Raw genomic sequence first — 72,089 nt, 5'->3', positions numbered from 1 at the left:
ACTTGTCCAGATTTTCCTTATGCAGATTAAAGCTTGATAATCACTATCTTCAAAAAGCCTGAAATTGTATGTTTATGTTTGGCTCTCCATTATCACTGATCTCCTAAACATAGTATATATTTGTTGGCCATAATAATCAATCCAGAAGGAGATACTGCAAGAAATTGCCACTTAATACCATATTGTTTATTTCTTCCTTATATATTCAGAATGGCAGTCTTGGATAAATAAAATTTCAAATGTGTCTTTATTAGTTTATTCTAGTTTAATTGATATTTTACTTTTGGAGGGGTCTTCTATTTTTGTGGCTGCCCAAAAGTTTCAAATGCCATGTCATATCTAAAATGACCAACAGAGGGAGCCAGTGTTATAATCATAATCCTTAAAGATGAGGGGAATTTTTCCTCATTGGCTAAATCAAAGAAAGAATGACCTCCTGAATCACCCATGAGTAAAATGTTATTGTTTGGATGTATAGTTCTTATTGTCCATGTTATATACAGCTCTTTCTAATGCCAAAACAGCAGTATGATAATTTGAACTGAGTGTAATCTGTAAGCAATTCTATTTAATTACTGTCAACTTTCGAAAACCCCCTAATTTATTCAAACAATGTTGACAGTACAAGAGACTCCTAAAACACAGATTCTGTTCTCATTAAACATATGATTCTGGGGAGAGCAGGAGTTAACAGAAGCACGTAAATAAATTGAATTATATAGAATACAATCCTTTACCAAGATCAGAGAGGAAGTGAGGTAAACGCAACTGGTAGATGTTTTGATGCATTTCCTAGAAGTGGTCTTTTGGGTGCATGATATGAGTGGTCACAGGAGGAAATGAGCCATGTAGCACTGAGCTGAATCATGTCCCTAAACATAGCTCTAGAATAAGTAGGAACTGTTACTCTAATTGTCCAGTTTAGTCAGCAGGAGAGACGATGTTTACAAAATACCAAAGAAGATATTCCCAGGGATGAGGGACCAGCACACAGATGGTAAGTGGACCATATTAGTCCCTTGCCTTTACCTCCAGGAAAATTCAACCCCTGTGACTGGCACAGATTCAGGACTTGGCTTTGCTTGTCCAGTTAATAATACAGTTAGAGCATTGAAGCAGATACTATTGTATCAATTTGTCCTACCAAGTGACAATTTTTCTGATCAAGGACACCATTTGATGGCACGTTTTGTACGATACAGGCCAAGGACTCAGTGCAGTGGGGACTCAGTACATGTTTGCTGATGCATGAAAGGATGGATGAAAGACTGAATGGCTGATTGGATTGATGGGCTGAAGCGATAGTCAAGGTCTGATGAGGGTATTATCGGGGGAATGAAAGAGAAAGACAAACTAGAGAGACCTTGTATGTATAGCTAGACCCTCAGGGTTTGATAATTATTTGGATACAGGAATATAGACGTCAGTGGATACAACAATGACTCTTGACTGAGGAATGATAAGATCTTGAGCACTAACAAAAAAAATTAGAAAGCTAATTGAGCTTAGGCAGTGGGTGTCTAGAGTAGTGTTTAACTTGAGACTGAGTTTGGAGGATCTACACTATCTAGGATGAGATAAACCGGAGGTTATTGGTACTGCAATTTTCAGGTTTGGAAGAGAGATTTGGAATAGAACTAGAGATTGGAGTTGCCTTTAGAGATCTTAAGATCGCTTAGATACATGATGAAAAGAAAATATATTCAATCACAAATGAACTGATCCATTCCAAAGCATTTCTCAGAGATCTAATGTATTCTCTACTCTGGGCTATAGGCTGAGGAGTATCATAGCAAACCTTTTTAGAGTCTTTATTATATGATGGGAACTGCCTGGTGCTGAGATTGGAATAGTGAATTTTGATGAAACTCAGATTCCGGTGGGGAGAGATAGAAAACAAATTAATAAATAAAATATATCCTGTTAGGTGGTGATATGGAGAGAAGTAAGGCTGGAAAGCAAGACAGAAAATGTTAGAGTTAGGGACTATCAATTTTAAATAGTGTGATCAGGGAAGGCCTCACTTGAGAAAGTAACACTTGCACAAAGACTGGATGCAGGTCAAGGAGCAACAGTATATGGGAAACAAATGTTCCAGGCAGAACAGCAAGTAGCAACAGGAACACTAAGTGCGAATGTCCTAGGGTGGAAACGTGCCTGGAGCACTGGAAGAATTGCAAGAAGGCCAATATTTCAAGTAGGGCTAGCGTAGAAGGAGGAGAGGTCAGGAAGGAAACAAGGGACCAGTGAAAGTGACTTTGGCTTTCACTAAGAGTGAGATGAGAAGCCGCTGGAAGGATTTTAGTGGAGGAGTGACATGATCTGACATATTCTCATAGTATCACTTAGGCTTCCATTGGGAAAAATAACTAAAGAGAAAAGAACACAGAAGCAGTTCAGAGGCTAATTCAGGTGAGAACCGATTGTGGCTCAGGCCAAGTTAATAGCAGTGGGGGCGGAACGGTGGTTGGATTCTGGATTTATTTTCAAAGTAGAGCCAATCAGACTTGGTGATTGATTGATTGCAGGGCATGATAGAGGAGGAGTAAAAGCTGACATCAGCGTTTTTGGCCCTGTGCGATGGGAAGCATGGTGTTTCCCACTCCCATGGCCAGTTGGAGAAGACTGAGATGGAGTTTGTGGGAGGGAGCAAGAATCAGTAGTTTTGCTTGGACAAACTAGCTGTGAGATTCCGCTGGACGACCAAGTGAAGTCATAGAGGACGCTATTTTATATATGGGTCTGGAGTTCAGGACAGAATTCTAAGCAAGAGCTATAGATGTGGGAGTTGTCCTGTACAGATGGTGTTTGCAGCTTGAAGTGGATGAAATCACTGAGAGAATGGATGTAAGTAGAGAGAAAAAGCTCAAAGTCTTTAACCTTGGAACATTCAGTATTTAGAGTCAGAGAAAACATAGTAACTTATAAAAGAGAGGGCATCAAGGAGGCTATATGAAAGGGAAATGCAGATGGAAATAAGTGTAAGTATGTTTGTATTCATTACAGAGGGTGTTCAAAAGAGAGAGAGAGGTCAAGTTTATCAAAGTAGTGAGCGATCAAGAAAGATATGACAGAGAAGGACTGGAATTGGGGTGATGGTGTTCCAGACTGAGAGCAATGAGATGAACAAATCTCCTCTCACTGTGGTGGGGGGTCAACAGCAATGACTTTGGACCCAGATTGCCTGGAGTTGAGTCCTGGCTCTGCCACTTACTATCTGTGTGGCTTTGGTTAAATCACTTAACCTCTCTGGGTCTCAATTTCCTCATTTATATAAAATAAGGATAATAATAATACACATCATAGGGTTGTTATGACGATCAAACAATTTAATATTTGTAAAATTCTTAGATTACATAACATGATATGTGCTGTGCAGAAGTGTTTGGATTTGGCAGTTTCCTGAATGATCATCAATGATTTTGGAGAGAGGAGTTTCTGTTGGGTTGACAGAACGGAAGCTATCTACTCAAAGGATGAAGGAGGAAGTGGGTATGGAAGAAGATAGAGAGCAGTAAACAGAAGAGCCCCTGATAAGATGATAGCTTCAAAATATATATTCATATCAGTTTAATGGGGAAAGAACCCTATGCTGTTTCCAGGTACACCAAGATGCCTGTATTCAAAATCAATCAACTCTTTGGTTGTATCATATAAAAATGTCCTGACTTTGATCATTTTCAGACCACAAATATGGCAATTTAATAGGATTCAACCCGATATCCAAAAATATCATATGTTAGGTTTCTTACTGACTAGAAGTCACATCCTCAAGTCCTTTGTGTCAACTATCAAGTCTAAGTCTAGAGAGAACATTTGAGGCATAGAACTGCCAAGAACACTTTGTGGTTCATGAGACATGGATAAAGGATGATGAAAACTGAACAACTATTAATTTCATTTTTAGTGTTTGCTAGTAGTTTACACTTTATGTGAAGAATAATAATTTCTATAATACAGTATTAGAAATAAGCAGATTTCTTTCTTTTTGCTAGAGCTCCACAAATACTCTGAAAACAAAAATCTTGCTCTAGATCCCTCAGTTTTTAGTCTAAGTATTTTTAAGAGTGACATAGCTATAGTAGAATGAAACTATGGTAATTCATCTGCTAGAGACATCATTGAGTGAAAACAACATTAGTGAACTTGATTATTTTGGACCTTACTCCTTGCTTCAGTAATTTTTTTCTCAAATTTAATTGCTTCGAGGCCAATGATGTGAAGGGCATGTAAAATGCAATTAACAGATGAAAAATATCTCTTGTGATTTGATATTAAACAGAGGTGATGGAGTGTGACATTAAAAAACGGTATCAGAGGTCCACACTTTGCCTTTCACTTTAATTATATCAATTTCAGACTCTGGAACACTGCAGTTTCACACATGCTTAATTAAATTATGTCAGAACCAATACTTTTAGGTCAAAAATTTTTTTGGAGGAAGTTTCAGAGACAGGTAAGATGGTTAAAGCAATTCTTTGTCTTTCTGGCTACTGGACGAGAATAATCTCCTAAAATTTCTTTTATCTGTAAAGATCTGTGGTCATGATAAGAAGTGATTTGAATGGAATTCAAAGCCCCTAAGACAAATGACATCATTTCCAGTATACTTGGGGCTCATGGGAGGGAAAGTGGTCTGTATTAATTCCACAACTCTACACTTCCCATAAGAAGTTTCAGACCTAAATAGTTTTTTGAAGAGGTAAAAAACAGACAACAGAGACTAATGTAATTTTTTTTTAACAATTAAAGAATTAAACCACTTCTCTTTTTTTCAAAGAAACATTTTAAAGCTCTAATTACATCCATTTTATAGATATGAATCTAAAGCTTTAAGATATTAATGCTTAGGCTGTGTATTGCTGGTTGTACAGTTGATATCCAAGCTTACCTATAACATACCGTGCACTGAATCCTATTCTACACATTCCTTTCAATGGGTTAGATCAATATGCAGAAATTATATATTTTCTTCCCTGTCCCTCCTTATGTTATTAGGAATGCTCTTTTGCCCCTTTAGGGCTCATGTCCTGCCCTTTTCTCCACTTTACCCTCTTCCTGGAGGCATCCCGTGATAAAAATTCAAGTGTAAGTCATTGCAGAGATCTGAAGTCTGCATCCGGGAGAATCTCAGATATTTCTTAGTCACATATCACCTTTGTGGTTTGTTAGAGTAACCCTGTAAAGTGGAAGATCAAGTTATTGTGTGGTGCCCTCAAAATCCACTTCCTTAATTGCTGAACTCAACCAACAGGTTGCTGTGTTCAGCTGACAGGTTAAAATTCAGAAAGTAACAAGTTAGACAGTCCCTAACTAATTAAATTAATAAGAGGACTCTTTTATAAGGGAGGATTAGTAAGAGACATAGAGTTTCATTGAACCACTTACTACTTTTTTCTGGAGACAAGATATTGCATAGTTCTTTCACTAATGCTTATATTTTCTTTTTAAAGATAAACATTCCCAATGAAAGCCTAACATCAGAAAGAGAAAACACAGATCCTATGTGTATAGTTGGTGAAATATCACAACATGAAACTTCTGGAGTAATCATCTTCCAGATAGAAAGCTTTGCCGGCACTCTGAAGGCCCCTCATTCCTTTCCCAATGGCTCATCCTTCTCTTCTTCTGAAAAGAAACCATTGTCTTGGCTTCTCACATCATAGATGAGTTTTACCTATTTTTTTTTTTTTTTTTTGGCCACACTGGCAGCTTCCTGGATCTTAATTCCCCGACTACAGACTGAACCCAGGCCCTCAGCAGCGAAAGCACAGGGTCTTAACCATTGGACTACCAGGGAATTCCCTTGAATTTTTAATAAGTAGAACTTTCATGTTTTTAATCATTGTGTGGATGCTTTCGCTCAACACGTTTATAAAATTCATCCAAGTGTTTGCAAGCAGCTATGGTTCTTTCACTGTCACTGCTGATTACATTCTACTGCATGACTTTATCACACTAAAAAAATTCATTCTACTGCTGTGAACCTTTGAGTTCTTTTCAATTGGGGGGAGCTATTACAAATAACACTACCATGTGCATTTTTGTATGTCTCTTGGTGTAAATGTTCAGCTGTAGTGGCGAATTCCAAACAGCTTCCTGAGGTGGTTATACTAGCGTACAATCTTACCAGCCATGTGAGGGTTCCTACCTGCCTTTTTGTCCTCATTTTTGTTGTTTGTTCATAAGGTTGGGTGCTCACAGGAAGCATCACCTCTGTTCTGTTGCAGATTTTATTTATTCCACCCATGGTGACTCAGCTGTCTACTTGGACTCTTATCATTGTGACCTACTCCCTAGCTGCAAGTGTTAGCCCTCTAGCTGGAACTGTTTTCTAGATTATGCTGTAAACGGAGACAATTTAATAACTGATGGCAAGGCACCAGTGTGGTGATCTCATGTGTGAGTAATCACTTTAAAAATCATCCTTGTATTATTGTTGATTCATTGGTCTGAAAAAGGCAGTGTCAGAGTCAGCCATTCAGAAGGTAGAGGTACATGAAGCCTGGATGCTGTGCTGTGGTCACAGCAAAAATGAATGCTGAGGCCCTCCTAGTGTATCTTATGGTTATCACAGTGTTTGGATGGAAGTTCTAAAGATGCCAGAAGTTCTGTGATGCACCGCTCTAGAAGGCAGGGTTAATTGAACTGACAACAGGTGCCTAAAACTTCTGACCCATTTCCTTTAAGTAGGTCAAATCCTTTTATGAAATTTTCTCATAAATTCCAATAATCTCATTTCAGAAATTTTTGTAAACTATACCTACTTTTTACTTCATTAAGAGAAAAGCTGTGAGAGATGATCATTTATCTTTTATAACCCTGGGTGCCAGGGACAATTCCAGAAGTAAGTTTGCAAAATGAAATAGATCTATTACTTTAACTTGTCTCTTTAAAAGTTCAGTGAAGAATGTGGAGATGGTGTGGAGAAGGAAAGAGAATGATCTTTTTGTGAGTTATATATATGTATCCATGATTTTTTATCTTGTTGATGTTAAGGAGAAACTGAACAAGCAAGTTAAATGTGTAGCTTTCAAAACCTCCCTCCCTGCCTCCTGTACCTTAAGTGGTAAAGAAGAAAAGGCAATGTAAGCCCTCATAAACAGAAGATTAACAGGGGCTTAATCTCCATGGTATCGCCAGCACCCAAAGTTGCTTTGATCACAAACTCCATTCTCAATATTTTGGTTGTCTTTTTTTTTTTTCTAGTTTCATGACTGGTCAATTCTAATTCACCAATTTCTAACAAAGCATCAATATTCTTAATTACCTTTCTTCAGCACATGAAGTCATATGAAGCATGGTGCTGTCATCATCAAGTGTCTGGTGATGGTTAAAAACAAACAAAAAACAAAAAGCAAACAAAAAATACTAACATAAAAGTGAGGTTTTCATGCTCAAATCTATTGATACTGTCTTCTTACCATTTGCTTTCAGTGGTATCAATTGACTTAACTGATTTCTATAATATGTTTGGCATAACCCTGGCAATTATTGCAAGAAATGGTAGAAATCTCCTAGTTTGTGGGAAAAAAAGAAGCAAAGAGAGAGTGGGGTTAAGGAAGGAGGAAAGGGCTTCCCAGGTGGCACAGTGGTTGGGAGTCCACCTCCCAATGCAGGGGACACGGGTTCAATCCCTGGGCCAGGAAGATCCAACATGCTGCGGAGCAACTAAGCCCGTGTGCCACAGCTTCTGAGCCTGCGCTCTGGAGCCCGTGAGCCACAACTATTGAGCTGATGTGCCACAACTGCCGAGGCTTATGTGCCTAGAGCCCATGCTCCGCAGCAGGAGAGGCCACTGCAGTGAGAAGCCCGTGCACCAAAGAGTAGCCTCCACTTTCCACAGCTAGAGAGGGCCCATGCGCAGCAACAAAGACCCAATGCAGCCAATAAATTAATTAATGAATTAAAAGAAAGATACATTGTGGAAGAAGAAAGCAGTTTCCTGCCCTCCCTCAGCCTCTGCACAGGTTGGAGAACCTCTTCAGCTATCTTCCTGCCTCCATGAGGCTTCTTCTGGCTGTTCTAGCGTTGGGAAAAAGAGAAAAAAGAAACAGAAATGGACTGGAATGATTTGAGCTGAAACTTATTTACATCTGAATAGTAATTAAAGTATATTTGAAATTTGTTTTGCTCTTGGTGAATATTTAAAGCTGCCTACTTTTTTTTTTTTTTTAAAGAGATGTTACTGTGGGTTCTTTGGAGAACACCTCCCCTCACCCCAATGGTTGAGAATTTCTCACTTGCAGTTTTCTTGACTCAGGGAACTCTTCTATCTCTGCTTATAATGCCCCCTTCAGCAAGATCCTGCTGGGCAGAAAAGGGCTGGACAACAATAATAAGGATTATATTATGAAATTTGCCCAGAAGTCTGAACCTGAAAACAAAGTATTTTAATTTTCAACAGTTATATTTCACCCTTAAATTAGATGACAAGTAATTAAAGGACACATTTAGGGGGTTTTGTTGTTGTTATTGTTTTTGTCAATGCAGTTTTCTTTTTAGTTTGTTAAAGAAATGCCCTGTGAAATTAATATATACATTCTTGAAATTTTGATTTACTCTGTTCTCATTTTGCAGAGGAGGAAACAAAAATCTAAGTTTACAGGTATTATGTAGTAGAATAAAAAGTCTAGAACTAGGGTTTCCTACATCTTAGGACACTATTCTTTCAACTATACCATTGTGCCTTTAGGTTGGATAATTAATAAGGTTATTATTTTATGAGTGACGCCAATGTTTCTTTGCCTGGCGTATCTTAAAGTATTGAAGCATAGGGCTATGAAAGAGTCAAAAGCTTCTCTACCTCAATTCTCAATCTTCTTTTTTTTAACTCTTTATTGGAATATATTTGCTTTACACTCTTGTACCTGTCTCTGAGGTACACCAAAGTGAATCAGCTGCATCTACACACATATCCCCATATCCCCTCCCTCCCGTGACTCCCTCCGCCCCCCCCCCCCCCCCAGTCCTGGCCCTCCAAGGCATCTCCCATGAAGTCGATCTCCTTTTGTTATACAGCAACTTTCCACTAGCTATCTATTTTACAGCTGGTAGTGTAAATATGTCTATGCTACTCTCTCACCTCGTCCCAACTTCCCCTTTGCCCCTCACCCCAGCCCCGGGTCCTCAAGTCCATTCTCTACTTCTGTATCTCCACTCTTGCCTGTCACTGGTTCCATCAGTACCATTTCTTCAGATTCCATATATATGAGTTAGCATAGGGTATTTGTTTTTCTCTTTCTGGCTTACTTCACTCTGTATGACAGACTCTAGGTCTATCCACCTCATGACATATAGTTCAATTTCATTCCTTTTTATGGCTGAGTAATATTCCACTGTATATATGTGCCACATCTTCTTTATCCATTCATCTGTTGATGGGCATCCAGGTTGTTTCCATGCCCTGGCTATTGTAAATAGTGCTGCAATGAACATTAGGCCACTTGTTTCTTTTTGGATCATGGTTTTCTCTGGGTATATGCCCAGGAGTGGGACTACTGGGTCATATGGTAGTTCTATTTTTAGTTTTTTAAGGAACCTCCAAACTGTTTTCCATAGTGGCTGTACCAGCTTACAATCCCACCAACAGTGCAGGAGAGTTCCCTTTTTTCCACACCCTCTCCAACATTTATTGTCTCTAGATTTTTTGGTGATGGCCATTCTGACTGGTGTGAGGTGATACCTCATTGTGGCTTTGACCTGCATTTCTCTAATAATTAGTGATGTTGAGCATCTTTTCATGTGTTTGCTGGCCATCTGTATGTCTTCTTTGGAGAAATGTTTATTTGGTCTTCTGCCCATTTGTGGATTAGGTTATTTGCTTTTTTGTATTAAGCTGTATGAGCTGCTTGTATATTTTGGAGATTAATCCTTTGTCTGTTGCTTCATTGGCAAGTATTTTCTCCCATTCTGAAGGTTGTCTTCTTGTCTTGTTTATGGTTTCTTTCTCTGTGCAAAAGCTTTTAAGTTTCATGAGGTCCCATTTGTTTATTCTTGATTTTATTTCCATTATTCTAGGAGGTGGGTCAAAAAGGATCTTGCTTTGATGGATGTCATAGAGTGTTCTGCCCATGTTTTCCTCTAGGAGTTTGATAGTGTCTGACCTTACATGTAGGTCTTTAATCCATTTGGAGTTTATTTTTGTGTATGGTGTTAGGAAGTGTTCTAATTTCATTCATTTACATGTAGCTGTCCAATTTTCCCAGCACCACTTATTGAAGAGGCTGTCTTTTTTCCATTGTCTATTCTTGCCTCCTTTGTCAACGATAAGCTGCCCATATGTGCTTGGGTTTATCTCTGAGTTCTCTATTCTGTTCCATTGATCATCCTTTCTATTTTTGTGCCAGTACCATACTGTCTTGATCACTGAGGCCTTATAGTATAGTTTGAAGTCAGCAAGCCTAATTCCACCAACTCCATCTTTCCTTCTCAAGATTGCTTTGGCTATTCGGGGTCTTTTGCGTTTCCATACAAATCGTAAGATTTCTTGTTCTAGTTCTGTGAAAAATGCCGTTGGTAATTTGTTAGGGATTGCGTTGAATCTGTAAATTGCTTTGGGTAAGATAGTCATTTTCACAATGTTGATTCTTCCAATCCAAGAACATGGTATGTCCCTCCATCTGTTTGTGTCGTCTTTGATTTCTTTCATCAGTGTCTTATAGTTTTCTGCATACAGGTCTTTTGCCAATCTTTTAAAGATAAGCTTATTCAACTGAAGTGAAGGCAAAGGAGAATTGAGACCACAACGATTATGACATTTTAAAAAAGTTTCTCTAAGGAACCTAAAAGCCCCTGTAACAGTTTAAATAGTGAACAAATTGTGTGTGTGTGTGTGTGTTTATATAAAACATGTTGTTATTATGATAAATGCTTTTCCTGAGGAATAAGGGTGGAGGCCAAAAAACTGCGTAATTAATTTTAGTGTTAAATTTCCCAAAACTATTTAAAATCCATACACGAGTATTGCTCTAATCATGAATTGTTAACTACAATTTTAATAGGCCAAATATAAATTGATAGAAACAATTTTAGGCTAATCTCTTATTTTTCACTTTAATATTTTTCTCTATAAACTGTCTTTTAATACTTAAATAATCACTGAATATATTTGATATTCTTGATAAACCTATAATTTGGGATTATGTTATTGCTTACTCTGGAAAAACTGCATTCAGGCAGTAGCTGCAGTTGGATTAGGAAATATTCTAATTATGTTGCAAAGAGTGGCAATGATTGTTCTTCTGAAGGTTTTGTAATAGTCATATTAAGCAAGTTTTTAGAGTTTATTACTTGGTCAGTCCTAGCCTCTAGCTTACTCTAAATGAAAAATGTAATTGAAACTACTGTTCTTTTTCACTTTTCATTTTGCTATAATTAGTACCTCTCTATGTATGTGTGTATATATATAGAGAGAGAGAGGGTGAGAGAGAGAATATATATATATATACACACACATATATGCATATATGTACATGCACATGTATACATGCACATACACAGATAATGTATGTTTTATAGAATTTTATTTATAGTTCTCTCTTTGTCCAAAGTATTTTAGGTATAATATCTTTGGATCTCTAAGCAATTTTTTATGTGGATGAAGTACCATCATCAAATACATATAGCCCTTATAGGCCCACCATGAGAGAATAAGTGAGCAGGCATTATAGGTAATTCCAGAGGGTAAAACTAAGACCCATAGCTAGAAATCATTGAAAGCAGATTTCAGCACAGTAGTGATAACGGCTTTCTCCCAATTAAAAACACAAAGGGCTTCTTGGTGGGGAAGCCTCCATCACCAGAGGATTTAAATGAAACTGGATTTATTTGTATTAAGGGAATATGAATGGGCTTACATTGAAGTAGAAGACATTGTAATTCCTCCAGATTCGAAGATTTTAAGATTCCCCTTTAGTTCTGAATTCAAGTCACACATCTCTATTCAGAAATGACACTATATAACTTTAAAGGATTTACTAATAATACGTCTGCTCAACTGACAGGTAATCGGGCTGAGATCAGGTCTGACCAGAAATTACTGCCAAAATATGCAAATAAAAGTTCTATGACTTGGGTGTAGGCACCAGAGATCAAGTTTTACTTCTGAATATGTGTAAATGACTTGAGCTAGTTTGATTCCCTCAGAGCACTGAGGTCTTCAGGCTGAGGGTTGAAAAAATCTGTGTGTGAATACACTGGAGCTTTGCTCTACAAAATGAGGGGCTGCTGCCACTAGCTCAGGAAAGATGAAAGCAAAAGGAAACCTGTTCCCTTCTTCACAAGATTCACGTCTACTGGAAAGTGATAAATAGAACCTTTGCTGAATTCTGAAGCGATTTTTATCATTTTCGATTATGACTCATATCCCCTTTTGCTTTCAAATGAGATATTAGGGAGTTATGATTTTCTGATCCGTAATGGAGCCCAACTTCTGTTTCTGTAAATATGTCTTAGAAAAGATTATGTCAACCAAAATACAAAAAATACAAAATAAATGGAAAAATATACTATACAATGGGAAAAAATCTGTAAGTGGCATAAAGTGACTTTCATATAGTAATATTCAAAGCGACACCAGTAAGTGACATTCTTTCCTGTTTCCAGAAGCTGGTCCTATTTTAGAGTAGTAGATGAGAAAGGAGTTCCAGGATCTATTTCAGCTTAAGGTGTTTGTTGCAAGACCGGTTTGGGTCTGTGGCTTCTCAGAGGATTCGTTATAATACCTTTGTCCGTCTTTCTTGACTGACTAGAGTTTTTATTACTTTGTATGATGTACTGATAATATAGCTATGGAAGTGATAATATTTTATATTGTGCAACAAATACAATAAGACTTGTCATAACAGAGCCATGTTCTTCACCTAGGAACCACGTATAGTTTCTACTGAAAGATGGAGGTATCAGAGGATGTATGGGAAAATCATACGCTTTGCTTCTGAGTCTCTTCTCTCAAAAGAGGATGTCATTGACACAATAAAGGGAACACAGCAGGATTTTCTGGTCCTTACCCAGCCAGGCAGGGTGGTGGAGAATCCCTGTTGTGATTTGTACACTGCAGATTTTATTATGCAAGTTGTGTATCTCACCACAGGCCACAACCTTAGGGACAGCCAAGTGTCAGTTTATTCCCAAGTTCATGGTGATGAACTAACTCTAAAACACAGGGAGAGTTGCGTAGTGATATGGGTTACTTCTCACTCTCTAACCCAGTATTTCTCAGACAAGATCTTTCTGATCTGAGCAAAGGTTACCTCAGGTGGCCTTGTAGCCTTGGGCACATTAGTTTTAAACAGGACTATCATTTAGTACACCCACCTTGTTCCTGCCAAAGAGATGACCTGCTCCAACAAACACACCAAAATACAATAAAAAATCTAGAGTTTCCAGATACAGTTGAAAGCAATTAGGACTGTATATGCGGCCCCTCCCCCCCAAAAGACTCTGTGCTAAGTAATTTCTTGGCAAATCCACCTAATGTTGTAAAATGAATTTATTCGATATTTTCCAAGACACTTAATACTTGAGAATTTTTAGTGTGTTGAAAAATTTTAACAAATGTTGGTTAAATGAAAAAAAATATATAAATGCAGTTTCTTGGCTGGTATAAGCTTAGATGACAAACTCCTTGAAGACAAGGACTGTATCCTATTCCACATAATTGTTAGGTGGTCTAAAAATGCAGGCTGACTTGAATCAAAGGAGTCTGTAGTATATGGACAGCTGTGCTTGCTTTTCATTTGTGGGTAAGCAGAGCAGTGTGCACATGACATATTTGTGTAAGGCCAGGTGAATAGAGAAGGACTGACTATACTCCATAGTCTTTCTTCCCTCCTGTAAGACAACCTTCAGGTTTTACATTAGATGATACTAGAATCCCATGAAAATGTCATACTTGAAATTTAGGCTTCGGAACTGCCTGATAGGTGAGAATTACATTTCACAGCTCTTCATTCAACATCATTCAATCTGAGATACCTGGAGGGAAAGAGAGCACTGTTTATAATTACAACAGAACAACAAGCATCACTCAGACCTATCCCAAGGCTAACTGGGACCCATAAGCACTGTATCTTGCACCATGCCCAAAACAGTGTGTTCAGCAATGCTAATCTAGCAGGGCAGAGAGGCCATTAGGAACCCCAGCTTTGTCCTAGGGATTAACTATATATTTTGAAGCTACAAGAGAGATGACAAGATGTGAGATTTGTGGCACAAATATTCTTTATCCCACCTTCTAAAATGGATCCGAACCAAGATCATGGTTGCCCTCAACGGTAACACCCACTCAGCTCCCAGTTCCTATAGGAAATCACAGTGTTTAGCCAACCTAGAAAACAGAATGTGGCTCATTGGAAACTCAAATTGGTTTCTCATTATTAACAGTGAGTCATTCAATTAAGACACTATTGCTGTAAAGGGAGGAATTCAGGAACACAAGAGGCAACACAACATGGGAAAAATGCATGGGAGAATAAAGCAAACATTTCACTACTTGCTGTGGAATTCATACCTTTAAGTTTGGTCAACGCAGAATTAGGCAGGTGAACAAAAAGTGCCCTTAGTGGATGCATGGAAAGTATCTATCCTGCCTCATGGCTCCTTTAAACGAGGGCATAGAATCTCTCGATGCAGTTTTTGCAGTGCTGTGCACGTCTCTGAGGCTCTCAGAGTAGCTCTCCCACCAGCAAGTTAAGAGGACCAGAGATAGGATCCAAAAAGCGCTTTCAGTCAGATTTAGGTAGGTTCTTAAATTCTGACAGCTCTTCTTAAAAGCTAATTCAGGCAAAAGGAAGCAATGGGCCCGACCCATCGGGGTAAATAGCTCAGGAGCAAGCTATTTTGTACATTTGATCTGAAAAATCATTAATTCCCCTGAAAAAATATCAGTAAAGTGAAATGATCAAATGGTGTTAAAATTCGGGAAGAAAACCAATCAATCATAGAAGAGTGTGTGGAAGGTGGGACTGAAAAATGGGAAAGTATAATCTGGAAGGAAAGAATTTGGTCTCTCCCATTGGGAAAATCTTATTTGGAGGTTTTTTTGTTTTTGCAAGTTTTAGAGGCCAGAGGTGCACTTTATGAATTTGTCTGTGTGTGGGGGGTGGGGGGGTGGGGGTGGGTGTGGGGGCTGGGCTAGCCTCAGCCTTTATATGTAATATTTACATGTATTAAGAGTGGCCATTTGAGCACTATATACAATAGCCAGGACATGGAAGCAACCTCAATGCCCATCAACAGATGGATGGATAAAGAAGATGTGGCACATATATACAGTGGAGTATTAGCCATAAAAAGGAATGAAACTGAGTTATTTGTAGTGAGGTGGATGAACCTAGAGTCTGTCATACAGAGTGAAGTAAGCCAGAAAGAGGAAAACAAATACCATATGCTAACTCATGTATATGGGATCTAAAAAAAATGGTACTGATGAACCCAGTGACAGGGAAAGAATAAAGATGCAGATGTAGAGAACGAACTTGAGGACATGGAGTGGGGGGTGAAGGGGAAGCTGAGATGAAGTGAGAGGGTAGCATTGACATATATACACTACCAAATGTAAAGCAGATAGCTAGTGGGAAGTTGCTGCATGACACAAGGAGATCAACTCGATGATGGGTGATCACTTAGAGGGCTGGGATAGGGAGGGTGGGAAGAAGTCGCAGGAGGGAAGGGATATGGGGACATATGTATAAATACAGCTGATTCACTTTGTTGTACCACAAAAACTGGCACAACAGCATAAAGCAATTATATTCCAATAAAGAACTTAAAAAAAAAAAGAGTGGCAATTTGCTTGGAGATGGGCTTCCTAGAATAGTCATTTTGAGGCTGTATTGCCTGGTAAAGTCAGTGTTTTTACTATGATTGTGTTTACTGGGGAGGCTTTGCAAACATCCTGCCACTCCATTTCAAGGTGCCCCTTTAGGTGTTGTGTTTTTAGACCTTTGAACACTGCCCACATGAGGCCTGAAAGGGTTAGCCCAAACTACATATTTCTACAACCTGTGGCTGTGAGCTAATGATGAAAGTAATGCCCAATAGCATGTAAGTCTGGACAGCAGGAAGACCTCTGTAAGCAAGCGAAATGGATTCATAGTACACTGAGATGAGCCATGATGCCCTCTGCCTTAGTTTGAAACTGATCACCTTTTATTATTGTGACTTTTGCAATGTTTCACTTTCCCTCTAGCTATCCTCTAGTCCAGGTAATTTAGCAAGTATGTAATTACAATGAATTACTTAGGCAACTGGAAAGTTTTAATGGTTGGCTATAGCAGTCATGTCATGTAAGAATCAAACTGCTTTAAGTGAAAGGACGAAGTTCATAAAATGACTCCATTTTTACAGGTACTTTAATGAGAAATAAACTAATTGTCCAAAACAAAACAGAAAACCTTCCATTGATGGATGCTAGTTATTGCCAGTTCCTTGTCGTGGCTGGATTCATGGAAGGATTTAGAACTTCATATTTAGGGTGTGCCTTAAGCTGTGGGACTCCCTGACCTTATTCTCATCTGGAAAATTTTGCTGCTATTGACACCTGACAAGATGCAGATCCATGCTCTATCTATTTATTAGAATTTTCTTTTGTAACTGATTCCAAATGGGATTTCCTTAAGGAATATCTGGTTTTAAGCTAGGTATGCAAAGCCTGTCTAGAGCAAGACAAGCCATAAAGAGTCAGGGTCAAAAACTGGTTATGAAATTTAATGGAGACGGACTTCCCTGGTGGTGTCATGGTTAAGAATCCACCTGCCAATGCAGGTGACACAGGTTCAAGCCCTGATCTGGGAAGATCTCACATGCCATGGAGTAACTAAGCCTGTGTGCCACAACTACTGAGCCTGCGCTCTAGAGCCCTCGAAACATAATACTGAGCCCACATGCCACAACTACTGAAGCCCACACACCTAGAGCCTGTGCTCTGCAGCAAGAGAAGCCACCACACTGAGAAGACTGCACGCCGCAACAGAGTAGTCCCCATTCGCCACAACTAGGGAAAGCCCTTGCGTAGCAACAAAGACCCAATGCAGCCAAATAATAATAGTAATAATAATAAAATTTAATGAAGAGACTAGGTTTAAATAAAACTATTATCCACCCTCCCTACCCCATTTGAAGCCTCCTAACGTGCTTTCTCGTGAACAGACAGAAAAAGAGCTGCCTTAGGATAATTAGAAAAAAAGTCCAGATGTTGAGTAAGATCATTTTGGGGGTGAACTTGTCCAATTTCCCATCATTTCTATATATTTTTATGGGGATATTGTCAGAAAATACTTATGCACTGAAGTGAAAGCCACCCAAGTATGGCAAAACCTTATGTACATATGTGCACACTTTACAGCCTTGCTACTCAAAGCATGGTCCTGAGACCCGAGTATTGGCATCATCTAAGAGTTTGTTAGAAAGGCATGATCTTATGCCTTATTCTGGAACTAACAAATCAGAATCTATTTTAACAAGACCCCCAGGTAATTTGCACACTAAAATTTGAGAAGTAACATTTATAATGATCACCTTGCCTTCTCTCCTCTTTTTTGGATGCATCTGGGCATGTACCAGAGAAGATTCAATAGTTTGAACACTGATTACTTGGTGTAATCTCTTCAATGATTCATTTATTGTGGTGCTCTCTCTTTCTCTACCAGTCGTATGCTTCTAGGCCACCAATGCTGCTGTCCTAGGAAATAAGTATACATTATAACTAACTTTATGGAATGCACATTCATCCACACAAGCTGCAGCTGGAAACTTGTCTTTAAGTAAAACTACACGATACACGCTAAGGTTATGTGTGTGATTGTGGAAGCTGACAAGCTACTATTACTTTTCAAAGAAAATCTGCGAGAAATACTCCGTTTTACCACTAGGTGGAAATAGAGTAATTTTCAGTATATTTTTCAGAGCCATAAACTACTGTAGTAGTACTTCATTAACTGAAAGGGATCTAAGAAATCAATTAGTCTAATCCTTAGCTCCTTAATTCATAGATGAGAAAACTGAGGTTCAGAGATATTAAGGAAAATTGCATCTGTCTTACAGCTAGTAATCTACTGGTGCCACTGGGGAAGTGTGGCTAGTAATTCAAGATTCTTCAACAGCTTTTATACACAAAAATAATGTGTTATTATCCTCCAGCATGAAGAAACACATGATGTGACACCTATATTGTCCCTGTGCTGCCACTAAAACTAATGACCAGCACAGTACCTTCTGTTTGTAAGGATAGGCTAGGATAAAGCTATTGTCCCTTGTTCCCTGTATCGTAAAGTAATTAATCTCAATCAAGTGATAATTCTCCTTCCTTTTCCCAATGAAGAGATACTCAGCCACTCCTGTCGACTGAAAAAATGCACAATCTAAAAGTTGAGAATTATGTTTTATTCATTGGACTTTCTGAGGACTTAAGACTGGGATATAGCTTCTCAGATAGCTCTGAGGGACTGCTCTGAAGAGGTAAGGGAGGAGCCATGATGTATAGGAATTTTTGCTGAAACAAAACGAAACAAAACAAAACAAAACAAAACAAAAGCACCTAGTTGAACATCGAAAGATTACTGCTAAATAAAAAGCCAGACATCTCGAGCTAATGCTTTTAGTGTTTTTCTTTGTAATGGGAAGATGCAAGAGTCTGGGCTTGTTAAAATTATTCTTTTGATAAACACTTTAACTACCTAGGGCCAGGATGCAGTTTTCCTCCATCCTGAATCCCTGTGGAGTGCATATTGGGGCCACTGCAGTGGCTGATGGCTTTCTGGCCACAGCAACATCCTTTGTTTACTGAAATAGCAGGTGATATTTTTTTGTCCACAATCCCGTAAAGTCATACAAGACTTTAATTAGATTTGTTTTCACAACAATTTCGGTTTTTACACTTATACTGGGTTCAGGTTAAGTAGGCTAGAACAGGACTTTAATTAGCAGGTTAAGAAAGTACTCAATGTTTTTCAGAGCTTGTAATCTATCACTAGTATTCTTCAGAAAGGAAGGGAATCTGAATTTGGGGCTTGGGGTACCTTAGAAATAATTGACTTCAATCTCTCCCTGTATCTACAATACAGATGAGAGGCATCAAAGAACAAAGGATTAAGTGTGTTGCCCACAGTAGCAAAGCAATCACCATGCCCGTCTTCATTGTTCCATGAGAGACAGTAACAGGTATTTTGGCCTATATCTCAGTTTTGTTTGTTGATGTTGATGTTTTAACCATGAAAGGACTTATTTCCACTTGTCGACTGAAAAAAAAAATGTACATCCTAAAAGTTGAGAATTACATTTTATTTGGCAGAGTTTCTGAAGACTTAAGCCTGGAAGACAGTTTCTCAGGTAGCTCTGAGGGACTGCTCCAAAGAGGTAAGGGAGGAGCCAGGATATATAGGAATTTTTACAACAAAAACCAGATAGTCAGAATATCAAAAACTACGATTAGTTGAAGAAAACCAGATATCTCAAGTCAACAAGTTTAGCACTTTTCTACATTTGGGAAGATGCGAGAGTCTGGGCTATCAAAATCATGCTTTCTATATGCACCTTAACCACCTAGGGCCAGGATTCTGCTTTTCTCCATCCTGAACCCCCACAGTCAGGGCGCTGCTGTGGCTGATGGCTTGATGGCTGCAACGTCGTTTGTTTACTGATGCGGCAGGGACATTTTTCATCCACATACTCATCACATCAAAGAGTGTGTTTAAAAGTTAAGTTTTGGGTGATGCCTCTGGTGTAAAAACTATTTCTTAAGTACCTAAGTGTTTAGTACTATAGTGCCAATTTCCTTTTGATATTTCTATAGCATGGCTGATTACGACAGTCTAAAAATGAGTATTCCAGCCCTGAGTCCTAGATATTATCAACATATTCTATGCAAAAAGCAAGAAAACATGTTGAACTAGCACATTGAGAAGGCAAGTCCAAACACACAGGAGCTGCTTCTCTGGGAGGCAGGGGCAGCAGGCTGTGCTAAGTGTCTGGAAGCCAGCACTCGCTTTGCTATTAAAATGGTACCACAAGGAAAACTAGGGTGACCCTAAAATGAGGGCAGGAAATTGAAAGGGCTACAGTGCAGGGGAGTACACGTCCTGAGGCATGCAGGGAGATGACAAACTGAGCTCAGCTTTGTTAAGGAAGGTACAAGAACTAACATTTTCGAATAATGCAGGGGACTGTAGCCTCTACTCAATTCCAGGAGGAGGAGACTGAGCTAGAGGCAGTCAGGTGTGGTCCTATTTCACAAAGTCTAGAGGGAGAAGGACCTGGACAGGCATACTGGTTCTGCCACTCTGCAAACTTCCCCTGCCCTATTTCTCTTTCAGAAAATTGGGATAATACTCTTTAGCAAAAATCTAGTGGAGATCAGAACTAATGGATATAAAGGGGCCAGGAAGTACAGGATCCAATCCAGCAAGGAGGCACTCAGTAAATGGACCTTATCTCCACCAAGGTGGCTACCCTCTGCATGGCAACTACCTCACCTCATCCCAACTCACTCCCACAGAAACCCAGGAACACAAAGTAAGATACTGTGACAAGCACACTTTTCAAAGTATAAGGTTCTACATACAAAGAAAGGGTATTATTATGATTAAAGGCAAAGAGGAAAAGCGCTGGAGTCTAAAGACTTGGGAGCCTGAGGGGAAACTGAAGGGCTTGCTCAGCTGAAAATACAAATAATAAAACATACTTGAAAGAGAACAAAGCAATGGTAGTCACTTAAGCTGATACTTTCTAGAGTCTGAGGTTGGACACCAAACTTCCAGGGACATCTACAACCACCCAGCAACTTCTGATAAAATGGTCTAACTCAACTCGGGTATACACCCATCCTGAGGCCCCAGCGGGGCCGGGAGTGGCCTGAGGTGGGGATAGGGTGGTCTCAGGAGGGTGTGGGATGAGGGTTTGCCCCCCTGTCTATGACCAGGGAGGCAAAGAAGTTTATCAATGGATCAAACGACCGATCAATCAATTCCTGCCCTTGGAGTCGAGCGAAGGCTGATAGATTCTTCGGGGTGTTTTGAACAGAAGAGGGGCGGCGGCTTGGCGTGGATCGGTGGGCCCGGGAGAGGCGGGCCGGGTCCGCCCACAGCCCCTCTGGCTTCCCCGGGGTGCGGAGGCGCGGGAACGTGCAGGGGCTGGCGTCCGGGGTGGCGTGGGGCGCGCCGGGCGAGTCCCCGCTTGCAGGAGGCGCCGGAGGAGTCCTAGCGGCCGGAGCAGGTGGAGCGGGTTCGCACGTTGGGACCCCGGGAGAGAGGCCCCCGGGGCGCGGGGGGCGGGGCGGGCGGGCGAGGCGCGCTTCTCATTGGCCGCCGGCCGCCGCCCCGCGCGCGCTCCGCCTGTATAAAGCGGCTCTGGTGGCCGGGGGCAGCACGCCAAGTTCCCGGTGCCCGACCTTGGTCTACGCGCTCGGCACGCCTGCCCTCCCGCCCGCACCCACCATGGCCACGATTCAGCAGCTGGTAGGAAGATGGCGCTTGGTGGAGAGCAAAGGCTTTGACGAATACATGAAGGAAGTAGGTGAGGATCTCCGCCGCGCGGCGCCGCAGCGTGGCACGTGGGTGTCTGTCAGTCCCTAGATGCCCTTCGGCGTGCTGGGCTCAGAGGCTGGGCATGCTCGGCTGCCCTACCCCCGACCCCGTTATCCTCTTCCACCTCCCACCCGCATCACGGGCGAGCGGCGGGGAGAGCGTGGATTCTCCGGACCTTGGGCCTCTTGGTCTGTCCCGCTCTCTGCTGCTTTCCCCTGGCCCACGCGGTGCCACCTCATTGCTTCCTGCCCTTTAGCACGCTTACCCCCCTCCCATCCCAAGCGTCACTTCTTTCGACCCCTCCAGGCAGCCCTCTTAACTTTGCCTATTTTTTCTTTCCCCACGCCTCGTCCTCCCTTCTCCTGCCACTGCTCTCTCTCGCACTCGTCCTGTCGTGCCGCACCCACTCGGCCTTGCCCTCCCCGCCGCATTTTTTGTTCCTAGATGGCGCGCGGGGCCCCCTTCTTCTTCTTCCACAGGACGTGGTTTCCAGCAGAAACCCTTTAGAGGGTCTGAACCGGGCTATCTCTTAAGCTCCCATTCCGCGCTCGGCTGCGGCTCCCTCACTCCCAGATAGATCCCCCACCCTCCCTCGCCGGGTGCGCCGGGCCCTTTGGGTTGGCACGGCTCCCCGAGGAGCATCCGAGCATCCTCGCCGCCGCGCCCCACAGCCGTGCTCAGAGGCGTGGCTCTAGCGGCGCGGCTCTAGCGGCGCTGACCTGTTGGCACTGCGTGGCCGGGCGTCGGGGTGGGCGGGCGGCCTGCGGAAGGGGCGCGGGGAGGTTCACTGTGCCCGGGGGTGGCAGTGCGGTGCAGCCCTGGCCTCTGTATTTAGAGGGTGGAGGGCAGAGAGGCTTTGCTGGGAAACCGCGGTCAGAAACTGCCGGGCCCTCCTGCGGCTGCTTTCCAAGCTGCATCTAAGATGGGCGTGGCCTTGCCGAAGGCACTTGACTTCTTAAAAAGCTTTCCAAGGAAGGACGAGTCTGTGTAGGAAGATTCCAGTCGTCACTAAAAATAGTGCGGACTCTTGTATTGTCTTTTACCTAAGCCGGTGACAATGATTGTACGCCCTGGGTAGACTGGCAAACAAAGATGAATCTGTGTGACAGGCCCCTAGGAAGTGGCATTGTGAAGCATGGCACAGATCCGATCTGAGACAACTGCTGGGACTGTGGGGTTGCTTTAGAAGCTGCCCGCCCACAAATGTTAACATGATTGCTTTCTGGTGCAGTCACTACAGAGACCTAGGCCCTGAGGTACTTCAGAAACACACCTTCATTTGCCTTTATGCAAGACAGTGGCTGGTTAAGGCTGGTTCTGTGGTGAATCTTGAGTGTATTTATGATTCTGTGAGTAAAACAAGAAGGCAGTATTTTTTTTTTTCCACTGTAGACCTAGACCAAGGTAACTCTGGAAAAAGCCGCCTACCTGTACTCATATCGAAGAAACACATGTGTGTTTGTTCACATGTGTGAGGACCAGAGAAGGCTGTTTCTCTGCCCATTGGAAGCGAGTGTGTTTATCAGATGGCTGGTTTCCAGAGCTCTGGAGTCATGAAGGTTGTCAAGGCTCAATTCATTAGAGAGCAGTCAGGGTGTAGGGAGAGCAGAGCCCTTTATTTGTCCAAAGTGAGAATAAATAATGACTCTAACAAAACAAGGCACCAGCCTTGAGCTGGCAAAAGAGAAAGCTCCACAGGGATATTTCCAGCCTGGCTGCATGTTCATCAAGTCAGTTACTCTGCTTAGGTTGTAGTCGCCTCATTTGTGAAACTGAGATTTGGCCTAGAGCTACGTTTCCTACTAAATGTTAACATTAAGGGGAAATACACAGATTATAAATTAAATATATCAATATAGTGATTGAGTTATGTGGTTCTGAAATATTTACTATATTTGAGGGTAAAAGTTTTCCTATTTGTTAGCATTATGATTGCGTAGTTAACTCTTAAAACTTCGTGCAGTTTGAATATCTCAGGATCGATGTTGATTTTGGTTAGTCTACTAATCACATATTTGTCAGGGACCATTTATGTGCCAGACTGTGTGCTGGAGTCATGTAACACAGTGGCTGGCAGAACTGAGGAAATTGTGGAAGTTCAGATATCTTCCCTAACTTTCTGAAAGCCGACATAACGTGGTGGCTGAGCTATTTGGAGCCAGACTGCCTGCATGGCTGGTCCCCAGCCCCCTCCCTCCCTAGCTGAATGGACTTGAGTAAGTTACATCAGTGCCTCATCTTCTCATCTGTAGAATGGAGATGGTGTGTCCGCCTCTCACAAGGTTGTTGCGAGGCTTCCATGAATAATATATATGTTCACAGTTGTTATTGATAAATGAATAGGTGAAAATAATGATTACAATTGAATTGCTGCCTTTATGATGTAAACTATAACTTTGGTCTTCCCGTTGTTTAATGTGATAGGAGTGGGGATGGCTCTGCGAAAAATGGGTGCAATGGCCAAACCAGATTGTATCATCACGTGTGACGGCAAAAACCTCACCATAAAAACTGAGAGCACTTTGAAAACAACACAGTTTTCCTGCAACCTGGGAGAGAAGTTTGAAGAGACTACAGCTGATGGCAGAAAAACTCAGGTCGGTCATAATTTATACTATAATACATCACAGAAGCTTCTAGAATGATAGGCTCTATGAATAACATTCTTATCGCTTCCAGGCAACAACTTAATAAAACAGTCACAAGTTGTTTTATAAATTGAGTTTTGACAAATTAGTGAAAGTACCAGCTTCACAACTTAGACTATTTTGTAAAAATAGTTTGAGGAACACGAGAGAGAGTGCGTATCTCTTATGTGCATTTAGATTGAAAAGCATAAACTGTATTATGAATGAAATCAGTATGGGTTAATGAAGTAGACTCAGAATGGAAAAGATGAAAAAAATATTAAGGAGATTATGCATCACAGAAACTCTCTTTTATTGTGCTTTGGAAGATTAAAAAAGTGTACATTGTTTTGGCAGACTGTCTGCAACTTTACAGATGGCGCATTGGTTCAACATCAGGAATGGGATGGAAAGGAAAGCACAATAACGAGAAAACTAGAAGATGGGAAATTAGTGGTGGTAAGTGTCTGACATCTTATGTCTTATTGGACTTCTTGTTTGAATTCATAGCTCACATAGGTGTTCTATAGCACTGATCATGAACAGGAGAGCTAGGTTTGGGAAGGAAAAAAATGCAAATTAACAAGATAAATGCAAGAACACCAATAACTAGGAGAGTCCTTTGTAGAGACAGAGAAGTGAGATGATGTAGCAGAGGAGGTCTCTGGAGCTGGGTTTAGTCCATGCTCTGCTGCTACATTTACAGTACAGGCATACTTCAGAGATATTGCAGGTTCAATTCCAGACCACCACAATAAACTGAGTATTATAATAAAGTGAGTCACTTGAATATTTTGGTTTCCCAGGGCATATAAGTTATGTTTACACTATTATGTTAAGTGTGCAATAGCCTTATGTCTGAAAAAACAATACGCATACCTTAACTAAAAAAATATTTTACTGCTAAAAACTGCTCCCAAATTATTATAGTAATATCAAAGATCACTAATCACAGATCACCATAACCAACATAATAATAATGAAAAAGTCTGAAATATTGTGAGAATTATCAACTTATGACACAGAAACAAGAAGTGAGCAAGTGCTGTTGGAAAAATGGTGCCGATAGACTTGATCGATGCAGGGTTGCCATAAACCTTCAGTTTGTAAAAAATGACTATATAATCTTGGGCATACATTTTTCTGCTTCCTTAAAATGAGGCATAGTATTTGCTGAGGCTGAATGAATAGGTTAGATACCGCAAATCAATATTTAGTTTTCAGTAAAGCATATGCATGTCATAAGCAAAATAACAGGTTCTTGCTTTTCAAACCCAGGAATCCTAAAGTGCATTTTCTCCATCTATGAAGTAAATTACAACGTTTTGTAGGTTTGCGATCCTAGCATTTAACTATCACCATTGCTCGTGATGTAAGACTAACCTGAGTCTTTTGATATCATTCTTTCTCGTAGGTATGCGTCATGAACAATGTCACCTGTACTCGGGTCTATGAAAAAGTAGAGTAAAAATCCCATCATCATATTGGACAGTAATTAGTTGCGAGGATGAACAAGCTCAGTTCAATGAGCAAATCTCCAAATACTGCTTTTTTTCCATTACTGTATTCAGTTACCTTTATCACAAACATTTTACTTTATTTCCAAGTGTTGGTTTAATTAAGATCATTTCTTTGGTTAGTAAATAAATCTGTTTGTGCTATACCAGTTTTGTATGTTTTTTAAGCTTTATAGGACTTGATGAGTTTTAACATTTACGAATGGAATAAATTCTGGGGTAGCCTTGGGGATCCCATACTGAGATTATATTTTAATAATTTATATGTAGAGCTACTTCTATGGCAAATAAACTACCAATCATTAATCTTACCCTATGCTATTTGAGCTTTGTATCAACTCAAGAATCTTAAATTTGTGGCAAAGACTGTTCTCATTGAAAAATAGCTACATAAATAAACTTTATAATTTAAGCATAGAATAAAGGTTAAATCACCATCATTGACAAATAATCATACTTTTAATAGTGTGCTTATAACTATTACTCAGGAGTTCTCCAGCCAAAAATTCATTTAATAAACTTTCTGAGGCCCTGTCATGTGCCAGGCAGTCTTCCAGAAGCTGAGGTATATCTGAACACAAGGACAAATCATTGCACTCACTGTGACCAGAAACACTCAGCTTTAAAAGCACACAGTGTGCTCATTAACAAAAGCCATAAAAGTAATAGACCTTCGAATGAAATACTTGTGTGTATATATAAAGAATAACTAGAATTCTAGTGACTCCTGTCCTGTTTCTCAACCCAAATAGCAAATATCTGCCAGGCACATTTGGAGAAATTCCTGTAGGCACTGGGCTGAAACTATGTACGTGATCCTCACAGCAATACTTAGGAGAGCTAGGACCATTATCTCTGTTCTGCAAATAATAAAACAGGTTTTTGACTGGCTAACTTGTTCAAGGACATAGGAAGCAGTAGAGTTGGACTGGGAACCTACAACTTGTGGAGTCCATTCCTGACTGATCAGTCATTCTACAGTGCCTCTTCTCAGCTTGTATAAAGTCCCTAAGTGTAATAACAGACTTTTCTGAAACCACCCTCTGTGCACTGCACTGAAATGTTAGCTGGTAAGAATCCTTAATTACTGAAAGCTAGCAGTCAAAGAGTTAGACTAACTGATACCCTAGCCCTGTGCTGTCCAATACGTAGCTGTAGCCCCATGTGGCTGTTGAGCACTGGGTAAGTAAAATACACCTAAGATTTAAAGAATTTTATACAAAGAAAAGGGAAAATGCCTCTGAATTTTTTTTATATTGATTACACCTTGAAATAACATTTTTGGATATAGTTGGTTACCTAAATAATCAAATTAATTTTACCTGTTTCTTGCCTCTTTTAATGTGGCTAGGGAATATTTAAAAATTACATGTGCTAAAAAAATCACATGTACTGGCCTTTTTTTTTTGTCCATATTTTTAGTTGTACAGTGCTGCTCGAGACTTCCTTTTCTATTTGAATTTCCATCTTGCTTATTTTCGTCTCCGTGTTAGAGTTCCTCTTTCATCTGCTTTTTCCACTTATAATAATAGTGTACATTTATATGACTCCCTGAACCAAACACTGGGCCAAGTACTTTTAAGAGTTTTATAATTCTCAGAACCAGCCTAGATGATGTGTATTAACAATTGTTTTCTGCATTATTTAGAGGAGGAAACTAAGTCTCAGGGTCTAGGTAATGATGCCAAGCCTTATAGCAAGTACAAGTCAGAACAGATTGGAGCCCAAGTTCATCTACCTAAAACCTGTGTGACCAGCACCATGTTGTAATGTCTGTATTGCTTCAGTTTACAGGCAGTGGTGTAGTGCTAGAGGAGGTGTAGGCCCATGTTTCCTCCATGGGGGAGCTGCTGACATTTTGGGCGAGAGAGCTTTTCTTCATTGTGCTGGATTGGGACAAGTCAGTGTCCTAAGGTCATTGCCACAAAATGCCCATGGTGCCCATCAATCTACCCCAAACACCCTGTACATTGCCAGATGTCTTCTAAGGGTATGGTAGCATACCGGGTTGAGAACCACTGGGTAGAACAAGAACAAATATAGCTCAACTTCATATTATCTGGTGTCAATCAAGCCCTTCTTTCTGCTAAGCAATCCTTTAATGTCAATTCACCCCTTATCAAAAGGTATAAACTAGAGGCTTCATGGAATATTTTTATTTTCTCTTAACTGGTAGTATGTTGGAATGTATTCTATTTAGTTCTACAACACACAGCATGTGTTGGGAGATTCACTTTTACCCCAGATCTATCACATCTCCAGTTTTCTCCTTTATGCTTCAACACTTTATTGCCGATAACCTATTGGACATTTCCCTGTGGATGCCATATTTAATTTCAAACTAGTGTAATCTTTCTAAAATTTAGTGTGATGATTTAAGTGTCTGGGCTTTGGAAGCAGACAATCTTGGAATCCAGCTCTGGTTCTCTAGCCTTTAAGAATTGTGTGACTTAGGTCAGGGGTACTTAACTCCTCTGAACTGTAGTTATACCCTTTGTAAAAGATACAACATGGCCTGACTCATACAGTTGTTTTAAACATTAAATGAGATGGTGCATGTAAAGCACCTAGCATAGACGCCAGCACATAGTAAAGGCTTAACGTCTCTCTGGTACTGCCCAGGACTTTCTGCAGTGCTGGAAATGCTCTGTAGTGTCTGCAGTGTCCAGCAGATTGGCACTAGCCGCATGTAGGTGTGGGTGGAGCACCTCAACTATGGAGAGCACAACTGAGGAACTGAATTTTAAATTTAAATTTTCATTAATTAAAATGTAAATTTAAATACCCACCTATGGTCAGTATCTGCTGAGCTGGACAGCACAGGGTGCTAACCTCATGTTTTCCAAAATCAAATTTCTTATTTTGATTCCAAACCTACTCCTCTTGTGGTATTCTCCTTCTCAATCCATAGGAATGTTGTGTTTCTAGTTCTCTGTCTAAAGGCTTTGGAGTCCTCTTTAATTCCTGTCTTTCTTTCCCATGCCGTAGCCAATCTGCTCACACATGATTTTAGCTTTACTTTCAGAATATATGTAGAATTCAAGTACTTCTTACCTCTTCCACAGATACCACCCTGATCCCCCCGTTTGCATTTTTATTCTTCCAGAGGTATCATTTTAAAATACACATTTAGCTATATCCCTCCTCTGAGGAGAGCCCTCCACTGGCTCCTTATTTCAATCAGAGTAGAAGCCAAAGTATTTGCAGAGGTCTTATCTGACGCTGCCTGAGTCTCCCAACTACCCAACATCTCCTCTCCTCCTGGTTTCTTCTTTCACTCTCTTCCCAAACATGCCCTTCCGGTAGGCCATCGTTGACGCAGCTGTGCTCTTGTCTCAGGGCCTTTGCACCTATTGTTGCCACTTCCTGTAACAACCCAGCCTCTGAAATCTGCAGCCCAGGCTTCGTCTGCTTTCTCACTTCCTTTAAGTCTCTTCTCAATGTCACCCTAGCCGTGAGTCATCCCCAGGCTGCACTGTGTATGTTTGCTACCGCCCCTCCCCCATTCTCTGTATTCTCTATGCTGCCCTTGTCCTTATCACCAGTCCTAACTATACGTTTACTTGGTTTTTCAGTTAAAAAAATTTTTTTTTTGGTTATTATCTGTCTCTCTCACTGGAATGTGAAGAAGGGGCTTTGTTTATACAGTGTTCTCTATCACCCTCTTAGGAAACAACCTAGCACGTAGAAGATACTCAATAAATATCTATTAAATGAATAAATTCATTAATAAGTTAATGGCTCTTTTATGGCTATTGAAACACATTTTAATATTATTTAAGACCGTTTATGATTTTGCTTCAAGGTATGTTATTTTTTTAAACCATATTTCTTACCTTTGTACAAATCAGTCAACTTAATCAGGTCATTGACTTACCCCAGAGATAGTGAGCTTGATGACTGTGGAATATGAATGTCTGAAATAGGAAGTAAGGAATACAGTCTAGTTTCTGAACTGGTGTGCTGTGACACTTGGCCACACCAGGAACTAAGCTGCCCAACTGTGATCAACATTTAACATTTATTTTACTACAGCTGTGTACTCTGCCAGCAGGCAATGTCTGTCAAACAGAACTTGACCTGAGTTGTTTGTGGAACATGGTGCAGATTAGATACAATTTACCACAAGTCAAATAGTTAAACGTAAGCCAAACTCTCACCAAAGAAAAAATGGACAGGCAAGAGATGACAACTTTCAGACTGTGTCCTTGAGCACTACGAGGGCATTGACTGTTCTCTTCAAGCAGAATATGAGTGCCAAAGGATGCAGGGTTATCGTGCATCACACCTGTGAGGTCTTTCTAGGTAACATGTGGGTTTGCTCTATGCTGGTATAATTATGTTGGATTTATTGCAAACAGCGGTTTTTTGAGTCTTAATCTCTTCAACTGTTTTCTCAAAATTCTGGTATTTGAAATTGTGCTAGGACCATAAAATAATTGAGAACCATGTTTTTAGCACCTAGATTTTATCTTTCCCAGCTCAAATGAGGCTCTTATTCAATTCTTGCTGCTTATTAATTAACGATTATTAATGTATTTAAAATTCACTTTTTTTCTATTTTTTTTTAATTGGGGTGTAGTTGCTTTACAACGTTGTGTTAGTTTCTGCTGTACAGAGAAGTGAATCAGCTGTATGTATACATATATCCCCTCTTTTTTTGATTTCCTTCCCATTTAGGTCACTACAGAGCATTAAGTACAGTTCCCTGTGCTATACAGCAGGTTCTCATTAGTTATCTATTTTATACATAGTGTGTATGTCAATCCCAATCTGCAGATTCATCCCACCTCTCCTTTCCCCTCTTGCTGTCTATATGTTTGTTCTCTACATCTGTGTCTCTATTAAAATGGTACAGATGAACCTATTTGCAAAGTAAAATTCACTTTTAAGTTTATGAGAATAATAATAGCTTTTCCCTGGGTTCCATGTACTCACTGTTCTTCTTTTTTCTTGTTTCCCTCTTAGAATTCACTGCTGTTTGGTGGGTCACATGCGATGTGGGTTAGTAGGAAGAACTGATGAAGATGGTGAACTGGTTTAAAAAGCTGAGTGACACATGTTTTGAAATATTATGAAAGGCAGGGTGGGATGATGCGTCACTGGTCCCACGGCAACTGGAAAATAACTAGAGTCTTATGACATCTGGTCCATCAGGCTCTGTCACCAGATTATACATGATCATTTATTTAGGAACAAGTCCATCTCCTTCTCCCAAGCTCCTCCTCCCACACTGCATGCTTTGGAAATGTATGAAAAGGAAATAATAATACTTTTTATAGAGCACTTTTTAAAAGTGCTGGTGACACTTGGGGAACAAGATAGAGCAGGGCCTGGGTCCTTTTCATGGAACATTCTGGTGCGAAAAGATGGAGTACACACAATTAAAACAAGTGGCATGGAGTGATAAATGCAGCAAGGAAAAAATGTAGCCAAATAGTGTGAGAAAGAGTGAGTAGGGTTGAAGACACTTTATATGGGATGGCCAGGAAGGCCTCTCAGGGGAGGTATTGTTTGAACCCAGATCTGAATCACGAGCAGAAGCTAGGCAAGTGACATTTGGGGGTGCAGTGTTCCAGGCAGAGGCAAAGAACTGCAAAAGCCCTTTGTGTGGAGCAGACAGAGGGGCAGAGTGACAGAAGCTGAGGGACAGAGAAGCAATGCCGGACAAGATGCAGTCTGAGATCTGACTAGGAAACAGAACCTGTGGGACCTGATAGCTCTAGTTAGGGATTTGGGTTTGCCTGAGGATCAAGGGAAACCATGGAAAGTCTCACGTAGGAAATGCCAGAGCACTTAAAAAAGGACCCTAGTTTCACTCTCAGTAATGGAAAACTTGATATTTGGAAATTCTTGTTACTAAAAACAACTGAAAATACTGGACAATATACATATATTTTTAAATTTCCTTAAATTGACAAAAAGCTAATAAAATACTGAGAAATTACTTGGCTACATAGATTTGGGCATCCAGGGATACAAGTTCACCTAATAGGGCTGGCTTTGCCCAGAAGCATTTATTTGCAGATCCAGAAGTGGCTGAGAGGCTGAGCTGTACTTCTGGCAACAAAAGGAACAATCGACCTTTGTCTGATGGTAGATGGGGCTGATTTCCTCTTCCATTGTCTTAGAAAAAAAGAGTTCCTGATGGTTGAAAATTTTGTTGAGAGGATGTTCATCAAAATGCTGTTTACGCTAGCAGAGAATTGGAAAGCACACAACTTCTTAGAAATGGAGGATTGGTTAAATAATCGTGATATGTTAATACAGTAAAACACTAACAGGCATTTAAAAAAGTAAAAAGACCAACAAGAGCTTGGAAGAAGCCTCATAATGTGACCTAAGGTGAAAAAAAAAATCCTGACTATAAAACATCACGTATGGGAGTTTGGGATTGACATATACATACTACTCTTTTTAAAATAGATAACCAACAAGTACCTACTGTATAGCACAGGGAACTCTGCTCAATATTCTGTAATAACCTAATTGGGAAAGAATTCGAAAAAGAATAGGTATATGTATATGTATAACTGAATCACTTTGCTGCACACCTGAAACTAACATAGCATTATAAAGCAAGTATAGTCTAACATAAAATAAAAATTTAAAAAATTATATACATGTTGTCCTACTTGTGTAACATTATGTGCATATGTGTAGGAAAATATAGAAAAATGTTAACAGTGGTTATCTCTTGGGATTGGGGTGATGTTTAATTTCTTATTTACTTGCTTATATATCTGCAATAAGGAAAACGCAAAAACTTAATGCAAATTGCTTTGTATTTTAGTGGTAAATAAATAGTATATTAGAAAATACTACAGAAAAGTACAAAGAAGAAAATAAATAGTCCTGGAAGTCCTCACTTCCATAGAAAATCGATATTAGTATTTGGTTATGAGGCATTGAAATAATTCTTGATAAATTTATGTGCATATAGACACAAAACATTTTATACATGGGATCATAAAACACAGTATTCTGTTGGCTTACTTGTTTTTTTAAAACTCAAATAAATATAGATTCACAATTTTTAAATCTCATAGTCTTTAACTTTACTTCAACTCATTTACTTTATCAATTTCCTATTGATAAATATTTGTTTTTGAAAAATTCAGTTATTAACAATGGTTCAATGAACTTTCATATACATTGATATAATAAAATCATTAAAAAAATTTTAAGAAGTATTTACCCTTCAGATGGGTCCCCATAGCACTTAGCCTTCCTTATAACATAGGCCAAGTATGGCCAGGTAGCATTGACAGATATACATTACCAAATGTAAAATAGATAGCTAGTGGGAGGCTGCTGCATAACACAGGGAGATCACCTTGATGATGGGTGATGGCTTAGAGGGCTGAGATAAGGAGGGTGGGAAGGAGTCAGGAGGGAGGGGATATGAGGATATATGTATAAATACAGCTGATTCCCTTTGTTGTACAGCAAAAATGGGCAAAACAGTGTAAAGCAATTATACTCCAATAAAGAGCCTAAAGAAAAAAAAAGAAATTGAACCACAGGAAAATAAATAAATATCAAAATCAAAATTAAAAATAAATAAAAATTAAAGCCTAAAAAAAAAAGAAACTAACCTCACAAAGTTGTAGAGTGTTGTAGCACATGATTAAGGAAACTCCTACCCTACAAAATATTTTGCCCCCAAGATGCAATTTAACTGTTTTAGCAAGGAACACATCTTTTCCTTTGTACAATGAAAGATCTAGAGCGAGGGAAATGTTTGTTCTAAAGTCAACCTTATTGACAAGTAAAGTTGTTTATGATGGGCAGTTTTGCTGTTTCTCATATGCTGGGCTTTACACAAGGCCATGATGTTCGCTTGGGCATAATTCCAAGGGCCTCCATCCTCATTCTCGTCTGTGTGGATGGCCCTGCTAGGTGAAACCTATGGGGTAGGCCACTGAGGCCGTGGTATTTGGATTAGTTTGTTTCCTGCTAGGTTGGTTTGTTGGTTTATTGATTCTCCAGCCAGACCATTTCTAAAAGAAATACATGAGAGAAAAATCCCAGGAGTATGTTTCAGGGTTTCAGAATAGTAGCAATGAAGATAGTGTTCATACAGAAGTTCAGAAAGAGAATAAAGGCTTCTTTCATAATTTGGACAGAGTTGGTTTGACTAAGGTTTTCAGCAAAGCACATAACCAAATGTAGAAATGAAGGTTGCTGACTTGGGCTCTTGTGCTAACCACTAAATTCAGCTTCCTCTCTTAGCTGCACAGGGCAGAAGCACAGGAAGAAAAAAAAAATGCCACTCTTTCTGGAACAAGCAGACTTCTGGAAAATGGCCAGTTCTAGTGCTTGACCTATATGATGCATCCTTTTATGAGGTGTGTACCACACCCAGAAATCTTGGAGAAATCATCATGACACAGATGAGATAATCTCAAAACCTTCTGATTTCATGTTGAAATGAATAACGTCAGCAGAAGATTCTGATTAGCATTAAAATTCTGTACTCTGGAAATAGGCTGTAATTCTAGGATCCTAGAAAATTTAAATCAGTGTCAATTCTGTTTGTTTGGGCAGTTGATGGGAAAATGGTGTTTCAAGTCCGCATATCAGGGGCACGAATACACATACTAAAATAAGAAATAAGGCAGCAGATTAGAATGAGGTAACACAATGTTCATGAAGGCAATATGTCCAGAAGATAATTTTATTAAAGTGTCATCAGAGTATTTGTCAAGTAGAGAATCACATCTTCTCTATCATGTCTCTTATTTCACTGGACATAAATATGTATACCTGCAGTCATTCTTTTTGGACCTAAGAGAAATACTTTATACCAAGAACAAATTCATATACAAGTCGTTTCTTCCTTACTGTATTAGCTTTGCTGAATTAGCAGAAGAGGCCTTTGAATCCCATCCTGATGTCAGCACGTCTGAACGGACTAATTGCTTGACTAATTCACTCGTTCAATTCAGCAAAGGTACGTTGAGCCCCTACCATGTGCCAGGCATTGTGCTAAAAGCTGGACATACAAAACTGAACAAAGGTGAAAAATCCCTGACTTCATGAAGTTTGGAGTCTGTAAGGAGAGATAGACAATAAACAAAAACTGATGTCATAATTGTGGATTGTCATAGCTGCTGTGAAGGACTAAATCGGGTGCTTGATGGGGAATAAGCACAGGAACCAATAATGCCAGGTTAGGGAAGACCTCTCTGGGGAGGAGAAATTTAAGTTGAAACCTGAAGGAAGAAAAGGAGCCAGGCAGGAAAGGAACCAGAAAAGCATTTCCGGCAGAAGGGATAGCAAGTGCAACCGGCATGAGGTAAAGTCATAGTAAAAGGTAGACATTTGCATCCCAGTCCCATGGTACAGATGTGTCTCTGAATTCAGAACTTGTTTTGCCTTTCAGAAAGTTAATGTTGTACATGTATGATATACATATACTAACCCACCTGTTAGATAACTCTCCCAGAGACACCTGGGGGCAGTACCCTGTAATGAAACACATTAACACACCTGCAGTGGAACATGTAAATATTCACACAACGTGGCACAAAGACTATATATTTTTCTGACATGGTCCGTTTTCTGCAGGCTTTGCTGCCAAATGAGTTCAGGTCCATTTACGTTTTGCCACCAACTAATTTATGAAAAAAAATCATTTTTTTCAGAACATTTTGTATTTGGATTTGTGGCTTAGAGATTACAGATCTGTAATTACCCCCACTTTCCCCAATTATTATAACTGACATTCAGTAATTCATTTATTCAACAAATTCTTTTCTGAATGCTTTTCTATGTGTCAGGTGAATGTCTAGGAATGTATTCAACATGATAATATTTATAAATTTTAAAATTGAAAGCCTACTTTATTAAATATAGCTATAGAAGTTTGAATATTAATTTTCTACCAATACAGTAAAATATTACTAACAACAACAACAGCAGAAGCAACAACAAACCCCAATAAGCTAGGACAAAGCATCTTGGTGTGTAGGATCACTTAGAAGAGTCTAGAATCAAGTTCTTGGTAAGAGGGTAGTGAGGTGCTAGAATCTACGATTGGCTTCCCTAAAAATTCTTTAATGTGATACTGTCCAGACCCATTCAGAAGTTTCTGATACTCCCATTTGCTTTTGATAGTTTAGGGAATAATTGTATCTTTTGGATAATTCCTGCTCCAAATATTGAGGTTCAATTCTGTTCTTGCATAGTACCAGATACTAAAGCAAGAACTTTGTAGGCATAATTTCATTTAGTCCTAAGAAATAAGTTGGATGCTTATTTCCCTTTTACAAATCAAGAAACGCAGGTTTAAAAGCAATCTGAAGAGGACACTGCATCTGCATGTGTAGAGCCAAGCATGCCTGGGGGTTTACCCCCTGTTGTCCAGGGTGGTAAACGATCAATGACTGACAGGTGTGGAGTGAGAATGCTCAGGCCCCTTGCATCAGGTTTGGACAACTCTGAGATGTAATGGACACTCCAGAGGAGTGCCGTGGATCGGGTGGAGTCAGCCTTCTGCAGAACTGCTGAGATCACACCCTGCCTTGGTTTCCTCCTCTTCCTACTCCTGTTTCCCCTCCTCCCTCACCTTCCAGAGCTCTCCTGACTGCCATTAGCAAGTTGTTTGCTCAAAAAGTTTTGCCTCAGGGTCTGCTTCTGCTTCTGGAGAACTCAGAACAGCCCTGCTGAGCCCTGGGGAATTCCTGACCCATGGAAACCATGACAGAGAATGATTGTTGTTAGTGATTGTTGCTTGAACCACGATTTGGGGGCACATTGATAGGCAGTAATAGGTAGTCAGAACTGCCTGCGATGCTTCAGTAAGTGTATACAGCAAGGATTTCCTAGCTCTTCCTCAGCAGTATCTGCTGCTCAGCCCATCCCAATCAGTCAGAGACACACACCTTCTAGATACAGGGTTTCCCTTCTTGCATCAGGTAACACTGCTCAATCTGCTAATCTCAAGGCTCACCTAGTGTCTGATCCGCTGAAATAACATCACCTTGGATCAAGGGACCCACTTTATGCCAAATAAGGTGTGACAAAATGTACATGACATCAAATCCACTGGTCCTACTCTGAAGCACTTCACTTGGAAAATTCTAGCCTGACAGAGCATGGAACAGTCCCTTGAAGGCAAAGCAAAGATGAAATGTGGTCCTTCAGAAGTGTTGTGTACCACAGAGTGACAGCCATTACATACGACTGGGTACCCAATAGGAGGAATATAAAGGTTCTGGAAACAGAGGCAGGAATAGCAGTTGCTCTGCTTACCATTACTTCCAGTGACCTGTTTCTTGTTGTTCCTTTGGATCTGTTTCTTCAGTTTCTTCTTGCTCCCCCAGATTTAGTGTACTTCCAGCAGCCATAGCTTTGGCTCTTCACGGGCAGACTGTCCTCCTCAGACTTTTGGAGGCATTTTACTTGCAAGTGAGGAGGGCTTTCCCCACAGGGCTGCCTGTGTAGGTGTGGGGAACAAAAGCCCGGCTCTCTTGCTCTGAAGCTCAACTTGCCCTCTGACTACTCCTGCAGAACCAGGATGAGCTGAGGTCTCATCCTCTACTTTCTTCTATATCAGGGGAATCTGACTAACTCACTTTCCAGGGTCACGAACAAAATAAATGGTGGCATCAGGGCCTAGGATCGCCATATTGAGCAGATAAAAAAACAAGGTGTCCAGTTAGATTTGAATTTCGAATACACAACAATCTTTTTTAGCATAAGTGTGTCCCATGCAATATTTGGGACATATTTATATTTAATTTTAAACATAGTTTATCTGAATTTCAAGTTTAACTGGGGGTCCTTTATTTTATTTGGCAACTGTATCAGAACACTAGCCAAAGTCTAATTCCAGTACCTATGCCTTTTTTAATTGTCATTTTAAATCTATAAACAAATTCAATGCACATATTAAAAAATTCAAAAGGTAATATTGTAACCAAGCAAGGGCTTGTGGGCAGAAAGCCAAACTTTGACAGTGGGTTTGTAGCAAAGCAAGCGTTCATTGCAGGGCACCAACAAGGCAGTGGGAGACAAGCCCCAGATCCACTCCAGCTTCGTCTTTGAGTTGGATGTGTTTTAAAGGGGAAGAACAAAGAAGCTGGGGTTAATCATCGTCTTGTGACATTTCTTAATCGGAGTTTTGGAAGTCAGGACATCTTTGGTTCACGATTCTCTGGCCAGGTGGTCCATGGCTGGGAGTGTGCTAGCTCACCTTGCCCTGGAGAAACAACCTGAGTTCGTATGTTAATAATGATCTCTATAAGAGCAATTTTAGTACAGTAGCATGTTATCAACAACAGCAATTTTAGTCATCTGATTCTGGTTGATTAGTGTTCCGTTAGCACAGGATGGAGGTCAGAAGGGACAAGGAAGGGAATAAAGTTTTGAATAGAGAGAGTAATCATAAACTCGGCAGCGGTACTTGGTTTTAGGGGGACCCTGTTTCGATAGAGTAAACAATGTCTCCCTACACCCCTGTGTCCAGCTACTCATATCTCCCATTCAGAGGCTATCATGGTAGCCTGTTTCTTATTTATCTTTCTAGCAATATCCTCTATACATGCAGGCACAATTATATATGCATCTCTTTTCTTTATTAGTTTAACAGCCTATCTTGGAGATAGGTCTTATCAGTCCATCTGGAGTTGCCTTGTACTTTTTAATAATTGCATGCTTTTAAGGCTCTATTAGGGCTTCCCTGGTGGTGCAGTGGTTAAGAATCCGCCTGCCAGTGCAGGGGGACATGGGTTTGATCCCTGCTCCAGGAAGATCCCGCATGCCGTGGAGCAAATAAGCCTGTGCGTCACAACTTCTGAGCCTGTGCTCTTGAGCCCGCGAGCCACAACTATTGAGCCCACGTGTCAAAACTAGTCCAAGCTCTGCAACAAGGGAAGCCACAGCAACGAGAAGCCCGTGTACCATAGTAAAGAGTAGCCCCTGCTTACCACAACCAAAGAAACCCGCACAGCAACAAGGACCCAATGCAGCCAAAAATAAATAAATAAATAAATTAAATTTTATTTAAAACAGGCTCTATTAATAGTCACGTGGATTGTTTTCAGCCTTTCACTTTTATAGATAACCAAAGTCCAGGCTATCTTGTTTTATTTAATTTAAAGAAACTCCAGAGTCTAAGTACCAAAATGCAGATCAACAGATTGAAATGATAAATGCTTCTAATAGGATTGAGGAGAGATGTAGGTTACTTGATAATGAGGTAGAGGAAGTTCAATGGATGCTATCTATGTTCTCTGACATTTAAAATTATTCTGTCCACCAATAAGTATGCTGGAATTCTGTGAGGGCATACGAATACATGCTTGCATGAAATCCTCTATAATAATTCCCCAAGAAAACTAATGATCATTTACCAATACCAATACGGTTATCATTCACAATAGGACTGGGAATTCATGACATTGTACTTAATGTCACCTGGGAGTCAGTGCATTTTCTAAAAGGAATTACACGTACTTGACAGTGGAGTGCCTACTGCTCTAATCCACAAAGACAAAAGTGTGTTTTAAAAAGACTGTTTCTGGGATAAGCAGAAGGGCCTGTAAGTCAGTGTAGCCTTCCTTTCTAGAAAAGCAGTCTTAGAGAAAGAGGAACAGATGAGAGGTAGGTTCCTGGAAGGTGGTTATGTTTATATGTAGCAGAAGGGAAGGAAGGGAAGGAAGACAAGAGCCCAATTTGCTCAGAGCTGGGTTTGGGGGTTACAGGAGATTAACAAGGCAGGTAGTCTAGAATATCATCAAACAGGGAAGTTCTTGCTAGCTGCTAGAATGGTGGGGAAAATGGGATGTTGGAGTAGCATGCATGAAATTCTTATTTATAGACTGATATTTATTTGAGACAACTGTGGAGTTAGAGATGTTCCCTGCCCTCAGTAGGTTTACAAAATAATAGACTGACATGGAAATGAAGATGCTCTTTAAACAAACACAGAATGATTTTGAACAGAATTCATACACTACAGGGTAAAACGTAAGTAACATACACGGTGTAGATTTCTTTAAACTCCACAATTCTCTGCTGGTCAAGTGTATTGAAATAGGCCCTGAAATAAGCCTCAACAAAAGCAGGCTAACGGAGTAAGAATTTACTTTAAAAGGGAAAATACAGGTTCTTTATTTGCTCTGTATCCAATGTTTTTCCCTTTCCACAATTAATGTTTTCGCTGGCTTCCAAAACTCTTCTGGTGGGTTTAAAAAATCTAGTTCTATGGTAAATTTATTATTTGGAAAAGGAACATTAGCTGAGAAGGCCCCATGGCTTTGGCTTTGTATCTTACATCAAATGTCCACCGGGACAGGGTAGCAGGTATTCTCTGAGTTGTGTGCATGGTGTGTGTGTTCTCACACTTTAGTTTATGTTAAATAAATATCACAGGAATTGAAACACTCTAAGACTCTCCTCAGCCACAGGGTTTACTTTAGCACTTCCTTAGAACTGCTATTGTAAATATATAAGCCACACCACCCACTTGTAAACAGTACTTGACACCGCGTGAATGAGTTTCTTGAACAAACTCATTCATCTCGGGAGGGGCTAGAGGGCAAAAAATAGTTTCTTCTAAAAACAAACAAATACAGTGTTTATTTTTCTCTATCCCTGTGAAGACCTAAAGGAGTGGGGTAGGTAGGGTGGGAGGGAGGCTCAAGAGGGAGGGGATATGGGATATATATATACATATAGCTGATTCACTTTGTTGTACAGCAGAAGCTAACATAATACTGTAAAGCAATTATACTCCAATAAAGATGAAAAAATTAAATATAAAAAAAACAGCAAACAAACAAATACAACACTGATATTTTCCCAGGCACTGCCTTGTCGTACTAGTCTGCTTACCCTCCTGTTCCTTATTTCTTACTCTCTAGGCTACCTACACTTCATCATTTCCTCACCAGGCAAAAGAGGGTAAAAACAGTGAAAATGATCTTTATTCCTGAATCTTCTCACTTTCCTGTCTTCGTCAGTCCACTGATAGACTTTCTGGTTCTTGTGTGTTGGCAACGTAGGGAAGGAAAAAGTTTTTTTCGTTCTTCTTAGGGTCCTTGGCTGGGTCTGAAAATTAAACTGACAAAGACAGATGAACAGGAGAAAAGCATACAAATTGTATTGAATTTTTACACTTACATAGAGCTTGCACAAGAGAATGAAAACCAGAAGAAATGATTTGAGCATTTGTATCTTTTAGATAAAGAAACAGTGAATTTGCAAAGAATTGATGGGAAAAAGGGGTTTGGGCTAAGAGTGGTAAACAGTAAAGAAGTAACTTGGAAGATAAAGGTCAGTTTAACAAGTTTGTTTTGCAGATTCTTATGGTGCCTTCTCTGGGCTAAGAGTCTGTCTCCAGTGAAAGGAGAATTTATTTCCTGTGTTTAGGCAGAGAAGAGGGTAACTTCATCTGCATTTACTGCTTCTTAACCGCCTCCAGCTCAAAATAATTTTTATGTCAAAGAGGCATATTTTGGGATGGCATTCTGGTTTCCTTCAGCCAATGGGAGTCATGGAACTAAATAACTCTAAGCCCAGAGGGACTTGGAAAGGCCATTTGGTAAAAAATATCCAAGAGAAATAAATATAGACTCTCAGATTTTCAGTGCTGGAAGGAAACAAGAGAATTCAACCCCATATCACGTATTTGAATCTCTCTGGAAATGTGTAGAATTGCTAAAAGCAATTTCTACTTTTTGAACCCTTAAGTTTTTAAGACTACTCCCTTCCTATCCTCGAGTTACTAATTACCAGTTCCTAATTTTCAAACCAATAGTATTTTAAAATGTCGTAATTATTGTACTAACGCAAGAAAACTAACATTATATGCCACTGCCTAAATTATGTTCATGATTCATTTATTTTTCTTTAAAACAGTAATTCTTTCTTTCCCAAGATAATCTTCTGGTATATTTTTCTATTTTCTCGTTTCTCATAGCAGTGAAAAAACAGATATTATCTCTATTTTCTTCTCTTGGTTCAAATCTCGAAGGGTATTGAACTGGAAACTTGAGGGGCCTCAAGAGCAGAGAAAATAAGATAAGAAAAAAATAAATACAATAAACTATTTAAAAAATCAAATTCTGAAGTGGAGGGGACCTTAGTTAGATATCATCTAGCAAAATATCTCCATATTGTAAGATGAAGAGAGGAGGATACAGACTGTTTGTGTGACTTGTCCAAGGATACACAGATGGTTAGTGGTGGAGGCTCTGCTAGGTGCCATTCATTTGACTTCCAGATAGAGCTGTAAGAAGGATCTAAAGAGAAACTTCAATGCATAAAGAGTATTTCGGTTTTTCTTGGTTCCTGAAAACATGTTTACTAGACATTTGGATTCTAAGAACTTATTTTCCTTCCTTCCTTCCTTCCTTCCTTCCTTCCTTCCTTCCTTCCTTCCTTCCTTCCTTCCTTCCTTCCTTCCTTCCTTCTTTCCTTCCTTCCTTCTTTCCTTCCTTCCTTCCCTCCTCTCTCTCTTTCTTCCTTTCTCTATACTAAGCAGCTAACTCCAATTTAAACTCTTTTAGCTTCACAGTTATAGGAAATATTTATCTTCTGAGCCAATTCAATTCTCAGACAATTCTCAGTGTCTGGAAAGAATTCCAGAGTCTCCCAGTTCTTGGCAGTAGTATAGGTAATCCAAATTAATAAATAATTCTTGAGACATTTCAAGCTAAATTAAATATGGAAATTAATAACTAGATTGCTGTATTAATGGGATCATCCTTTTTAGGCAAGGCATATACTCCAGAATTTTTAGGGCTTTGCTTTCAAAAGGAGGGGACTTACATGACATCATTCAGCACTATCCCTGCAGCCTATAAAATAAATATTTATAAGAGCAACCAATATTTTGGAATGTACTTCAGATAGGAGAAGTCTAAGCAATTGGTTACAGTTTGTTTTAAAGGATGGAATATATTCAATATGTGAAGGAAAGTGGATAGTAGAGCTGATAGGCCTTCTGTGATAAAGTTCCCAGGGTGGATCTCATTTGGAAATGCCAAAAAGTTGAGAGAGGAACCAAAAGGAGTGATCACTTGTAAAAATTTCTAGGAATATCATTAACAAGGCTTTCCCTGTAAACAACTATGCTCACTCCTGCCTTCCCCGCAACCCAGTGAATTATTTTTTCAAATTCATTCAAACTCCGTGCATCCCCTCTCTTCTGATTATTATTCTTTCTGATTCTCACTTTTTTAAGAAAGAAGATAAGCTACTGTTTTTGTTGAAACAGAGCTCCATATTTACATCTCTTCCCTTTGAAGATTTTGCAAAATAGACCTTGTGAATAATTTAGAATTTTCTTTTATTGGAAACATTTTTTAAAGACTGCATCAATGCATGGGAAATAAAAAGATGTTTTGATACAAAATAAAAAAGATGCTGACCTGCCAGTTCACTGTCCTAAAGCCCCGTGTGGATCCACGCACACTTGGCCTGAGCAATGGCAGACCACAGAAGTTCTTGAATAATTGCTTTTCCAAACTGCTAAAGGGGAAGAATACAAATGGATGAAATTCTTCCTCATTCTCTGAAGATAGCATAGTTCCAGGGTCTTTAGACTCTTTTTAGTTTTAAGGATCATGTGACCCTCTGTGTTTTGTTTTCCTCAAGTTGTCTTCTTATATAAGGGATCCCAGAACCAGACACCTTTATGGACACGTGTTTTGCTAAAAAGCAGCTCTTCCTTTATCTATTGCTTTTCCTCTTTCAGGCCATTCCCACTTCCTCTTCCTTAAATAATCCCATTTCCTAGTTTTTGACCACTAGGTGTCATAAGTATTCACACAAATGCCTCAAAGATGTAAAAATAAACTCTCTTAAAACGAGCCCCTGAATATTTGACTTTCCATATGCAATCTTATATGACTTAGGCTCCCGTATTAGCTCCAATTTACATGTGATTCAAACTCAGAAGAGAAAGTCCAGGAAAAGTCACAAAATAAGGGAAAACAAAATGGAAATCTTGTGGTGTGTAAATGGTTTGTCAAAGGGGCAAACCTGTGTAGCTTTGAACTCTGCAGAACTTGTTCCTTCCAGGCCCCCTTCCTTACTTGACCTCCAAAGGTGCCTTTATTTATTTATTTATTTATTTATTTATTTATTTATTTTTATAAATTTATTTATTTTATTGGCTATGTTGGGTCTTTTTTTTTTTTTTTTTGCTGTGCGCGGGCTGTCTTTAGTTGCAGTGAGTGGGGGATACTCTTCGTTGTGGTGCGTGGTTTCCTCATTGCCATGGCTTCTCTTGTTGCGGAGCACAGGCTCTAGGCGCGTGGGCTTCAGTAGTTGCAGCACATGGGCTCAGTAGTTGTGGCTCACGGGCTCTAAAGCGCAGGCTCAATAGTTGTGGTTCACGGGCTTAGTTGCTCCGCGGTACGTGGGATCTTCCTGGAGCAGGGATCGAACCTGTGTCCCCTGCATTGGCAGGCAGATTCTTAACCACTGCGCCACCTAGGAAGCCCCAAAGGTGCCTTTAGACTCATTGCATGAGATTAATAGCCACCTCCTTTTAAGAAGAGACTTCACAAGAGCATACTGAAATAGCCTTTGGAAATCTTTGCATTACTTTGCAATAGAGTTACATGTGAGACACCAGGACCCACTCTCATTCTACTTATTTGAGTTTCAGCTGAAAGGGCTGACACGTTAAAAAAATATTTTCAAGTCATGAGATTTTAAAGCTAGGATGATCAATTCTAACCTTTTCATTTTGTGTTGGGGAAATGATACCTGGTGTAGTTTGTTCATTGCCCAAAGATGGTAGCAGAACTCGACCTTAGACACACATCTTTTGACTCCTAGGCATCCTGGTCTGTGCAGTACTGTTCTTAGGAAAGATTCATGTATCTGCGTTGGAATTTTGAAAACAAAAACAAAAACAAAACACCAGAGTATTCCTTAGATTGTGTTCAATATTAAAAGAAAAATCTTAGTCCAGTAAAGTTCCTCTGTGGAGATTTAACGTTAAAAAATAGAAGTAGCCTATTAGTTATTTACACGATGACAGGAAACAAATTTTAATGCTCTCATTGTACAGAATTTGCAGATTTTGTTTTAATTCAGGTAGATGAATAACTGTTCCATTTAGCTTTTCTTTGTATTGCAGGTCAACCAGACCCATACATGTCTTTCAATTAACTTTTTAAGGAAGATGACCATATTTAATGAAAAGATAAACTTTTGGTATTCTAAGTCAAAAAGAATACTATTGTATTAACTTAGTCATTTGGTTATAAAAGCAGTGAAAATATTGCATTTAAGTAGTGTACCATAAAATAATTAATTTTGTTTGCGTAAGGTGCTTTATTTCTTGGGATGAGCAGCACTGTCCTTGTATGATCAAAGGCCTGGAGGGTTCATGTCATTGGTGTTCTCTCAGTTCCCATGGAGAGGACCCTATAGGTCCCTCTGGTAAATATGGCGCTTGTCTATATTCTGACTGAGGTTTCCATGGTAAGTCCAAGTGCAGAATTTCTTTTGAGTATGAATTTCCCGCTTACAATACTAAACATTTGCTTTGACTCAATTCTCTTATACAAAGTTTGAAAGACTGAATCAAAAATTAATTCTTTGGTCATGATGAGAGTGCATGGAACTAGTTAAGCTGGTAATTTTGAGCATTGTTTGAGATGTTTTACCAAAAAATGTTGCAAGGTCAAATAAGTTAGAGAAACAAGGTTGTATGCTTAAAATCCTTTCTTGGACATTAATAATGCTGCTTAGCATATTACAGACTCTGAAAAATCCTGCAGTAAGAAACTTGATCAAATCTATTTAAGCTAACATTTTCCAAGTATCATTGGTCAGAAACTTTTCTTGTAAAATACCAAATAACATCTTGTGAAAAACAGGTTGAGAAATCTTGATTGCAAATGACATACAATCCTTGTTTGATAAATCAACTACTCTATTTCTTGCAATGTACAATCCTTCCATAGGATGTTTATCTCATCTATCGGCAGTATCTAAATAGTATTCCCTTTGCCTCCATGGCTACTTTCTGGCCAGTAAGAGTCATAGTTGCAACATGAAAGACCAAAGCCCTGCTAAGTTTACCCACAGAAATTTCCAAGTATCAATATCCTGTCAACAGATGAACTATTTTAAAATATTACTTTCCTGTGTGTACTTTCCTTTTATATTACTATAAAACAGCTACTTCAGTTGATTTTCTCTAACATAAATATTTATTTTCTTCCACTTAATGTAAAATTTTTCCAAGTCAGAGCCCATAATTGTTTACTAGAGGTGAAATAAGCCTGGACTAAAAATACAATTGTTGTATTTCCTGGGAGTTGATATTGTGGCTGTTACCTTATGGGAGGAGTAACTTGCACATTCAAGATAGAATACAAACTTGTTAGTGAGGCATAATAAGTTGAGTGCAGCTGTTTCTAAGGTGGCATGGACTCTGTATTTCTACATCCTGAGAGAGAATTAATTTAGATTTGTTTGTCACCATCCCATACAAAGAACTCTTACTAGGCAGTTTTATTCCAAGCTACCACAAAAAACCATCAACTACCCTCAAGTTCAAGTTCAATCACTATCTCTAACTCCATTAGTATGTGCAGAGTATTTACATTTTCTTCTCCTGATATACATGCCATGAATCCTACCAAAAAACTTCTATAAATAATTACTTGCTCTTTCTCTCCTCAAGGGTGATATAGTAATTGTAATTATGAGAACCCAGAGTTTCATAGAATTTGTTTTGGTCCAAGACATATTATGATCTTGTTCCCCTCTGCTACTTCAACTGATATCTCATTACTCTTCTCCTTTCTTTATTAATGATAAATGGATTACTCGTCTCCAAATACTCCATGATTTTTCCTGCTGTCCTTTTTTGCACATGCTTCTCTTCCACTGGAATGCCATTCCCTTCCTTTATCACACCATTAAATTCTTTTCTTATTTCCAGATTTGGTTTGAATGGTACCTCTTCTAGGATATCTTTCATGTTCATTCCTAAGCTCAAAGAAAATTTTAATTGCCATGAAAAAATTGAGATTAGAGACTTCAGTAGTTAGTGTATTACTTGGAATAGGAATAGTTGCTGTAACACACAATCCTCAAAATATATAATTGTTCAAATATGTATGATAGAAGTTTACTTTTCAGTCATATAAACTCCCAAAGAGATTAGTGGGAAACTTTCCTCCAACTAGTGATTCAGGATTTCAGCCTCGTTCTGTCTTGTAGGTTCCCTATCTGACACTGTGCTTATCTGTATCCAGCTAGTGGAAGAAAAAAAGAGTGGACATATAATCACTTAACAATTTTGATCTGGAAATAATACACACTTGTTTCCATTAGTAAGAACAGGTCACATGGCCTCATCTAGGTGTATTGAGGTTGGAAATTGTGTTCGCTGACTGGGCTGCAGTTCCTGGTAACAACTCCAGGAAGGAAAGCATACATTTTGGGGATGAGAGTTAGTGATCTCTGCTAGAGTTAATATTCTTATGTTTGCAATGACACAAACTCCAACTCAAGAAAGTGTAAGCAACAAGGTTGTTTTAATGAAGTCATCCAGAGAGTAGTTCTGAGAAGCCAAGGAAGAGCTGCAGGGTTCAGACAAACCGGGGAACTGCAGATATGGGACCTGGAGACACAAGGCCATCATGGTAGTCTTTTGTCTCTGTTTCTCCTGCTTATCGATTTTGTCCTTTCCTATTGCAGAGAGATGGATTCATATACACGGTGGGGTTGGGAGGGTGGCCAATTCCAGGCTTAGAGTCTCCAAATTTTGTGATTCTAGAACAAAGTAAGAATACATTTTTTCCCCATTTTGCTGTATAAAAATTCCACAGAGTCAGGCCAGCTTGGCTCACATGTTCACCCACTGGACCAATCACTGTGGCTACTGCTAAGAAGTGAGATATATATAAAGCTTAGGGCATTTGTGGGCCCTGTCTCTATGACTTGGGACATTGTAATCTTATTTCAAAAAGTCCTAGGGTAAGTGGAAGAATTTTATTATCAAGATGGATACAAACTTGGGAAATAAACTAGATTAGAAGAAGGGCTTCAACACATTGGAGAACTGTATGCAGGAGATAAGGAGTATGGAAGTAGGTCAGCTTCTGCTGCCATAGCTGAAGTCCGGGCTTTGTTGTTCCATTTATAGAGCAGAGGCAGAGCAGACTGAGCGTAATTCTGAAGGGTTTTTGGAACAGTAGATGAGCATCAACTTCACTGTAAAGTCACCAGCTGCATTAGCCCCTAACAAGAAAGTCAGCCTGTCCTTTGAAGCTTTGAAGTCATGTGTGACTTCACCTCTCTAGCTATGAAAGTCCTAGGTTGCATCTCTTCCAATATAGGGTGGTTTCAGGTTCACTGAGAGTCTGTTGTTTCATTAATCATCTTAGTTAGATCTTCTGGAAAACTTGCTTCAGCTTCTATATCAGCACCTGCTGCTTCACCTTACACTTTTATGTTATGGAGGTGGCTTCTTTCCTTAAACCTCATAACCAACCTCTGATAACTTCAAACTTTTCTTCTACAGTGTCTTCACCTCTCTCAGTTTTCATGGAATTGAAGGGAATTCAGGCCTTGGTCTTATTAGGCTTTTGGCTTAAGAGGATGTTGTGGTCGGTTTGATCTCCTATCCAAATCACTAAAACTTTCTCCATATTAGCAATAAGGCTGTTACCCTTTCTTACTATCCATGTGTTCACTGGAGTAGCAACTTTAATTTCCTTCAAGAATTTTCCTTTGCATTCCCAACTTGGCTAACATTTTGGTGCAAGAGTCCTAACTTGCATCCTATTTTGAATTTCAGCATGCCTTCCTCACCCTAATCATTTATCGCTTTTGATTTACAGTGAGAGACAGGTGACTCTTCCTTTCACTTGAACACGTAGAGGCCATTGTATTATTATTAATTGACCTAATTTCAATATTGTTGTGTCTCAGGGAATAGAGAGGCCTGAAGATATGGAGAAAGAGGAGGGAATGGCTGGTGGGTGGAGCAGTCAGAACAAAGGATTTTGTGTGTGTGTGTGTTTATTTTTTTATGTTTTATTTTTTTAAAGCTCTTTATTGGAATATAATTGCTTTACACTCTTGTGCCAGTTTTTGAGGTACACCAAAGTGAATCAGCTGTATTTATACACATATCCCCATATCCTCTCCCTCCCGTGACTCCCTCCCACCCTCCCTATCCTAGCCCTCTAAGTCATCACCCATCATTGAGTTTATCTCCCTATGTTATATAGCAACTTCCCACTAGCTATCTATTTTACATTTGGTAGTGTACATATGTCAGTGCTACTCTCTCACTTCATCCCAGCATCCCCTTTGCCCCTCCCCCCACCCCGTGTCCTCAAGTCCGTTCTCTACATCTGCATCTTTATTCTTGCCCTGTCATTGGGTTCATTAGTACCATTTTTTTAGATTCCACATATATGAGTTAGCATAGGGTATTTGTTTTTCTGTTTCTGGCTTACTTTGCTCTGTATGACAGACTCTAGGTCTACCCCCCTCACTATAAATAACTCAGTTTCATTCTTTTTTATGGCTGAGTAACATTCCATTATATATATGTGCCACATCTTCTTTATCTATTCATCTGTTGATGGGCATTTAGGTTGCTTCCATGTCCTGGCTATTGTAAATAGTGCTGCAATGATCACCTCACACCAGTCAGAATGGCCATTATCAAAAAATCTAGAAACAGTAAATGCTGGGGAGGGTGAGGAGAAAAGGGAACCCTCCTGCACTATTGGTGGGAATGTAAGTTGGTAGAGCCACTATGGAAAACAGTTTGAAGTGTCCTTAAAAAACTTAAAAACGAAACTACCATATGACCCAGCAATCCCCTTACTGGGCACGTACCCAGAGAAAACCATAATCCAAAAAGAACAAAGGATTTCAATAAGTGTTTTTCCAAGGAAGACATACAAGTGGCCAATAGGTACGTGCAAAGGTGTTCAATATCACTAATCATCAATGGAATGCAAATAAAAATCACAGTGAGATATAACCTAACACTTGTTAGAATGGCTGGTTTTCAAAAGAGATAACAGACGTTGGTGGGGGTGTGGAGAAAAGGGAATCCTCAGGCACTGTTGGTGGGAATGTAAATTGTTGTAGCCACTATGCAAAACAGTATGGAGGTTCTTCAAAAAATCAGTAATAGAATTACCATATGATGCAACAATCCCACTTCTGTCATACAAAGTAAACAAACCATTATCTTGAGAGATATGGGTACCCCCGAGGTCACTGCAGCACTATTCACAACAGCCACAGCATGGAAACAACCTATGTCTGTATATATATATATATATATATGTCAACCTTACAAATAAGGAAATTTTGTCATTTTTGACAATATGGGTGAACCTGGAGAACATTTTGTTGAGTGAAATAAGCCAGACAGAAATGGTATGATTTTTATGTGGAATTTTTTAGAAAGTCAAACTCACAGAAAGTAGAGAAGTGGTTGTCAGCAGCTGTGTGGTGGGGGAATTAGAGAGAGGTAGGTAAAAGGGTATGAACTGTCAGCCTTAAGATGAATAAGGTCTGAGGATCTAATATCTAACATACTGACTATAGTTGATAACACTGTGTTGCATAATTAAAATTTGCTAAGAGAGTAGAACATAATTGTTCTCACCAAAGAAAAATGGGGTAATATGGGAGATGATGAGTGTGTGAATTCACTCTGTGTGGGGAGTTCTTTCCCAACATACAACGTATATCAAATCATCACATTGTCCACTTTAGATATCTTTCCATTTTACTTTCATTATACCTTGATAAAACTGAAAAAAAAAAAAAAAAAGAAAAAAGTCAAGGTTTCTCAACCTTCTTTTTATTATTGCCCTCCTAAAGAGCCATTTTAGACATTATTTTCCTAGTAATTATTATTTCCTATGAAATTTTAATAATACCAATATTCTGTATATCTCTTTATGTTCCTTGGCCCTTTTGAGGGACATAAACCATTGTAATATCTAAAAAAATGTTCACTCCCCCACTGGTGGGGCATATTGTCCCCACTTACAGGTTAAGTGAACAGCACTGCTTTCATTATCATCGTAATTAGCTGAACAGTGAAAAGAACACTCAATTTGTAGTCAATTGTCTATGTGGGATTAAAATACCAACTCTAACTCGGTTGTACTATGTCTCTCTCCTGTTTTAGAAAAATTATTCAGTTCCCTTATTTCTCATGTATTAAATAGCATAAGGTTAAAAGAATAAAAAAACAGAGAAACAGGATGGAAAATATCTTATCTCACCTATCTTACCTTGTGAGTTTGCGAGGGTGAATTCTCCTGAAATCAGTTGATTTATCAAGAGGGACTGCCACAAGACTGATTATCAGACCCTTCTTCACAAAACCAGAGTCTTGATATAATTAACATAGAAAGAACCTTGGGTGTTTGCACAGTAGTAAAGGGAATGTGGTAATAAACCCTGCCTTTCAGTTGAGCAAACAGTCAGATAATAGCTTCTTTTGTGGGGACTTTCTCTAGACAAAAAGAAGAACTCTTGCCTAAGGGAGGAAAAACTCACAAAAGGAAATCTTAGAATATTCTCCTCTCAGAAACTTTGAAAACAATACCAAATGTGGCTGGATTTCAGTGAATTATTTGCCATCAAAGACTGGACTAGGTGAGTGCAAATCACTCCTTCTAGTATTTTATTCATCGCTTTTTATAATGGACATACTTATCTTTAGTTAACATAAGATTTCAATGCAAACTTCTGTATTTAACCCCAGTTTATTAAGTATAACATCTATAAGTTGGTCTTGTGAAATGCATTTGAACTCTTGAACTCTCACAATATCTGAAATACACAATCTGTTGAAAAATAATACTGTGTCTAGTATTTATGAAGCACATAGCATACGTCAGGTCCTGGACTGGGTGTGTTACAGCCGTGCTTTCCAATCCCTATAGCAACTTGTAGAGTTCACGTTACACACTGTATCAGTTGTGTCTGTTGTAGCAACGGTCATTTTGTTTACTTCCAAGTCTGCGGGTCAGCACTTTGGGAGTTCTGCTGATCTTGCCTGGGGTCACTTATGAGGCTGCAGTTTGTGGGCAGCTTGGCTGGGAGCTAGCTGGTCTAGGAGCCTCATCTAGGACAGCTTGTCTCTGCTCCATGTGGTCTCTCTTTCTCCAGCAGGTCAACCTGGCCAGGATCTCACTGCTACAGCATCCCAAGAGGGCGAGAATGGAAGCTGCATAGCTTCTTGAGATCCAGACTCAACTCACACAACCTTGCGGTACTTCCATTGGTTCTACGGGTCAAAGCAAGTCACAAGGCCAGTCCAGATTCAGGGAATGTGGAAACAGACTCCACCTCTTGATGGGAGGAGCTGACAAGTATTTCTGGCCATTTTTAATTTAATCCATCACACACATTCTTATCAATGAATTATTTTTTATTTATTGTTATTTATTTTGAGAAATTTCCCAGTAAACTTTTTTTAAAAAAAAAATTCACCAGTACAATAAAGAGGTGTGGTAAGGAAATAAAAACTTGTAACAGTTTTATGCATGTAGTGACCCAAATTGAAGAAAAAATTCTTTATATATTAAAATTGACATGAGTTGTGAGTTTTAGAGATAAGTGAAACAAATATACTTGGAGTGTAGACACTGTCCCCAAATGTTGTTTGTGGAATGGATTATTTTATCATGGAGTGGTGAGTAAGGCTCGTTGGTCCCCAGAGGTTTAGGCGATGCTTAGTGCCCTGGAGCCTTGACCCTGAGCTAATGTTGTGAGGTGGGCCCACTCATAAATTAGACACTGCTGGGGATGGGACTTTCATGGGGCCTTTAGCTTTGGTACAGCCCCCTTACCTCCTCTTTGTTTCTAGAGCTGGTAAAGAGATGCTTTCTGTACATCTTGAGCAGGAAGATGGAAAGAGTCTGTCAAAAGAGCTTGGGGCTGTGAGAGTTAGGGGTTTGTTTTCCCTTCATAGAAGGAGTCAGGTGAGCACAGGAGACCTTAGGATTGCACAGATCTGTTATGCTCTCTGCTTTATCATTTTACTTTATTTGTTTGTGTGTATTCCAATAAAACTTTGCTTGTTGTTATATTTTTATTGAAGTATAGTTGATTTACAATGTTATCTCAACAAAATAAAACATACAACCCAGTTATTTCTCTATTCAAATTATATACTAAGCTTTCAGTACAAAAGACTGGTACAAAATGAAGCAAATAACTTTTTGATCCAAGGTAAATCATTTGGGAAGGAGTTTCTTTTACTTCTCCTTTACAAAATCAGTATCTTTTAACTTATTTTAAAAAATGTGATGTATCTTGCAACTAGAGATTATCATACTAAGTGAAGTAAGTCAGAAAGGGAAAGACAAATACCATATGACATCACTTATATGTGGAATCTAAAATGTGGCATAAAATGAACCTATCTACGAAACAGAGACAGACTCACAGACATAGAGAACAGACTTGTAGTTGACAAGGGGGTGGGGGTTGGGGGGGTTGGGGAGGGATGCACTGGGAGTTTGGGGTTAGTACATGCAAACTATTACATATACGTGAATAAACAACAAGGTTCTACTGTATAGCACCGGGAACTATATTCAATATCCTGTGATAAACCATAATGGAAAAGAATATAAAAAAGGAATGTATACATGTGTCTAACTGAGTCACCCTGCTGTACAGCAGAAATTAACAGAGCATTGTAAATCAAATATACCGTTTTATCATTTTAAATTTTTATTTTCTAGTTTCAGAACTCCGGGCAAATTTATCTCCCTGATCGTCAGTTTCCTCATTTTCAATATGAAAATAAAACATAACTCATAGGATTGTTGTAAACACTAAATAATGAATGGCATTAAAGTATCAAGTATAGCTCATGGCACAAGGCAGATGTTTATGACATGAGTAATTACGAGTAGAAGCAAATTAAGCTGAATTTTACTTTCCATGGATAGTGTATGGGGCCATATTTATGTTATTCATTTATTGAAAACAATTTATGGTGTCACTTCTATGTGCTACATACACGGTCGAGTTTTGGGAATATGGGTACATAGCAAACAGGGTCTGCGGTCGCATGGAGAGTGTAATCTAATCTCCTCATTACTCAGCATGTGGTCTAAGGACTAGCAGCACGGGCATCCCCAAGGAGATGGTTAGAAAGGCAGAATCTCAGGCTCCCTCCCAGACCTACTGAATCAGAGTCTGAATTTTAACAATTTCTTCCACATGATTCGTGCACATTAACATTTGAGAAGCACTACTCTACTGAACCTCAAGTGGATGGAGTCTGTGACGTTTACTCCATTTGGTACCTAAAGGTGTCCTGGGCTTTAAATCTGAGATACAGTACTAAAAATGTAGTGGTGACAAGCTAGAAAGAATTTGGTTTTAACCACCTTAATTTAGCTGAAAGAAATCAGCTAAGACCTACATAAGAATTAAAGAGAAAATAATGACAATAAAAGCAAAGGTGTGCATGTTCTAGGGTCCTTTCTCTCCTCGGTTTCCTTGGTTGTGGAGGATGTGGTGCAAGCTTTGACATTACCAACCCCATCCTGTCCTGCACCCCCCCCACCCTCAGCTTTGCTATATTTGGGGGATTCTTGTTGAGTAAATGATACGGTTAAGGCACTTTTCACTGCTGGACGTGGGAGAAGATTTCACTTGCTGAATGTGCCCATGTCTGGGTCCCCTCAAAGATTTTTATCAATGATGTGAATAAAGTCATAGAGAGAAGGCTTTCATATTTACTAAGGATGCAAATCTGGGAAGGTGTAGAAGAAACTTCTAATTGTCCCCCAGTACCTGTTCTCACCCTCTTACGTCATAGAATTATTTATTTTTAGCCCAGAATAGATATTTCATTTTTCAGCCCCTCTTGCAGGTAGGTGTGGCCTCATGGCTACATTCTAACTAAGGGTCTATAAATCAAAGTGTTACACACAATCACACTTTTGGGTGGTCATCTTAAATAGACTGGAGATGAAATTTCTTGGCTCTTTCTTCTGTCCTGTGAGCTGGAGAGTAGATGTGACAGCTGAAGCTCTAGCCTTCATCTTGGACCATGAGGTAAAAGAGGTGTTTGGGATGCTACCCGGTCAAAGGAACCAGGGTCCCTGATGGTGACAGTCATAACTCCAGTCCTGAGGGGTCTATCTATGGTCTTATGTTCACATAAGATAGAATATATTTCTGTTTCATTTAAGTCATGGTATCTCAGTGTCATGTAATTCATAGGCAAACCTAATCCTGTCTAATCCAGAGAACTTGCTTATATAGTGAATAATGAAATCGAGATTAAAAAGCTCTTGGGGGGGAGAGATAAATTAGGAATTTGGGATTAACACTCTACTATACACGCTACTATATATACTACATACATCTGCTATCATATATAAAATAAACAAGGACCTACCGTATAGTACTAGGAACTATATTCAATATCTTGTAATAACCTATAATGGAAAAGAATCTGAAACAATATATATATGCATATAAAACTGAATCACTCTGCTGTACACCTGAAGCACTGTAAATCAACTCTACTTCAATAAAGAAAAAAGCTCCTGAAAGACTGAGATGAGAGTCAAAAGTGCTGTGAAGTAAAATGGGATAAAATGTAAGTATCAACATTTAAAAAATATTTCCAGACTTGAGTTGAACTGGCTAGAGTAGGTTGTGTATAAAAGATCTGAGTGTTTGTTTGGTGAGGAAGTTGGCAGATACAAGTTTCACATGGTGAAGAGTGTAAGGAGGCTGTTTAAAGCAAATGTCAGGTTAAGCTACGCTAAACTGTACCCAGACGAAGGGAGGTTCAGACTTTCAATTTTGTGCATTGGCACAGCATCTCTGGAGTACTTGTTTTACTTGTAGGCCCCACGAGAGTGACAAACTAGATTGTCTAAAAGGCAAACAGGATGGCATAGGGTCTGGCAACCATATTACAGTCAATGGAAGGGACTGTGAAGTATCAGCCTGGAGAGGGGAAAATGTAGGAAATACAGGGGAAAAGTACCTTCAACCATTCAAAGCGTTGTCACGTGGAAGACAGAGTGCAATGCCTTATTTGCTTTTTCCCTAGAGAGAAGACTTAAGATCAATGAATGAAAGGTACTAGAGGCAAAATTCTGCTCTATAAAAGGAACCATCTGTCCGTAACTCAGGCCGTCTCAAATGAGAATACACTGCTTTGTGACGTGTTAAGTTTGATAATCACAGAATCCTCATAAGTGAGTGCTGACCTTCATTTGGTGCTTTCTATGGGGAAGGCACTTGGCAGGCGTTTTCTCATCCAGTCCTCACAAATCCGTGAGGCCGACTCAATGTTTATCTCCCTTTTAGATTTGGAAGCTGAGGCTTAGAAAAGACAAGTAACCTACCCAATATGGTCCTGTGGGGCAGGTGGAGCCAGGCTGGGAAGCAGTCTCGCCTCCCCCTCTAGCTGTCCATCCACGGAAGCCATCAGGAGCGGGATGGCCAGAGGGGCAGCATCAGCTGGTGGTACCGCATACCAGGTTCCTGCGTTAAGCCACATCTAGAAAAGCCTCTACTTCTTTATTTTGAAAACCGTTTTTGAACTCTAATAGCAGTAATTACACCCTGTGTGATATGGCAGGAGAAAACCCCACTGGGTTTGTCTAGGAACCGGTAGGGGAAAAGGGAAAATCATGCGACAAGTAAGGGAATGGATCAAACCACCTAAATTGAAACCTTGAATCTTCTCCTTTCTAGTTGTATTGAGGCGGGAGATAGATGGGCTCCAGGCTAGGCATTTAAACCCGCCTCCTGTTTACATGTCTTGAGGTGAGAAAAAGATGGGCTTAAGGCGGAACACTTACAGCTAGCCTCCTGTTTGCATTTCCTGAGACAGGAGATAGGTGGGGTCCAAGTTAGATACTTACAACCAGCCTCCTGTTTGCACTTTGAAATAGAAATAACAACAGAAATGGGGTAAATAGCCAGGCTTTTTCTCCTGAGGACACTTTGAGATAACAGTCATGGCAGGGACAGAGAAGGGTTAAACCTTGTTTGAGTAAAGGATCAAGAGATCACATATTCCCCCTCTTTGGGGCAAGGGAGACACTACACATGTGCAGAAATGCACCTTGGGGGTCAAAAAGGAAGGGGCACCACCCCATAACATGTGATGCTAAGGCCTCCCCAGAGGCCTCTGGGCTGGAATCCATCGTGGAAAAAGTTGTGCATGCATGTTGGGGAGGGTCCTAGGGCAATTCAGCTGTGGAAAAAGAAACCAGATCATTGGCCAGAGGTAAACAAAGTCCTGGAAAACTGCCCCTTTATAAAGAGTTTAAACTTCCCAAACACGGGACTCTTGAGACTGTCTCACAGAGTTCGTATGTGTGTCTTTCTGCATGTAATTTGCTTTTTTTCCTTTACCTTCTGCTTCCTCATCAGAATTCATTCTTGTTAAGGCAGGCAAGGACTGGGGATGTAGGCCCTAGCCACTGACCTCTGTGGTCTAGAGGTTAGGGCTCCTGGTCAGGGAACTAAGGTCTCACTTGCGCCTACTGTTCTCTGTTGCTGCTTATTGCAAGCTACCGCTCACTCCTGTGTGTGTCCAAAATCAGTATGGTCTGGGACAGGACATGTAAATTGTTTGAACTTCAGTCTCCTCATGAGTAAAATCCAAATAATTATACCCAACTTGCAAGTTGTGATAGCTCAAAATAGAATGATTAGCTCAGGTCTGCTGCCGGGAGGATGCTCAGAACTGGTCATTGATTCTCACTGACACCTGGCATGCGCTGGGGCATGTGTTAGTTGCAGCTCATGGTTAGAAAAAATCAAATACTAAAGTTCCTCTAGGATTTAAAGCAGAGATTTAAGGGCATTTAGGCTACGTGATTTTTACAATGTCTTATTCACTACTTGTCTAGAAATTTAGAACTTCATTCTTTTGATGAAGTATACATTGTAGGGACTGGAAAGCTAAAAACTACACTTCCCAGGCTCATCCAAAATTAGGGTTCTGGATGTGATTTAGGTTTTGTTTGTCAAATGCACTCATGCAAGACTTGAATTAGCAAAAAAAAAAAAAAAAAAAAGTGGGAAAAGAGGCACAGAGACAGTGCCGTGCAAGCGTTGGGGAAATATAAAAATGAAATCCCCTGCCAACCCAGAAACCCTCCCCACAAAAGTAGAAAAGAAAAAACTTTTGTTATTGAGTAAGCCTAAATCAGAATGTGATGTGAATTACAGATAATCTGGTAGGAGATTACAAAGAGAGAAAGGAATCTCACCCTTTTATATAGCCAAGCAGACACAACCCATTCCATCCGTGTTCTCAAGATAAGCGGCACTGGACAGCACCATTTATCACACATAGTTGGTCCTAAATTCACTTGATAATTAGTAAAACACCTGTGTTTGCTCATTGCCTTTATCCAAAGGAAAAATTGATTTCTCATATCGTTAGTTTTTAAAAAGAGTTACAAATATTTCAAAGAAACAGAGGAATTTAAAATTTTCTAAAGTAAATTCTCTAAGAAAAGGAAGAGGGAGAAATGCTTCATTTTTTTCAGTAGAAAGAATTAAACTTTTTTTTCTTACTTTTAATTTGTATTTGCGCTTATATAACTCATTGATACATACATGGTCCAGAGCCCAACATTTCACTGGTGGCTTTCCATCCTCTGATCCCAATCAACAATTGTAGGAAATGCTCTTTCCTCATATCATGACTAGGATGGTGGTCCAGTTGAGACTGCAGCTTCCTGACTTGTCAGCTTCCCGATGATGACAGTTAGCAGTCCTCTGCTGGGCTCGTTCTGTGGTGTTGATCTACAGCATCCCGGATCTTGTACCAAACTCATTTCCGGTGAGTTTGTATGCACCAAGTTCACTGTATCAAATCCCTTTTTTTTAAAGTACCTGAAGTTGTGTCTGTTTTCTACAAATGAACTCATCTAACATAAAATGGAATAAAAATATTTCATCTAGTGAGGCACAACTCTGTTTTAGACAAAGTTTCTTTTAGTTTCTTTGACATTATTAGTTTAAGCACGAGATGTCTAGAATTTGATACTTTAGATGATTTTACTAGTGAAATTAACACTCTAACAGGCATAGGTAAATACCTGTTAACTTTGATTATTTTATGGATAATATAAAATAAATGAGACTTGAGTGTGTTCTCAATTGGTTTGGGAAACTTAAAAATCAGATTCCCTTGGCAGAGATTTCTTTTTTCTTTTCCTTCTTTTTCCTCCTTCATGTAATAAAAGACATGCAATTTCTGAGTAAGGTAGTCCAAAACATAGTGAAATTTAAAAATACAAGGTATGTGGCTAATCTGGGGTGTTTTCAATCCCAAATTTCAAGGAACACTCTTGTTTCATATAATAGTATCCAATTCTCCCCATCATTACAGACCTGTTCTCTCACCAACAAGAAGGCTAATTCTCTGCCCCTTGAATCTGTGCTGGTCTTGTCACTTGCATTGACCAGCAGAATGTGGCAGACATGACTGCACATTCTGATCTAGCCCTTAAGACATCTGGCAAATCCCGCTTTTGGAAGTCAGCCCCTGTTAAAGACGTCTAACTCTCTTGCTGAAGAGAGAGGACACTTGGAAAGAGCCCCAGGGATGTGAAACGATGAAGGGCAACAGCCAGCCCCCAGCCATTACAAGTAGCCTCCGAGGCGCCAGACATCTCTATGTGTTTGCTGGCCCTTCCCTGGAGAGACCTTCTCTCTCTCTTTTCCTAACTAATCCCATTCGTCCTTCCAGATGTGGCTCAAATGTCACTAATTTTAGATCTTTCCAAGAAGCACCAAAATGTGATAATTATTGCCCAGTTCTTCTAGGGACCCTAGTCTAGGGGTGAAGTGGCAGAGATGGGAGAGGCTTTGCATATAATTAAAATCATTTTCTACATATTTATTATTTAGTAAATGATTACTAATTGTTAATACTACTAGTACAAAATACTAATATAACTAAATACTAGTCATTATATAGGAATAAATGTTATATATTATCATGCAATGAATAGCATACAGGAAATTCGGATACTTATTATTTGAAGTATAATAATAAAGTTATGTTTGATGTGTATAAATAATGACTTCATAATACCTATTATTGCATATATTATTTTACCTCTTAATAACAGTAATAGATATTTAGTAAATAATGGTAATTATTGAGGGATAAATAAAGTGCTAAAGATTGTAAGGCAATGAATAATATTTAGACAGTTAATCTCACCTTGTAATTGTATAAAATATTTATTTCTTCGAGCTCTATGCCTAAACTTCATAGATAATAAACTTCAATCCTTAAATGTCATGCTTTACTAGTAGTGGAGAATTTCAGCCTCCATTAACTAATCTCTGCATTTCTGGGCTGACGTTCCTGTGCATGAGCTTGAAGCGGCTTCTGTTTACAGTGTCCAGGACTTTGGAAAAATTCTTTTTTATAGTCAATAAAAGAGCATAATTATGTTAATACAGCATAGCACACCCTACCATGGTATGTCAAAGTGAAGAGGTTAAATAACTGTCATATAACTGATACAACACAGAAATAAAGTCAGGCGAAAGACAGGAATACTGTCTCATGCAATCTTACTGGGCCAGCACTTGGTTCTTAATGCCTTTGTGAACTGTAAACAGATGTCATGTACCATGTCTCTAAATGACCATAGTTTTTAGAGAAATGATGACATGTCAATAAAGAATATTCCTACTTCCGATTCTTCCTGTCTATATCTAGTTGAAGGCTGGTGCTGTCCTCACCATGTCCATTTACCAACCAGTAAACTCACTGGCAATAAAGAAATGAGTGCAAACTCAAGTGAGCTAAGTACTCTCTTATTTTTTAGTTATTTTTGATTCTCTAGCTCACTAGAAGAAGAGATGCTAATATTAGCATGATGTTTTGACTCCCACTAGCCTCCAAGGAAAAGTTTCCTTTCCAGGTCAACAGAGAATCCAGTAAATTTATGTCCAAAGGTAGTATTTTATATAGCATCCACTATGCACCAGGCTCTTCGAGTTTTAAGGCACAGAAACCCATGCAAAGTAGGGGAGGTAAATTGGGAAGGGAGATGGAAATGATTTAGGGCATCATAAAAAAAAATAAAGAATATATACCATGATCAATTGGGAATTATTCCTGGAAATGCAAGGATGATTCAACATATAAAAGTATAAAATCTCTTAATGGCAACCAAGGATGGGGCAGTGAGAGCGGGTCCACTCTGGATGCAGGCAATAGCAGGATGTGTTGTCTGTAAAGAGCTTAAAAAGATAATAAAATCAGCTAGGTGGTATGCTTTTAATATCACCATGGACCAGAAATTTTAACAAACTTCATGATAAAATATCCCTCCTTGAAAAAAAAGAAAACTTTTGTTGGTCTAGATTCTAAATATTTGTTGTGGTTATGTTGAATTTTAATAATATATCTAAGTTTCAAATTAGCTTTTGTTTATTACTTATCCTTTCATAAACACTTACTTTCTCATGGAACCCATTTGAAGAACTCCTCGGTCATACACTTCGTCTCCTGCATACACGCAGATTCAGGTACACAAATTCATCTTGAGGGCAAGGTTGTAATGTTTTGAGCTCACTTTGGGTGCAGTTTGTCTTTCTGCATATCCCTCAGTGTAAATAGTAAAAGATAATGTAGTTTTTCTTTTTTATGTGCTTAGAATCAAGGGGATGCAAATTCAAACTACAAGGAGATAACACTGAACCCCACTAGAATAGCTAGAATTTACAATAGCTGATAATGCCAAGTGTTGACGAGGATGCAGAACACTGTAGAACCTCTTTGGGAAAACTATTTTGTATCTATAATTGTTAAACATATTCATACTTTATGACCCAGAAAATATATCCCTAGGCAAATATTTAACAGAAATGCATATGAACACCAAAAGGTACTATAGAATGATGGGAACCATGCCATTTGTGGCTGGAAACATTTCAAAGAGCTGAATGAATAAACCAATTGTGGTAGATTTATACAATAGAATAACACAGAGTAATGAAGGAAACACTGCTAGACTCAAAACCTGGATGAATCTCATAAATGTATCGGATCTATAGAAGCCTTATACAAAATGATACATAGTTTATAATTCCCCTTAAATAAAATTCAGAAACAGGAAAAATTGTTCTGTGGTGTTAAAATTAAATGCAATTCAGGCAGCTAAAATATGGCCTGGGAGGGGCATGAGGGTACTTCCTGAGGTTCTAGGAATGTTCAATTTTTGACCTAGCTGTCACTTATATGGGTGTGTGCCCTGTGTGACAGTTCAATAAACTATACCTTTATGATTTGTATACCCTTCTGAATTTATAATTCATTAAAAATGTTGAAAAAAGAGAGCCAGCCATTAAGGTATAAACAAAAGATCTCACAGGCACTGTATTTTGGGGGTATGATATACAATCTGATACAGGGGGACTCATGAAGTTAGCTGTAACATGTACACATAGAATTCCCCTTAAGAAAATCTGAAACAAAGAAATCCATATTTACAAGAAAAATAAGTGAAGAGCAGTGTTATTTATATAGTATTATATGTATCCTTTAAGGAATTACTCTCCTTCTTGGTGCCTTGAAACACAGTGTGATTTCCAAATATTTTATTCTGACTCTCAGAAAGAAATCTATTATGTAATTTTTTAAAGTGCTTTAAGTATTTCACCACCCACCTCACATCTATATATTTCTTTTCCCTGCATATTTATCTTACGAAACTCTAATAAAGCATCATCACATCTTTAGTACCATCATCATTCTCAATATTCCATTGCTTAACAGTAACAAAGAGCTGTTTTGGATTGCATAATAAGCCTCAGAGTTTAGGAAGGCAGGTATAAGATTCACATTGCACGTGAGCAAAAAAGCTCAGACTGGCTATATGATTTTCCTCATATTCCACTACTTATGTGAAATGAAGCCGCACCATAGTCTGGTAGTCTCTGTTTATTAGCTCTTGAATCTGTCAAAAGCATTGGTTGCAAGCCACTGAGACCAACTCTGGCTGGAGAGAGAGAGAGAAGAAGGAGAAGGAGAAGGAGGAGAAGAAGGAGGAGAAGAAGAAAGAGGAAGAAGAGGAGGAGATGGAGGACGGGAGGGAGGAGGGGAGGGAGGAAGGAAAGAAGGGAGGAAGGAAGGGAAGGGAAAAGAAAAAGAAATGGAAAAAAAAAGCAAAAAAATATATTTCAGAAGCACATCAGACACTCAAGTATTAACAAGAGCCTGGAGTACCCGTCTTGGAAAACTGGCAGTTCCAGGCAGCTTCTCAGGCTTGGCAACAGGAACCATGATGCAGAAATCATCTGGTCTTTGTGTTGCTGCTGGGATGACTCTGAAATCCAAAAAGATCTGTTACTTGCTCAGGATTCAAAGTTCCAGGAAGGATTTGAGTTCCCTCATTCCTGGGCGGAGGCAGTCACAGTTGGGTAATTGCCCAAAAGGAATATTAGAGTTTGGGACTTCCGCTAATGGGGTGTTAGGGTGCTGATTGGAGTGAGTTGGATGCTGAAGCTCAAAGAATGGCAAACGTCTTCTGTAAAACTCATCCTCTTACTGGAGAAAAGACCAGATAGAAGAGCCATGTTAGAGGCTAAAATCATGATCAAGGTGAAAGGAAGTCTGAGGGATGGTGTAGATAGAACACTAGGTTATCATTAACTTAACTCCACAGACATTCAAGGTTGAGCCGACCCGGTGCTTCTCGGAGATTTTGAAGCCCTCATGGATGCTTGGAGCTAAGCGTGTTGCTTTAAGCTGAGCCCACCACTTGCTTTCCAGACTGAATTGACTCTCAGTCTTAATTACTGAAATATAAAATAAGGTTGCATGCCCGTCATTTTAAAGACATAACGGGGTGAGAAACAAACAGAAAGCAATCACAACAGAAGAGCTAATGAGTGCTGAGAGAATATAAAATAGCAATCAGTAATGTAGTGGCAATAGGAAAAGTTGAGGCTTCTGCCAGTTGAGCAGCTGCAATAGTTTAGGAAAACAAGAGGAATTTTAAGGGTATGTATTTGTTTGTTAGGCCTGGGAAGCTGTGATTCTTCAATATAATTTTCAGTATGATCAGTGGAATTTAATATAATCATGGCTGTGATCTTTGTGTGTATGTGTTAGTCTGCTAGGGCTGCCATGACAAGGTACCATGAACTATATGGTTTAAACAGAAGACATTTATTTTCTCACAGTTCTTGAGGCTAGAAAGTCAAGATCAAGGTTTCTGGTGGGGTTGGTTCCTTCTAAGGCTCAGAGGGTGAATCTGTTACTTGCTTCTTTCTGTCCCAGCTTCTGCAGGTTTACTGGCATCTCTGGCATTCCTTGGCTTGTAAGTGCATCACCCGGATCTCAGCCTTCACATTCAAGCGGCATTCTCTCCGTGTGCCTGTCTGTCTCTTTATCCAAATTTCTTCTTTCTATAAGTACACAAGTTGTATCAGATTAAAGCCCACTTAATGACCTTATTTTAATCTATCTCTGTAAAGACCCTATTTCCAAATGAGGTCACATTCTGAGGGACTGGGGGTTAGGGTTTACACATATCTTTTAGGTGGACACAGTTCAGCAGAGAGGATGCTTGTTATGAATCAAGAGTAATACTTTGTAGTATCTTTTTCTGGAGACCAAAAACCATGTTCAACACTGTTTCATAGTCAGGAACATCTTGATTTAGGAGAAGGTCAATAATTTTACTAGACTTAAGACAATGCCAGGGGAGCAGATATTTTGTCCACAGGTCTGACCTTTACTAATTCTGCTCAGTTCCTAGTTTCAAGTTGATTATAAAGGGTAAAGTCTTTCATAGGAAAGTATTCACTTTATCACATGCTATTGAATACATTTACTGCATTTAGAGATTTTATTTCTTCCATTTCAATCTCAGTTTTCCAAAACTTGTTGAGGATTTTGCTACCGTTAATAGTTTTTTGGTCTTTGAATATGATGTCCCTGGTAGGGAGGTGTTATAGGTTTGGAATTTAACAATAATAATTAACAATTATTAAAGAGATATTATGTGCCAGGAACATAATGAGAACTTTATATACATTATCTCATTTAATTCTTGAATTATTCTTACTCTACACGTGAGGAAGCTGAGGCTGTGGAAATTTCCATGAAAGCTGAGTAATAGTGAGGGGAGAATTTGGACTCAGGCTGATTCTAAAGTCCAGATGTCACTACCACACGGTACTCCTGACTAACCAGTTTCAGTAAATTAAGATTACCCCCAAATTTGCCTTTCAGCTCCACACATTATCTTTTTTTATTCGTAACTAGAAATTATCTAAAAGACTTGAAGGGTAGTAACAGCAACATTGCAGGCCACTGTTCTGCATACCTTCTGCGGAAGCTGCCAGTGGAGGGCAGGGCTAGAGAAGGAGGCAGAGGGGAGAAGGTGGGAGACAGGAAGGGAGGAAGGAGTGTATCAAGTCATCGCCTGTGAAGGTTTCGGTGTATACAGGACTGCACCGCTGCTCTTCCCCTCCCCCCTTCCCAGAAGCTCAGATAAGAACTTCCTTTTAGAGGGGGATCCAGAAAGCGGGGCCAGTGCCTAAAGCTGACCAGGTGACAGCTGTCTAGGGAGTCATGTTGGCTAAAAAAAGAAAGGACAACCTAAAAGTTGAGAATTATGTGTTATTCCGCAGACTTTCTGAGGTCTTAAGCCTGGAAGATGGCCTCTCAGATAGCTCTGAGGAACTGCTCTGAGGGGGTAAGGGAGGAACCAGGACATATCGCAGCTTTTGCAACAAAAACCAGAGAGGTGGAACATCAAAAGATTACTGTTAATTAAAGAAAAACCGGACATCACAAGTTAATGAATTGAGTACTTCTCAATGCATGGGAAGATGCATGAGTCTGGGCTCATTGGATCACTCCTTTAGGGATATGCACCTTTACAACCTAGGGGCAGTATCTTGTGTTTCTCCTTCCTGAATGTCCTCAGTATATTGCCGTCAGGGTGGCTGCCGTGGCTGATGGCTGTAACATGCTTTGTTTACTGATGTGGCAGGTGACATTCTTTGTCCACAGTCAGAGCAAATAGGATTTGGGGTAGAGTTGAAATATTATATTGGAATAATATTCTTTAGATATAATCACTTTATTATAAAAGAAGATTTTTTTTTTTGGTGGGGGGGTCAGGTTAGCACTCCTCTGGGTTATTTCAGAAAGACATTCAGCACTGAGAGATGAACTTGTCTCTATCCTGCAACTACACTGGATTAGACTTTTATAGATTTAAAGTGGGGAAGGACATGATTGTCCCAAATAAACTATTATTCTTCTGTAGGGCTGGTAATGGATGAAAATCTGCATTCTTTTCTTTCCAAAGTCTGGAGAGAATGGGAAGTGGTAAGGCAGCATATACTGACATGTGTATCCTTTGGTAAACTTCAGCTTCAGAGTTTGCCCCATGCCTTTCCCAGGAAATATGCCACATCAGGAATGCACAGAGGCACAAGAAGAAATTAACCTTGCCATCAGGAACACTTTGCACTTGGAAATTCTCTATTTCAGAAAGCATCAGCTTCCAAGAGGTCTGACTGCCTTCTTAATTATCTTTGAACATAGCAAATATGCCTAAAAGGCAGTGATTTGCTCTTTAACTCTCTTTCTCCCTGACTGAGTGCAAATACTATGGCTTTTAACAGGGTGTTTTTTTTTTTTTTTTTTTTTTTTTTTTGATGAGCTTGAGAGCTATACAAATAAATCCTTTATGATCTTTTACATTTATTCATTTCCTCCAGGAATGTGCTGAGGTGTCCAGATAGTAAAAGTGGCGTGATGATGACTGATTGGATGGTGAATGGAAGCTTCTCCACACCAGGTATCGGCCAGCCAGCAGGGCACGGGTTTGTCCCATGCAGCAGAAAGTTGCTCTGTGGGCCAATAGCGAGGCTGAGAAATGGCCTGATCAGAACAAGAGCCAGTGCTGACTGCACCCCAGCGATGCCAGCGCTGCCAGCCCAGCCAGGGCCCAGGCAGAGCCCCGCCTCCGCTGCTGACAGAGCAGGACCGTTCTGACAAAGGCTCCCTGTTGGCTCTGGGCACAGCCCTCCCACAACTACAGATAAGACAGAGGGAGATTAACATGCGTTAGACGCTAGGCAAATAACTTCGGGGACAATATTTTTAAATGCTTATATATCTATCTTTTAAAATTCAGTTTCAAGGTCTGCAGATATGACGGCAGGAGATACTCTTAGTCCTGTGCAATGTGTGCCCCTGCCTTCTGTGGGTGTCAGGGTCTAGATTTTACTTAGCGATCAATTCCTTTAGCAGGAAGTGGGCCAAATAATTTGCGAATGGAGAGGGACAGGGGAGCCCAGAGCTTCACTGATTCGGGGAGGGCATTACGGAGGAGAGAAAGTTCACAAACTGAAACCACGGTTTCTTCCTCTGCTCCTGGCCCCCTTGGTGACCTTCTGCAAGTCGGAGGCAGGAAGTTTCCTCGTAACAACAAAGAGATACAGTGTGGCCTAACAGTGTTTCTTATTAGCTGTCATCCTTACACCTTTGAATTGGAAATGCCTCTGTAATCGATTAGGCTAACAGAAAATTTATGTGATAGCTAAAAGCGAGCATTTTGGGGTTATTAGACAAGTAATGTTAAATACCTGTAGAATATTGTTTTTATAGTCAAGTGCTGTTAAATTATGCAATAGATTATTTTATTATCTTTACAGTATGAATTTACATTTATTTCCCCCCCCCCAAAAAAAAGAGAGAGAAAGAAAAGAAGAAAGGAAAAAGCCTCCATTTACTATCATCTCATCTCTGAACTTGAACTATTGGAATGATTGCCTTTGCTATTTGAGCAAAGTTAACCTTAAGGTACCTGCATTTTCCCTTGGGAGAATGGTATTTAGACCATCACATGATAACCAACTAGTTCAAATCTGTTCTGGAAACCAGTTAAATAGAAATAACCTCAAAAAATGAATATTCAGAAAATGACATTCCCTTTCCTCTGGAAAAGGAGTGCTTTGAGCGGCAGCTAAGAGAGCGGCTCTTCCACTGTCCCTTTCGCTCTGCATGGGTTCACGTTCAGGTTGAAGAGCTACGTTACTTCCCAGAGGATGATGCAGCAATAACACAAAGAAATGCTGGGACAGAGAAACAGGACAGTGAGGAAAGAGTGGGAAAGTGTTGGTCACCTGCTGCCCTGCCTCCTAGCCCTCCTCCAACCCCTTGCTCGCTGGTGGGAAAGCTCTCTCTTTCGCTCTGTGTGTCTCCTTCTCTCTGTGTGTGTATCTCTTTGTCTCGTCTCTGTTTCTGTCTCTCTCTCGACATTTTTTTTTCATTCTGTCCCAGGAGAATGTTTCTCCTTTAACAGTTTACACACGGCATCTCAAAAACAACCATGTCTGTGTTCTCAGTATTCTGAAAGACTAAGAATTTCTGACTCTTTCGTTCTCTAAGCAGATGTTCCTGTGGATGAAAAATGTCACTTGCGGTATCAGTAAACAAAGGATGTTGCAGCCATCAAGCCATCGCCACTGCAGCCGCCTCAGCAGTGAGCCCTGAAGGAACTCAGGCGGGTGACAAACAGGCTGCCCTCTACCAAGCCGTCAGCCACTGCCCCAACAGTGCACCCTGAGGGCATTCGGGATGGGAAAGAACAGGATGCTGACTCTAGATGATAGTTCAGGTGCCAAAGGAATGATTTCAGTGAGCCCAGACTCTTCCACCTTCCCATGCATAGAAAAGCACTAGATTCATTAACTTGAGATGTCTGATTTTTCTTTAATTAACAGTAATCTTCTGATGTTCCAACTACCTAGTTTTTGTTGCAAAAACTTCTATATATCCTCGCTCCTCCCTTACCTTTTTGGAACGTCCTTCAGAGCTATATGAGAGGCTGTCTTCTTGGTTTAAGTCCTCAGAAAGCCTGCCAAATAAAACATAATTCTCAACTTTTAGGTTATGCATTTTTTCTGTCTACATTCCCAATAATTTTAACAGTTTCTAGATTCACGCCATGGAGGTGCTAAATCCTGGAAAATCTCTTGCATAGTATATATAAACCCTTACAGAGAAGTCTCACGACCATGGCCTTTGGTACACATTACTCGACACAACTTGCCTTGGGCATGTCAGGGACTGGGATATTGATACCGCATTGAGAAATACTGTAGAGATACAATAAAGACCAATGAGCTTTCTCAATAGGAACCCCTTATTTCTAGGCTAGAGATCATAACTCAGTTCTAATTAAAAGGCTGAAAAGAAACAAGGGAAATAATTTCAGAAAGTTTTCAGAGAATAATTCTTTAGAAACTCCTACGAGACTGGTACTAAATTCATAATGGTTTTGCCAGAAGATCTGACTGTTGGCCCTGTATGTTTCAGAAATGAAACTGCCTTACCAGAATTGGCTGGCTGAGCACCTGGTAGCTATTTTTTTTTTTTAACGTGCTGCTAACTATAAGAGTTTGCCATTGTTAGTCATTGTGCATCATAAAATGTCAGCAAAATGGGAGCAACTATGATAAATGATCCATGAGCCAGTTTTTACGAAGTTGTCATCATAAATAAGGGAGTTTTTTTCTACTGAATATAACAAGTTTAATCTTATCTGGGTGTCAGTAAGAAAGTTGGTGGGGAAGTTTGGAAGGACAAATGACTCAGATAAGCAGAAAACCACAAGCATTCAATCATGTGCAACCATGTGTAAGTCAACCCCAGGGTTTCACTTCTCAGTGTGAAGAGATAAGTTTCTTGAAAGCAGTGTGGTCAGGCCAGATACATCAAGAGGGAGGAGGCAAGTCACCTCAGGGGGGGATTTTTACAGGTAAGCGGGTTACTACCACTATTATTAAGCACCTACTATTTATCAAGCACTGTTCTTAGCACTTTGCATATTTGATCTCATGTATTCTCAGCAACTCTATGAAGTTGGTATAATTATCTCTGTATTTCAGATGCTTACCATCGGGAAGTTAGGTAAATTTTGCAAAGTCTTGCAGACAGTGACTTGGGAGAGTCCCGGCCATTCTGACTTCAGACCTAGAGCTCGTGCTTCTGCTGTTCCTCCTTTAGGTCAGCACCAGGGACACTCAGTAAAGGAGAAGTCAAATCCCAGGAGGCCTGTCTGGCAGATGCCTGATGAATGAAGGGAAAAATCTCACTGCTGGGCCACGGAAAGGAACATATTATATAATTCTATTCTCCTACCTTTAAACCAACCAAATCCTCAGCAACAAACCCAAACCACAGTGGTATTAGCTCATCAGCTCAGTCCCTGTAATTCATGCAAATTCCAGTTTCATCCTGTTTCTCTGATCTTGTTAAGCACCTCATCTTGGCTTCCAGTCATTGCCTTTCACCTCCTTACAATTCTGGCTCCTTCTGTCCACACCTCCTCTATGTGCGCCATTGGATGGGATTCTGTGATTCTGATTTGTGTGTTTCAGCTTCTTCCTTTCACTCATATGAGTAAAATCTGTGGGCCACGCCTCTCGCCAAGTAGATCTCTGCCACAGGAAGGATACTGCACCATGTTTGGAGATGAATATTTAATCAGTAGTAACTATATTTGGACATTTTCCTAAAAGTTGTTAAGCTATTCTTTTTGAGTTGATAAAACCATTTTGTATTTTATTTTATTTTTATTTTATTGTAAATCAGTAAGTTTGCTTCTTTGTCCATTTAATCATTTGGCAACTTAATTCTTTCCTCATTTCCCAGTGGAGAGCCCAGGAATGATGGCTTAACAAGGCTCAGCCCAGTGGTTCCTTTCTTCAGCTGGGTTTCTACTTTCTACAAGTAGAGGTGGAATTCCTGCGTCAGACCCTAGAGATGATGTGGCAGGGACATGGGACAAAAAGCGACATTCTATCTGGATGGCTGGCAAGGAGTGGGTAGAACTTCCTGCAGTCCAGCTGGGTCTGGACAGTCTTGCTCCTTTAGCAGGACTCCCCTCAATGCTCACCTGGCATGAGGCTGCAGCACCTCCCTGTCCAAGTCATGCAGAAGGAAGCAGAATTTAGAGGCATTTAAAATCACTTATTTTCCTTCCCTTACAGAGGTCCTAAATGAATATGCTGAGAATTAACAGTTTTAAAGAAATGGCTTAACAACTTTTAGAAAATTGTCCAAATATAGTCTTGATGAGTAAATACATTTTTCTGAGCACTGCTCATATTTACTGTTTCAAGTGGAAACTTTTCAGTTTACATCAATTTTCGTTTCAAAATTTTAAACACCATTTTCAGTTTGCTAACACGTTTAGCATCTAAATTTAATGTCTTTTTTGATTTCTAACTAGCTTTCTTATCTTTCCTTATAGTTTTACATTGATCATGACTAAATATCAAATTAATTTGAGGAACAAATTGCTCAATCTACTAAGTGTTTTGCTAAACATCCTTACTTCCTTTCTGTTGATTTGAGCAGTTTTCTGTTTTTAAGTTGAAACTCTCTGCAAACTATTGCCCAGACTTCTGTTTCTGAAATTCTTGAGAAACCAAACGTCAGCGTTTCATCTCTGATAGGACTCTTGGCTAATTCGGATTTATTTCTGATGCTCTTCAATTTTAAATTTAATTCAATGAAAATTCAATTTAATTCTAAGGGTAAATGAATTTTAATTAAGGTTTTAATTTTCTGTGTTTTACAATGTAAATGAATTAAACTAAAAATCACTTGCTAAAAATGCAAATTAAGGCTGACATGCCATTTGGGGAATTGGTAAAATGATTCTAAATGTGCTTACATTTTGGAAATAATAATTTCATTACCAAATATCTGAAAAAATCAGAAGTCACATTTTTTGAATGCCAAAAAAATGGATGGAAAAAGTGGTTCATGTTGGCACCTCTGGTAAATTAATGATTTGCCACCACTTGAGCATTCTATGTGGACTATTGTTCTATTAGGATTATTTTATCAGTTAGCCAATCAATCTCAGTGTAGCCAATATGTAAAAGAATATATTTGATTACATGTAATAAGCATATTTTCATTAAAACTACTTAAAACTATGGTTTGTAAATTTTTGTCATTCCGCAAATTGATTATTTCAAGAATTGATTTCTAGTGAACTGGCCTGCCTCCCTACCCAGGACTCTGTAGTTAAAATACAAACAAGAACATCAATAGTAATGGCAACATTTATTGTCAATAGATAGTGAGCCATCACCGGACTAGGTACTCTGCAATAATTGTCTTCATTGAATGCAAAGAACTTTTCAAATTAGGTATTATTATTATTATTATCATTTTATAGAGAAGGGATTTGGGGTTCAAAGAAGTTAATAATATAAATTGCCCCAGGGAGGAAGAATCAAGACTTCTTGTCTCGATGGCCAGGTTGCCTAATATAGTTCCCAACCTGTGAAATGCAAGACCTGCCCTAGAGCTATAAAGATTGAGATGAGGAGAGAAGTTGCTCCTGCTTCACTGTCTAAATAGAAAG

General features: G+C 39.5%; 1 protein-coding gene and 2 long non-coding RNA genes across 4 annotated transcripts; 2 read left to right on the top strand and 1 right to left on the bottom strand.

Moving 5' to 3' along the window:
- Positions 1 to 13,052: 13,052 nt before the first annotated feature.
- LOC130853213 (uncharacterized) lies at positions 13,053 to 30,670 on the bottom strand. Its single transcript, XR_009053698.1, has 4 exons — positions 30,604 to 30,670; positions 17,521 to 17,683; positions 14,234 to 14,329; positions 13,053 to 13,977 (listed from the first exon to the last, which is right to left on the bottom strand). It is a non-coding gene; the product is annotated as an uncharacterized LOC130853213 (long non-coding RNA).
- FABP5 (fatty acid binding protein 5) lies at positions 21,351 to 25,811 on the top strand. Its single transcript, XM_057734703.1, has 4 exons — positions 21,351 to 21,510; positions 23,946 to 24,118; positions 24,506 to 24,607; positions 25,563 to 25,811. Exons 1-4 carry the CDS (start codon positions 21,432 to 21,434, stop codon positions 25,614 to 25,616), a joined length of 408 nt encoding a protein of 135 aa, XP_057590686.1. The 5' UTR covers positions 21,351 to 21,431; the 3' UTR covers positions 25,617 to 25,811.
- Positions 30,671 to 31,762: 1,092 nt separating the features above from the next.
- Positions 31,763 to 52,740, top strand: LOC130853212 (uncharacterized). Of its 2 annotated transcripts, XR_009053697.1 has the most exons (4): positions 31,763 to 34,016; positions 34,521 to 34,621; positions 51,156 to 51,294; positions 51,811 to 52,740. It is a non-coding gene; the product is annotated as an uncharacterized LOC130853212 (long non-coding RNA). The 2 variants fall into 2 exon arrangements; XR_009053696.1 differs by having other exon boundaries at positions 31,763 to 34,621.
- Positions 52,741 to 72,089: the final 19,349 nt, after the last annotated feature.

Source organism: Hippopotamus amphibius, chromosome 5 (assembly GCF_030028045.1).
Source record: "Hippopotamus amphibius kiboko isolate mHipAmp2 chromosome 5, mHipAmp2.hap2, whole genome shotgun sequence".
Taxonomy (NCBI): domain Eukaryota; kingdom Metazoa; phylum Chordata; class Mammalia; order Artiodactyla; family Hippopotamidae; genus Hippopotamus; species Hippopotamus amphibius.
This window is presented reverse-complemented; position numbering and strand designations above follow the sequence as displayed.

Excerpts from the sequence above, each read along its gene's own strand:
- FABP5 (XM_057734703.1), top strand. The coding sequence starts at position 21,432 with ATGGCCACGATTCAGCAGCTGGTAGGAAGATGGCGCTTGGTGGAGAGC. Across the intron at positions 21,511-23,945 it reads CGAATACATGAAGGAAGTAG|GAGTGGGGATGGCTCTGCGA; the intron begins GTGAGGATCTCC and ends TTAATGTGATAG. Across the intron at positions 24,608-25,562 it reads AAGATGGGAAATTAGTGGTG|GTATGCGTCATGAACAATGT; the intron begins GTAAGTGTCTGA and ends TCTTTCTCGTAG.